This window comes from Scomber scombrus, chromosome 14 (assembly GCF_963691925.1).
Source record: "Scomber scombrus chromosome 14, fScoSco1.1, whole genome shotgun sequence".
NCBI lineage: Eukaryota > Metazoa > Chordata > Actinopteri > Scombriformes > Scombridae > Scomber > Scomber scombrus.
Genome location: NC_084983.1, coordinates 26,094,893 through 26,166,363, shown reverse-complemented (window position 1 = coordinate 26,166,363; position 71,471 = coordinate 26,094,893). Strand labels below are relative to the sequence as shown.

Here is a 71,471-nt window from a genome sequence, read left to right as displayed (position 1 = left end):
TAAAATTAACTTTCTGCTTGTATGCAAACAAACAAAAATAAAAATACTAAACTGTAACATAATAAATGTAAAGATTCATTTTCAGGAGATGAAAGAAACGTTGGTCCACTCATCTGTGGTGCCTCCTTTTGAAAGCTAAATAATATAAGACAGCGTGATAACAGCATTCTTCTTCTGTCCTTTTACAAGTTCCAGACAAGGAGAGTGGACCTGGACCCGGACCCGGAGGTGACGAGGACCACAGGGGTTGGTGGTTTTCTGACACCCAGGCTCGGAGTTTCAGTGCTCAGCAGCAGTGTGAGGAAAGCCTGGGGCTCGACGAGAGTGTGACGGCCGTGATAGAAGCTGTGAAGGGTCAAGGTCCGTTCGACGGCATCCTCGGCTTCAGCCAGGGAGCGGCTTTCGTGGCGATGCTGTGTTCTCTGCAAGAGCAAAAACTGGAGCCAGAGTTCTGCTTCCACTTTGCCATCCTTGTCGCTGGTTTTCGTAGCGCGTGTAAAGAACACCAACAATTCTACGACGGCCCCGTCCAGATCCCCTCCCTGCATGTGTTTGGACTGGAGGATCGTGTCATCCCTGATAACATGAGCAGGGAGCTCCTCCCCTCCTTCCAAGACCCTCAGGTCCTGACGCATCCCGGTGGCCATTTTGTCCCGGCCGCATCTGCTCACAGACAAACTTACCAGGACTTTCTCAAGAGGTTCCAGTGAGAAAAAATAAAGTCACAGAAACTGGAGCTACAATCCATGAAGAAGACTTAAGCACTTAAATGAGGACAGAGAATGTTGATTATATAATGCTCAGACACATCTTGTGAGAACATAATTGATTCCAGAGGCACGTGGCGTAAAAATACCAAGTTCAGAGTCATGACCTTTGTACTCTGGATGTCATCTGATCCATCCAAAACAATCCTGCTGTTCTTCTCAGGGAAGATGTTGTCTTGTAAGAGATAATAAATAAGATAACTGTTTACTACACAAATTCTGGTCTCAGTTTCTTTTTCTTTTATCTTTTATTGAACCTTTATTGGCTTACTACAACACATGAAGATGAGATCATGACATCACTAACAACCTTATAAAATATTTTGGAATATATGAGACATTTTAATTTGTCATAAGCAGTGTACCTAATGACATTTACACAGGCTTGTTTTTAATTACACCGATTACTTTCCTTACTGTCTACATATCTGCTGTGAAAAGGACCAATTAGAAGCAAATGTTTTAGCACTTTCATCTTATTCCACATGGACATGATAATTAAATCAATCTCAGCGGGTCAATCCATTTTTGAAATATTGGGCTGAAATGACGTTGAGATGATGAGATAAAAGTCCCAGTACACAAGAAAAGTGATAAATAGTGAAGAATTAAAAAAAAAAAAAAAGAGGGCTTTGAAGTTCAAATACTGCTTTAATTTCACCCTTCTGCACACCTGGTCGGTTGCTGTGGAAAGATTCAGAAGTTGTTGGCACATCGCCCCCAAATTCTGCCATCACAAACGGTTGATGTTACACCATCCGACAGGCACTTTGCTTAAAGTCGACGAGGCCTTTGGACAGATGGAAATACTCAGGATTTTTTTTTTCCTTTCCTGGGAGCTAGATAAGTATCAGGAAATATTATAATTATACAAAAATAAAGGGACTACTTTTACAGGAATAAACGTAAAATGTGTTTTCCATTTTTTTTTTTTTTCCTCCAGCAATAATCTCAAAAGTGAAAGCTAGACGATGTGTTTTCCATTAAAAACCTAAACCAAGGACTGACGTTTTTATGTTCTGGGAAGACTCCACCATGATTGTGGAAAGTTATGACAAGAATTTGACATCACAGTGGAAACCTTGATTCAATATGTTTTCACAATGTTTTGAATATTTTGCATTACTTTTGTAGCATTTTGACAGCGGTATAAAAGTCAAATCATTTGTTGTTTATACATGAGGAGAAAAAAATTCAATGCAAACATGATTAATGTTTAACAATTGTTGGCATCATCTTTATACATAACAATGTGGTTACTGAGTCATTTCCACCCACAGTGGATTTACATTACAGTGGATGGGAGGATGTGCAGTTAATGAAGAGTTGGTCTTCTTCCGGAAGCGATGAGATTAGGGATTTTAGGGGTTTTATAGATGCATGAGGGTGTTTCCTCATATGCAGGTTATATAGACAGGTTTATGCGCACACTCAAATGTGCAGGGTTCAAGGACATGTTGTTCTTTCATAGCTGAAGCATGTGCATGTTAGGCTGCACTCATTCGATTGTTTCCAGATGTGTGCTCTCTCTCCTCTCTCCTCTCTACTTCTCTCTTTCCTTCCCTTTTTTGCTTTCATCTCCCACCGGCCTCTTGAACTCTCCTCGACATCCTCCTCCCCTCCACATCATGTGTGTCATCGGCTTTGGCCACTAACATACCTTCTCACATATCTGCTACATTTGAGATGTTGACAAAAATAGTTTGGCGCTGAGGAGAATGATGCAAATCGATGTGGATGTCTCAAAATCCTCCACCCTTGATCCAAAAAACTACAGGCGACTGCATGCTGTTGTCGGAGGTTGTGAAATGAAATACGACACCAAGAATACTGCTTATATCAAGCCTCGACTTCCTCTTTGTAAACACACTTTTAATCAGTCTGTTGTTTATTACATATGTTTATATCTAATGAGCTTTCACTGTCACCCACACACAGACATCATCAGTGGTAGAAAGTAACCAACATACATTTACTGTCCAGTATATTTCCTCTTTCTGCTACTTTATACTTCCACTAAACTACAGTTTAGAAGTAAAATACTGTGCTTTTTACTCCATTACATTTATTTGACAGCTTTAGTTACTTTTCAGATGAAGATTTGACACAATAGATAATATAACAAGCTTTTGACGTCCTACAAAAAGCAGTGTGAAGTTGGGGTCACATTTCCGATGTCTATGAGTTTTTAACAGCGCCATCAAACAGTATTTTTCTTTTTCTATTAATGTTCAAATGATCCAATATTTCAACAAAAATCAAAGATTAGAGAAGGAGTTCAAAAACTGGAAACAGATTTGTGTATCAGAACTTTTTTTTCTTCTTTCCTCTCCCATTAATCATCTCAAGACTCCTCACATTTATCTGCTGACCCTTTGGAGGGCCCTGACCCCTGGGTGGAGAACTAGCTCACTGTATATAAAGTAGTTGAGACTAGCTCCACCTCCAGCAGCTGCAACTGTAACATGCTGTTTATTGATGCTTCAGTATTAATAATCTAATGATGTCACATATATCAGTCAGGGGGACCAAATCACTGCTTTACTGCAATACTTTAACTACATGTTACTACTTATACGTACATACTTTTACTTAAGTAGGATTTTTCATGCAGGATTTATACATAAAGGAGTTTTTATACATTGCTGTATTTGTCTTTTTACTTAAGTAAAAGATCTGAATGCATCTTCCACCGCTGGACATCATAGCCTTCTCTCCTGTGCTCCCCTGTGGCCCTTGTGTCCCTCCAAGACCTCACTGCAGACTCTCACACACTCATACACATGGTTTTGATAACAAGTGGAGACGAACGGAGAGAGTGAGTGAGCGAGCGAGGGAAACAGTAAAAGAAAAACACAGAGGGTCACTCTTGCCAGTAAGTTTTACAACAGAGCCGTGACTCTCTCCTCAGGAATCCGTTCCCCCTGTTGCACAACAACCGGGAAATAATGGAATGAGAGACAGAGACAGATGAGGGTGGAGTTACCCTCTCCCTCTTCCTCTCCCACTCTCTCTCTTTTTCTCCCCCTTTTCCTTCTCCCTCTCTGTCTCTTTCTGGCTGTTGCGGTTAAAAAAGGGAGAGTGAGGGCACATTCAAGTTTTCGGAGGATCACTTTTTCCCTCTTCCCCCAGTAGAGTACAGGGGATGGAGCAGGGGGCAGAGGGGTGTGTCAGAGCACAGATGGACTCTATTTTGATTATGGAGCGTTTGTTGTTATGGGAGACGGAAGGAGGGGAGGGGCCACGTGGTGCGTGTGTGTATAAAAGACTTGCACTTAAACTCCAAAGAGCCTGGTCATCCCATGGCCCAGGCTGGTCCACACATGGACACAGTTGACCAGCTTTGCCTTGTTATTACAGTTTATTCATTACTGACAGCTCCAACTGGAGTCATCTGTGATTACAACATATTCAGCAGAGGATCTGAGATTTTATTACCCGAGATACAACTTTTGGAATTCAAGTTTTTTTTTGCAGCTTTTAACTATTATTTTTATTTTTTGCCACCATGCAAATCTACAAGGTTTTGTTCATCACAAAGAGAAGATGTTGAAGACCGGAGCTGGATTTTTTTACGCCTCTGTGGAAGGATGGACATTAACTGTTTTATGAATCAATCAGTCTGACTCAGCCCCACAAAGAATTTTTCAAATAGTTGTGTGTGTTTAAGTTCATACACATGTCTGCATGTGGTTATTTGCCTGCTTGCACTGTTAAATCGGTATGCTAGTTTTCATGGGTGTGATGTAATGTCATGTTGGATGTTTTCCAGAGGTATGGGCCTGTGTCCGGTGTCACATGGGGTTTAGCCATGCCTCTCTGCTTCCTGTGTTTGTTTATGTGTGTATGTGTGGGTTGGTATGTTCGTCTGTGACTAGGTGTGCATGCGTGCCTGCAGTGGTTTGCATAGGTTAGAGAGAGTAGCCTCGTTGTGTGAGAGCTGGTAGGAGATGCAGAGTAGCTGGCATGTGTGTGTGAAAGAGGGAAACAGAGGGAGTATATTTAGAGTTGTCAGATGAGTCGCTATTTAAAGAACAGAAAAGGGAAGGAAAGTAAGTTGAAACGACACTTTGAAGAAATCAATTTCCATCTTTGATGCAGTGTTAGCGTGATATTTAGGCCCAAACAGCAGGCAGTGGATGTTTAGGCGTGTAGGCGTGTGTGGGTGTGTATCTGCATACTTGTTGCTACATATGGGTGTGACTTGGTCATCTGTTATTGCATGTTTGCCCACTCACACACTTCTGGTTTTCCTCTGCGTTGTGGTTTTCTTGTTTGTGTGGACAAGTGGACCTTGGCCGGGGTGAGGGCATGTCTGTGGTTGTTATTGTGTAGCATTCCCTCCGTCTGTCCCTGTCACTGATTTTGGACACACAACATATTGTCATCTGCTTGTTTAATGGCTGAAAGGTCTTGGATTTGCCCTCCTGCAGCATCTTGTCTGACAGCTCAACTTACTGGTCTATGTTGTTAAAACTGTCACTAACATATCACATGAAAAAGTAGCTGTTTGGATGGCGTGTGAAGAGGTTGTGGTAGTGTCGATTCCCCGACCGAGGAGGTACAGGGGTGAACTGAGGACACAGCCATCTGAAGTTAGGGCAGCGGCCGTTTGATATATGATGTCATCTGTAGCCTTTTGTCTGCTTGTGCGCTTTACTGGACTGTTTTAGAGGCCGTGGCTGGGCCCTGGCAAGGAGAGCTGTGGTTTGGCTGTCCTTATAGGTGCCTCACTGACACTACTGGGGTAAATATTAGTCATCGTGACTACGAGGGAGGACTGTGGTAGAGTCTGGAAGACAGACAGGCATAAAGAGAGAGAGAGAGAGAGGCATGCCTTGGCTCCCATATCCAAACAATTTGAACATCGTTGTGCAATCTTGTTCAGTTTAAGACAACTACTAAAAGGTTTGGAGAGTGAAAAAGAGGCATTATATTAATTCCATCAAGAGGCCTTTGATGATATTTGTAGAGGAAACCTATGCAGGCTAAAGAAAGTAGTGATTTTTTTTGGAAGATTTAACACTAAACAAATGATAACAATCAAATACCTGATGATGTAGTGACCATGATAAAAAAAAAGTGTTGGCACCACAGTACATAGGTAAGACTGATGTGCCAATATTTATTTGATATTAAAGGGTTCAACATTTATTATAATTATTAGACAAATAGTTTGGAACAGCTGTCCTATAATATAAAATTAAACTACTTTCAAATTGCCCCAACAATTTGAGAACATGAGAACTTTTTGGGTCTTAATGAGAACTCCATAAATCCAAGGCAATGATAAACAAATTGAGCAGAAGTAATACCTTTGTGTGTGTGTGTGTGTGTGTGTGTGTGTGTGTGCACAAGTTTTCTTCTCAGCCCTGAACAGTAAGAGTTTATGTGCTGTTGTTAATCTGTCAGCACATGAGCTTTTACGGTGCAGGGAGGCAGAGGATAAACAACTGTTCCATCCAACTTAAACCTCTTTTTGTTTCCTCACATCAGTCATCAGTCATTTCAAAAGATCGTGAAGACAAAGACAATGAAGACACGCGCAGCAGAAATGGGATATAGTGAGTAGAGAGTAAAATAGTTGTCATAAAGTACTCATAGTGCTAATAAATGTATGAAAATCTTTGAGTTTTATGCATTGTGATAGGTAGCAACACACTTTTGTGCCTCATATTAATGTACCAATATAACAATGTATATTAATTATATTATATATTATTATACTAAAACTTTTAAAGTCTAATATATCTGAGAGCTTGGACATCTTAAATGAATAATTTGAATCAAGAAATCTGCTTTTCTGTGATGGCAGAAGCTGGTGTCACCCTAATAGTATTTGTGTTGTTTTATCCAACTTTTATATTCAGACCTATGATAACGGACCACCATCTGTCATATCAGACATTACAAACTGATGCAAACTGAAACATATGCACAAAAGTGAAAAGCAGCTACTTTAATAATCATCCATAACACACTGTGGCAAATGTTTTTAATCTTTATTTCATTTAGCAAAATGTTGCCGCATGGAGAAAGTTATATTTTACAGACATACTGTGTCCTGACCTGTAGAGGGCAGAATAATCCTAGTTATTACAGAGCAGTGCTTGAGGAAGAGTGGCTCAGGGTCTAGTCAATTCGTTGTGTGTATGTGTTTGTTGTGAGCATACTGCATACATGTGTTTGCATACATGTGGGTCGGCCCACCTGTGTAGGACCCAGCGTGTGGTGTGTGTCTGCCTGCAGGTTACAGAGCTGCCTACTGGGAATTCCCGGCTGTGCTGCTTTGAAGTGAGGTTGCTCTCGTCTGATAAACAGAGAGCAGAACAGGTGCTGGAGCTGGCTGACTCATCTGTTCAGCGTCTGTTCTTTGCATTCATCGCTGTACTCAAACTATAAAGAAACACGTTATACCTAATAAAGTAAAAGTGGAAATCTGCATGTGTCCATATGTGTCATTGCATACTTGATTGTTAAACTTAGTTTGGTGTGACAGGCAAATTACCTTGTGTATTATTGGGACTTTATATAGAATTGTAATAAGTAAAAGATAAAGATACACTATATATCGAAATGACATTCATTTTCACACATATTTGCAGCTGTGAAGAAGTCAAATTGATAAGTCTACTCCAGACATAAGAAGAGGATTCCAACAGATAAATAAAATGCAAACGTATTAAATTATTTGTTACAACTAAACTTTTTTCTTTCCCTTTTTGTCTCTTGATGACACCTGCCCCTAACGACCATGGCTGTAGACTGTTACCATGGTGCTGTTGCTAGAGTAACAATCTAAAGCCACGGTCGCCATGGAGACAGCAGGGTAGAGGAGGAGCTGGAGTCGGCATGGTAACTGGAAACTGCAAGGTCTCATTGGTTTGAGCGTAGATGTTACGCAGTTACACGGTGTAGGACTCCCCCAATGCAAGCCCACACAGGTTTCCTTCTGAGCAGCAGAAAAGAGACAGACTGAGAAATCTCTCATACGTATTGTCACTTTCAAGCTATCAAGTCAATCATTTTAAAAGTACTGAACAGCCACAGGTTGACATCACTACAAGCATTGCCACTGCATGTCCATGTTGTCCTCAACGAGCTGTTTGGTGCATTGCCAGGCTTCAGTAGCCATGACTGTAGACTGTTACTGTACTGTGACACTGTATAAGCAGTAAGCAGTCTAAAGCCAAGGTGCTGATGCTCTGGCCAAGGTAGGAGGAGGATGGGGAAGAGATGACAAGAAGGACAAACACTCCCTTTGTGGAAACCTGCATGAGTAAATAGAGGAGAGGAGAGGTGTAACATTACTGGAATCAAACCTGACACAGTTCCAAAGGACTGGATGCTGATCAGTACAGTTGTTGTTGACCAGGGGGGGGGGGGGGTCCCAGTGACCTGAATAACTCTCATCATGGGCGGACTACACTGACAACAAGATGCTGAAAATGATTAATTCCCGACTACTTTGAACCATCAATTAAGGCTTTAAGTGTAGCTGTAACACCATGTCTGCATCGTTATTTCTGACCTGTGCAATAATGCGATAATAATGAATAACAACACATTGCTCATTATACAAATGTAGGTCTTAGGCCTTTAAGATGTGAAGCTGTGAAATTATGCAAAATTATCTTTTACTGCTTTGTTCTGAACTGGGGTAAAATGCAAATCAAATATACAAAGGTGGAGGGTTTTTTGTTAACCTTTTAGATTTTACAAAGCATTTAATTAACAGTCCTGTGTTATTTCAAACCTAAAAATACAATGGTTCACAATCCTGATCTTTACTCTGCTCAGGGAACTTTGGGATGTAATTCTGTTGCTTGCAGGACATAAATAAATCAGGGCTGTGGTAATGACCAGGACTGAGAAATGTTGTATTAATTAATAACAGCAACAACTGCTAAATGTCTCTTTTTACAGATGATACTGTTATTTATAATAATGTGGATATGCTTGACTACAGTACCTGTTCATAAATTATATACTTTGCTTTAGAAAAAAAACATTGATTGATATAATGTCCAAATGGAGACCAGACTCATTTTTGTTAGTTTTGAAAAGGCTCAAATTGATTCAAAATTCAAAATTCAAAATTCAAAATTACTTTATTTATTATGTTGGCTCTTCCTGATGGCTGTAGGAGCGTCTACTCCACTTTGATTTTTTATTTTATTTCATTTTAACTGGTAAATAAGACACACCTGAATGGTTAAATTGAACATTGTTAAAACAATAAATGAATCAGCCATCAGTTAATAAGTAAACTTTCAAAACACTCTACTGAGTCAGTCAGTCAATCAAAGTAAAAACAATTAATAAAACATCTACAATGAATCTGAGTCACCCTGCTCATCCCTGTGACTTACTTCAAATTAATTCAAATAAATACAAATTTATTTAAAACAAAAACAGTTGTGAGGACTGACAGTTGGCATCATGCACTCACTGTTTATCTTTCCTGTGTCTGACCCGGTCAGTGTTTACGTGAGTGCACGTGTACACAAGATAGAGTGAGTGAGGCAGAAGGACAACAAGAGAGGACAGAGGGATTTTGTAAACTGTGTTTGACTGTTTTGATCTGATAAAATAGTTCAGTCAGTCAGTCAGTCTCCCAGAGGAGAATATATATCACTGCCATTTCAGGTATGGCTCTCAATAGTGTACTATAATGTCTGATTGGGGATATATTGAATGTTTGAATGATTATTACATTTGTTACCATAGCTTATTGATGATTACTCTTAACCATTGACTCGCTTATTTACTAAAACTTAAAAAATTACTGTAACGTCCTCTCTAATATTCCTGGAAAGCGCCCTCAACACTCTTTAAGGTGCTGGGGTTTGCAGCACAGATGTACCTGATTATGAGACTTATCTCTACTTAGTAGCTCACTGGGGACAGTTCAAAGCTGCTAATCATGTTCATCATACTAAAGACAGCACTGGTCAAACAGCCAAGTCCTCAATGAAAATTATAAATGGACAGCATTTTATATAAAGCTATCAATGACAGTAATGACGACAGCTAATCAAATATGTCTTGCAAGAAAAAATTAAATAAAGAGCCACTAGCTTTTACTTGTTAAAGGCTCTTTCCTTAACAGTGCACGTGTCACTTGTTAGTGATGAGCAAATATCTTGTTCAAGTGTTTATTTATTTTTTAATTTTTTTAATATAAAACAAAGTGTGTCTTGTTAATGAGGATGTATCTGCAACAGGTTTCCTCTTGATCTGTGTTTCAGCACCACGGCGTCAGGACAGCGACACAGCAGCGCTCTGGCTCGGCGCTGTCCGCGGTGCTGAACGTCCCGTCTCACTTTTTTAAACCACATTTCAAAGAACTAGGGGATTAAAAATATACTACGGTATGTTTAATCTCACCACAATATATTAGATGCATGAAATATAATTATGCATGTTGTGCCGCCTTAGTTACTACAACTTCACCACGTCCAGAGCAGGGCTTTCGGGCTCTGCAGTCTCTGCTCTCATTACAGGATATATATATATGTCGGTCGGATGACGAGTAGCGTCACGAGTCTCCGTGCTCGTCACGCGCCCGAGGGTTACAGGCATATGACGTCACGTTTCGAGCAAGCCAATAGGTGCTCGTCCCATTCTGCTGCCTGGCTTATCAGAGCGCAGTGGGCAGTGGCTTGGTCCGGCTCGGTTTCCATGGCGCCGGGGAGAAACCGCTTCGACCGTGTGGGTTGACTTGACGAGCATGCGGATCCTCCAGTGAAATACGCACGACGTGATATAGACGTGTCCCGTGAAACTGACACGGGACTTTGGTGGATCTTCACTTTTGTGTTATATGAAACCCTCGTGACATCTTAATCCAAATTGGAGCATTAAGCTGACAGTATGCTTACTGTATGTACAATATTGTTTAAATTATGATAGTTCCGATATCATATACCATATTTTATCTATCATAACAGGAGTTGAATCTGTTCTCGTGGCTATATAAACTGTTATAGTAGGCTATCACAGTATAATAAGTTGCTTTTCTTTACTAACATATAATTACATTCAAAGCCGTGCACAGCAGCAACAATAACGAGTAGTGAATGAACAAGGGGGTTTCATTGACTCGGTCCACCCACTCCTCCCTCGTGTTGTCCGTGCACGAGCAAGTCACATTGCGCATTCACACCCCCGCACATGAGAGGATCACACTGCAGTGTGCGCGTGCGTGCGTGTCTGCGCGCGCGATGCCTTTAAAAGGGTTATAGTAGGTGACTGCGTATCATCTGCAAAGTGCGCAAGAATGACGCAGGGCTGACTTCACTGGCCGACTACGTCACAGAAAAGTTAAAGGAAACGACGACCGGAAGTGCATGAAGGGAAAAGAAGGAGAGAGAAAGAGAGAGAGAAAAGGAGGAGGAGGAGGGAGGGAGGGGGCGGAGGAGAGAAGTGTGCCGCCACACCGGAAGAAAGTGATGGCTATAATGTCATCACTATCGCCGGAAACCTCCCGGTGCCACGCGCTCCTGAGAATGTAGAGAGGTTGGTGAGGAACACTCCCCCACCTTCAAACTCCCCTGACTCCCCCGCACGCACACGATCATGCTGAAGCCTACACACACACACACACACACACACACACACACACACACACACACACACACACACACACACACACACACACACACACACACACACAGGAGAGCGTGTGCGCCTCTCTGCTTGTGTACGTGTGTGTGTACATTTCACAGTGACAATTTGCACATTTCAGGTGGACGGCACCGGACAGCCGACAGATGATCCAGGGCTGTTTGATGGGCAACCAAAACAGTATCTACCTGCTTGATTCTGAACCAATCACAACCTGCATGACAGGTGTACATTAATAACCAAAATATAGAGTCTAATATATTCATATAAATATATTTTATACAGTGCGTAATTGGAACAAAGTGAACCAAACTCTGATAGAAAAGATACATTTCTATGGCGATTCTTCTCCACAGGTTATATAGTCTAAGATATGTTTGTTTTTTTTCAGCTGCAGACTGAATGCTGCCCACATGGGAGAGAAAATGAGTCACACTGCAGCAACTTCTAACCGGAGAGTGAAGATGAGAATAGTGTCATTTAAAGCAGACTAGAGGGCTTCTTAAGGGGATGGCCCCTCGGTTGCACCTAACCCATGTCAGAGGTGACTACTTAATAAATATTGTTCTCCCATGATTTGGATAAAGCAACAGAGAGTCATTTCTGTAGAAAAAAAGGGAAAAGAACTTACCTCAGTCAAAGTTCCCTGTGTGGCCGTGACTGAGGCTCCTTGCTGTAGAAATACGACTGTCCTATCTCTAAACTCGTAGTCTTCACCAACATTGAAATTGTCAAAATCTGTGCCATGCTTGTCTTCGCACAGACGCCGCTGTCGTCCCTCTTCTCCAAAGTCGCTTCCCATACAGACCGGGCTCTCCCATCAACCGTAGGCTTTTTATAGAGATCCCGTAGTAACTAGTGGAGGGAACGGGGGAGGAGGGAGGAGAAGGAGGGAGGGGGGCGGGGAGAGGAGGAGGGGGGGGGGGGGGAGGGAGCTCATTCAAAGATTCACCTACACATGTACGTGCGTATCCCACGTCATTGAAAGGAGTGAAGCTATTTATAAAGGGGAGGAAAAATAACCTGAATCACAGTGCATTTCTTTAAAAAAGGGGGATGGAAATAGTATGTGCCCTTTACTCCGATATAATGTCAAATAGTCAAAGCTCAAAGTGATAATATTCCTGTAATTTAGAGATATTTAGACTCCACGAGGTGCTCATTAGTGAGTTAAATCGTATTACTGTCTCCCAATAATCCGATAATAGTCTATTTATTACGTGTTATTTAATTTCGCTATAGGGTTAATTTCAGATATTCACTGGGGCTTCTTGGCCAAGATTAGTCGCTGTGCGTGCTGTGATAGCTTTTGTCAGGAGAGGCAGTTGTTGCTGCGGTGACAGTATTGTGCTCAGTTCAAGTGGATAACAAACATCAGGCTATTCTCTGTGTGTTTGAAGTCAATCAGATCAATCAATTTAACCGTTTTCGATTCAGCCTGTTTATTGGATGAAATGAGACTGTTTCGAGGGAAAATATATGACGACACCCATCTAAAGCTGACATGCCTAATCCAATATGTCAAACAAGTGTTTACTAAGCCTATAAGTGAGGTGAGAGAATCGTGATGTGTAGACTAGACCACGAATCACTGCAGCTGCCTGCTCTGAATGTTTGGCGCAGCGAACTGACTTTTTTTCCTCTCATGTTAATATAATTTCAGAATTCAAAGATTTTCCAAAACATCAAGATTCAACATATGTGTAGAAACCTTCGTGAGTGGTGTGTGACAGGAGTCGTGCGTAAATCCATCTCGACACTGTTGAACCTTTGGGGAGATTTGAGGGAGACCCTCGTGCGTAAAGAAGTGTGTCAGACATACGTAGGTGTGTGTAGTGGAGAGACTCCTGTTAATTAGACGCACGTTGGGCACGAGGCTAAAATGCCCGTTTGTTGTTTTTTTTTTTTGTTTTTTTTACATTTAGTAAATCGCTGGAGTTGAGAAAGTTTAGAGTCACGCGCCACATTAGAGTGAAAGTTGAGAGAAAGCGAAAATCTCCCCCAAACACTGAAAGACAGATCAGGTGTTGATTATCATCTATCTCCTGCAAAAACCTCCACTTCCACATGCTTCCTTTATCCAGAAATTACTGGATGAATTTGACTGGAAGATGATTTCTTTACTCATAACTCTGGATTTTTAAAGTAAAAGTTTCAAATAACTTATAACTCTCGATTTCAAGATAAGTCCAAAGTCATTTTAAAGGTTGCTACTCTATGACCAAATGCCACAGATTAAGTTTACAGGCCTTAGGCAACAAATCAATAAGTAGGATTTTATTATAATATTGTTCCAGTGTGTGTTTCAAATGAATAACCTCTTCATTATACTTATCTAATATAATTAATTTTGAGTTATAAACACAACCCAGAACTCATAAAGGGAAGATACGCCTTAAAATCCAATTCACATAGTCTCAATTGTGAACTTCTGATAGTGTATGTACTCTGTGGAGATGGCATACTGGTTGAGCTTGCTCTCCTCCTCCTCCTCTTCCTCCTCCACCTTCTCTTTCACCCTGTCTTTCTTGCCCTCTCTCTCAATGGCCTTTAACCTTTATTTGCAGATAAGCTGAAAGGATTCTTAAACCAACCAAACCAAAAAGTTCCTCAAGTATAATTTTTGATCCTGAGAAAACATGCACACTAAAATATTTTACTTTCAAAGTTCAGTTCTTTGCTCTTGTTGCTTTTTTGAAGAAGCACTTTGATGTTTGAAGTATGATGAAATCTGAATACTGTAGATACTGACTGTTGCTTACTCCAACCATGACTTTAAAATATACATTAATATCCCACTAGAGGCAGCTTACTGGGATGTTTGCCTATCACTTAACAGAAAAAACATCCTTGCAGCACAGAAAGAAATCAAGTTAATGATACACCCACAGAAGCAAGTACAACATTCATCTTTATTCACTGTGTTATTTCATTTTGATGTGGACTTTTGCTCTTTTCTTCTTTTCCTTTTAGGGTAAAGTTGCCTCAGCAGTGATTGCAGAAGGGGAGGAGTGTGAATTTGAGCCTTGGGCCTCTAAACAGTAGAATCTCCTCTGACTGCAACCAAACAGCAATATAAATGTGCTGACGTCTGATGGCTCTCTATGTGAGTGTGTGCATGTGGGTAATCACTGTGCTAGTGTGTGTGTGTGAGTGTGTGTGTGTGTTTGTACACAAGCATACACAATCCAATTTCCTCACACCCCCCAGATGTAAGCAGGAGGAGGGGGAAGGGGTGAATGATTGAAATCGTGTGAATGAAATAGTTCCTCACTTACTCCCTCATTAATCTGACACTCCCTTTCATTACTGACCTGCTTTAAACACACATGTGCCAGCAAACATACACACACACTGTCACAGTATCACTCTCTTTTTTAACATTTTCATTTTTCTGGAGTATGTATTCAGCTTGTAAACGTTAACCTCTTGCTTCTTGTTTTGACACCAAGCAATCATCCCACCAGGCAGTCCACCTTCAGCTCATATTCAACATTCAACTTGTTTCTATCTCCCAGCTTGATCATGAATCACGATGCAGATTATTTCCATTCTAATATCTTATCTGTCTGTCATGCCCAGTTGTTGGCTCTCTTTCTATCTCCTCATCTGTATTCCAAACTGAGAATGCAGTCAGATAAGAGAGAAAAGAAAAAAAAAATCATCCCTCTCATACACTCTTCTCTCTCCTCACAACCGCCTACCTTGCCTTCCCACCTCCCCTTCTACCATTCTGACTCATACTGAAATCCCAGTGAGCTTCCCCCTCCTCCCTCCCTCCCTCCCTCCCCCCTCCGCTCTCATTTGTGTTTTCTTTCCCTTTGATTGCCAAGCTAACTCGAACGCAATGAGCAGGGCAAGAAAGAATAAGCAAATGAAAAAGATAGAGAGGGAGAGAGGAGCGGAGGGATGGAGACAGGGAGGGAGAGGAGGAGGAGGAGGAGGAGGAAGACTGTGCTGCCAAACGTGCCCGTAATGAGGATTCTGTCAAAAGAGAGCTGGGAAGGAGGAATAGGAGGAGGAGAGGGGGGGGGGGTGTCAGAGTGAAATGGAGGTTTGGAAAGAGTGGGTGTTTATTAGTGAAACCCCTCTCACCCCCACGTCGTTCCCTCCAGTGTCTCTACGCTCTTCTTGCCTACAAGATGTGTGAGATCCCAAACCTACACTCACGCAGCAGCAGCAACTCCATGTCCACCCACTCACACACACATACACACGCGCACACATACATTTTCGTCTAAACAGAGACAGATATTGTGAACCTGTATATACTCAGAAACTTTGAATATGTGTGTATGAGTCAGGGAGGGAGAATCGTGTGTCTGAGTATGTGTGTTTCGGAGCATGTACTCTCTCAGTGACATGTGTTCCTCAGTCACCAGGGCCAATTAAATGGCTCCGGCAAAAATTGACTTACTTGAGATGGCATGACAAGATTATTCCTGTGATTTCATTACATTTGTTGAGCATCTGTGGCAAAGTGTACATAGATGGGCTGTCCTTTTGCAAAGTCATATGCCGTCTCTGACAGTGACTCACACAAAAAACTTCTGAACATTATGCCAAAGCCATATGCTGAATGTAATTAATGTGCAATGCCAGCTGTAGGTGTGTGTGTGTGTGTGTGTGTGTGTATGTGTGTGTGCAAGTGTGTACAGTCATTTGGGCATGTGTGCATGTCTTGTGCGAGGTGGGGTAGGGTGGGGGGGGGGGGGGTTTGCGAGAGTTAGTTAGTGCATCTGTTTGCTTGAGTTCAACATGGGGATCAGTGGAGTTTTCAGTGTGGATCACAGCAATGCATATATGCATATAGTGTACATGTATATTTATGAGTCACACTGTACCACGCTACCATGTGTGCTACACATACACACTAATTAAAATGAAGTAGGAGTTTCCTTGAAAGCATACAGTATGACTCAAAATCAGACATAACTGTGGAGGTAACTCCCTTCAAACTCATTGACCTGCTCGGGGACATTACAAACTCATGCTGTGCAATCAATTTCCATTTACTATATTTCACAAGGATAATGCACTTGTATCAATACTACTAAGTAGTCCCGGCCGCATATATAAAAAACAAACACTCAAAACCTGAAACTAACCACCTGCAAAGTCTGTTGTTCAAGCCAGCAACAATTGTGTCTAGATGTCTGTTGTATTAGAAAACTTGTGGATCATCTTGTTCCCTGGTAGACTCGTCTATATGATTCCAAGTAGCAGCGCCAAAGTACTAACAAACTTCAAAAAATTGTGAACCTATCCGTTAACAAGCCTGAAGAGGTTAAGAGATGGTTGTGCATGGATGAAATATGGGTTTTGGTCTTTGATTAATGTATTTTATAAAAGTTTCATTGAATGAGGTCATGAATGCAGTCTGGTACAATCTGTGTTACATTCTGCCTCGGACGCCTTTCTTTAATATTCTCTGTTTTCTGTTTTTGGCTCCTCTGCGTTGACATATCACTCCGTGTACTCTATCTCATATTTGTCTTTTTCGCTCATTCCTCCCCTGTCACTCTATCTCTTTTTGTGAATTATACATTAAAACCAGTTGAAATGGATGTACTCCAAACATCTAGTGCCAGCAAATATGCGTCACAACAAGCCTCTGGCCTCCGTCTCTCTTTCTCTTTGTCTTTGTGTCTGTCTGTCCTACACGCACACACACACACACACACACACACACACACACACACACACACACACACACACACACACGCACACACACACACACACTCATACACACATACACCGTCTTTCATTTCTGTCTTTCACTAATGGAGATGTGGATCCCATTTCAGTTGTCTCACTCTCATCTCCCTGACATTTGCCTTCTCTTTTATTTGTTACCCACTTTTTTTCAACCCCATCATTTTCATTCTGCTCCATCCTCTACCTCAATGTCCCACTCTTGTCTCCACCTTTCTCTGCTGACTGTATTCCCCCATCTGTTCTCCTCCTCCTCCTCCTCCTCCTCCTCCTCCTCCTCCACCCCAGTCATCTCTAAAAGTCATATCCTCCCACCTCGCAGTGTCCCAGTGGGGAGAGACAGAGTGAGATAGACAGGAAGACAAAAGGAGAGAGAGAAAATGAGATGGAGGCAGTAGAGATCGAGATGTGATTGGGCTGGAGAAACCCCCTGGTGTTAGAAATTCACCTGCAAAAACTCCCTGCTTCCCCCGCGTTTCTCATCTGTATTCACAGTCTCACCTCCTGTTCTCTCCTCTCCTCCTGCATCATGCCTCCTCACCCCTCTTTCTCGCTTCCTCTTCCTCTCTGTCTCCCTCCTTCCCTCCCTCACTGCCTCCTAGCCTCCCCCTCTCTGTCCTTCTGTGTCTCTTATCATCCTGCATTGCTCCACCTGCACTGTGGTGCAGCACTGACAATCAGAACTCTGCACACACACACACACACACACACACACAGGCACGCATGGAGGTACACAAGCGCACACACACACAGGGAGACACACGCCCACCACTTCCGGCAGCCCCCCTCCTCCCTCCCTCCTTTCCACTGCAGACACGAAACATTCTACAACCCCTGGTGTGCCACAGCTTCATCAAGAGACAACTGCTCGCACTTCATCAAAACAGCCTCCTGCATGCGCGCTTGGTGTGTCATTGTTTGTGCAAAGTCAAAATAATTGTACTGGCAAAACAAAACCCAAAGGGAAGAGTTCATGATAGGAATAAGAGAACTATAATGATTAGAAAATGACATATAATGATAATCATCATCAACACCATCTTAATTTAACATTGTGTAGTCTTTTTGTGTGCCATACATAAAATATAAAATAAATTAATAAGACAGTAATTGACAACAGCATACCATAAAAGTAAAAAGAAATTATGTGTCACGCTTTATAACACTTTGAAATTAACGAAAATGTTTTAAAAAAATAATTAAATCTGTAAAATTGTGTAATTAGCTCAGTTTTTGCTTCATTTATGCTTTTGGGGGGTTATACTGTAATAGCTAAATTAAATGCAAGTGACTTATTATACTATGAGAAGTAATCTACACACACACACACACACACACACACAAACACACACACACACACACGTACAAGTAGTGTATGTGTAGACCTTCCTGATTACTATGCCAAAGAAGTGAGCCAAGCACCTTGGATGAATAATTTAGCAACATGATGAAGGAAGAAGACGAGGTCTGGCTTTGGATGAAGAATCAAGTGTAGGAGATTTATAGGAAGGACAAGAGACTCTGGCCCTTTAATTTGGTGTTGCTAGGGAAATGAAGCTGTTTACTCTACCATCAGCCACACAGATGATGTCTGCATGAACTCTCCTTGTACCCCCCCCCCCTCCCCCCCACCAATATCTGAATGCACGCGCGTGCACATATACAAACACACACTATCCAGTTCTTCAGTGTGTGTTTCTGTCGTTTCTTTGTGCAGTTCCACAGTCTCACTCAACACCTCCTCATGCAACTTGTCAGTTCACTTGAAAGTCACGAGTAGAAGGCGGAGGAGAAATGATGAGAGGGAGCTGTTGCACTACATTAATATAAATGACTGTGATGGAAAATAAGTTGATGGGAGAAAGTTTGCTCTTGTCCCAATCTAAACAGTTGGACAATAGGACAGTTGATCTAAAATTAAGAATAAATGAACAATCCTGACACCTAGTGGATATTATATGAAACTGCGCACAGTGTGTATGTATGTAGGATATGTCTGTTTCTTTATATAATGTGGAGACCTTTAAGCCCCCTTCCCCCAAGCCTCATATTTAGGTCAAGGCCTACGTACGAATTACATAACTACATGTTTTGGAATGACATAATATTTGTTCAATTGTGGCAGAAAAATGTGTAGAAAAATGATAGCGTTGATGAGTATGTGAACCATTGTTGCCAGCAACCATGATTTTAATAGAAATGGCAGTAAGAGTGGTACAGTAACAACTATTTAACCTAAAGAAAAATGGAGAAATGGAGAGTGATTAAGCACATCTAGTAAAATGTTGAGGTACTTGTAGGCTACCTTACTTGAGTATTTACACATTTGGTACTTTAACTCCACTACATTTCAGATGGGAATATTGTAGGTCTACTTTTTTCTCCACTACATTTATCTGACAGCTTTGCATATCAATATTTTGGTGCAATGTTTAACACTGTCAAATCGCAGCAAGAAGGTTCTAGCTGCCTCTCACCCAGTGATGGCTGGGATTGACTCCTACACCCCCCTGACCCTCTAGACGTCTAAGTGGTATATGAATGAGTATTCCTACTGAAAGTACAATTGGCTGATAATACGTTTGTATTCTACTTTACTTAAAGGATAGGTTCACAATTGTTGAAGTCTGTCTTGAAACAACAGTCAGGTGCCCAAAGGAAAATTGAAACAGATTTGACTCACAGTAATCCTCCTTGCTGTTCATACTGACCACGAGAATCACTTATCACTTCCAAACACACGTGCAATTTATGTGATGGGGGACAAAAGCTACGCTAAACTTGTTTTGGGCAAAATGTGTTGAAAGGTTTATCTGAAGATAGTATGAGGCTTCAACTGTCTGAGTGGATATCTTCAACAGTTACAGCTGTAGTTAAAAAAGTGTTTGTGTCTTAATGGACAGTGTTTTAATGCCCAGCTGCAGTGGCTGGACTGTAACAAAAAGAGGTACTTAAAGATCAACTTGAATAGACTAAGTTGGACGACTGGAGTCTCAAATCAACTTTTAAATGCTTTTTTTGTGCACAAAATGAGGGCTGTGGATTTTGTCCCCCACCATTTACACTGAAAGTGCAAAATGAAATGATCTGTATGAACAAGGGGAATGATTACAGCAAGAAAAACATGTGTCAGTGTTCTTTTGGGCACTTGACTGTTTTAAGTCAGACTTGAAACATTGTGAACCTATTTTAAGTAAAATCATGAATGCGCAGCGATGGGGAGTAACTAGTAACATGTAATGGTGTTATATATTTTAATTAAAAAATAAATGTAACTGTAATAATCCATTACAGTTACTGAGAAAAATGTGTAATTAAATTACAGTAACTAATGAAAATGTTGATTACAAAGGGGATTACATCTGAAGTCAGACCTTTACAATTTGGCTCGGGAGGATAGTTTTTTGCTCTTTTAAAAAAATATTTAACATGTTACAGAATAAATTTATTGCTGTTTTTAATTCTTTGAAAACAATCTTTTTTTTTTTAATGCATTGTAAATAAATCATGACGTTGGCTTATTTGGAGCACACATGGGCTTTAATGGTGTCACAGTACCAGTTCAAAACACCTGAGTTTATATTTTAGTGGGTTTAATTGGTACACGTATCCTAACAGTTGAACAAATTTGAAAAGAAAATTAGAAAAGTAATCAAATGTAATAAGTTACATTACTTTGACTAAGTAATTGAAATAGTAACATTAATCATTACATTTTAAATAGGGTAACTAGTGATCTATAATCGATAACATTTCCAAAATAACCTTCCTAACCCTGTGTACTACATTACCCATCGGCCTTTGCTGCAGCGTCACTTGGTGAATGTTTGACCTAACTGGGCCACCATACTTGTTGTGTTTGTGTTAGTGAAAACAAAGATGGCGACCGAGCTGGACAGAGTGCGAATCTCAGCTGCGGAGCTCCGAGCTGAAGCGTCGAATATAGACAATATTTCGGACTCTCAGAAAGGTGAGACGAAGCCAGACAGATATTTTGGAGTGGTACGATCGTGACAATGTCGATAAATTGAAGCGAAGAAGTATGTGAAGTTATCTCAAAGTAGCCTGCGGACTTGCTAAGTTTATAACAAGCTATTGTTGTTAGCTAGCTGGTCCCGCGCGGTCCGTTTTAAACGCCCCCTTCAAACAAAAACGACACTAGATTATGTTTTTTCACGATTTAAAACAGTTCTTTAAAAATCCTCACACGGTATGTTGTACTGACTGAGCATTTTAAGCACATTAGTAGGAGAAGATGTCGTTTATCTGTGGCTGTAACGTTAAGCTGTGTTGCGACGTTACGACTCGCGAGCTCAACTGGTCGCTGAACACTGAAGCTCATATACATGTTCCGCCTAAGAAAACAAAAGTGTTATTTGAAACCTCCTTCATCGAAAGTGTCGTGTGTCAAAACAGTGGCGTTGTAGGTTTATTAGCGGTTAAAGCCTACTTCCCACAACTCAACCAGCGGAGTGCTCGCTGACAGCTGTTTGTGTTTGAATGACAACAGGCAACTTTTTCACTGGTTATTGGTTATCAGCGCGTGACTGTGTGTACAGTTACATCTGTCTCCCAAACTATGCTCATATTCAGAACATATAAAAATGAAGACATCTTAAAGGCTTTAAACAGGAACTGCAAAATTGAACTTTACGTTATCCTAGAAACGCACAAAATCTGATAAATGTAAATATGTCCATCGCTGTTTTTTTGTTATAGGCTCAAGGTGACGTACTTAATTGTCTCGTTTTGTCCAGATCAACAGTTTAAAAGCCAAATATATTTCGTTTATTATTAGTGAAGACTAAAGCAGCCAGAACATATTAATTCCTATCATAACCCAACATTTGAATGAGAGGCTGTAAACTGAGAATGTTGGCATTTCTGCTTAAAAAATGACCAAAAAAGAAAACCAATTAGAAAATAATTGTTGATTTATTTATTTTTTTGTCAACCAATTGCAACTCTATATTCTACTTACATAACATATTGCCTGTGTAGCCAAAGCCTGATGTTTATTCTGTGACATAACTCTCTAGTATTCTTCAAAACCTTTGAAAAACACATCAGTGATTTTAAATCTGAGATTTTGATTTGTTTAATCCCACACACTCTATTCTGCTGACATGCATACACACAAGCACCAAATACTTGATCACAACTGAAAACAACAAATTCACAATTTACTCCTATTAAAGTCATTTTTGCTTGAAACTTTTGAGCCCCTTTTAGATATGTATGCTATGTATTTGTGACCATTTTTTAAAGATTTACATGTAACTGAAAATTACATGGCTTAGGGCTGGATGTCACAGATATGGTAGGGAGGCTGGATAGTACAGAAAGACCATCTAAGACATTGTTGGATCTGACTTGTCATTGGATTTGTTGACAAAGAGAAATTCAGAATATGCCAACCTTGTCCTTGGAGTTACATGCTCCATTTTATTGCGTTGAGGACTAACTTTCTTTATCTCAATTTATTTTTTTCTTTGTGTGTTTATTCTTTCAGTGGAAGAGCATCAGGAGCATCATACACCCAAGCAGCACAAGAAGCGTGAAGGAAAGCATCCCGATATGCAGCGCTACCATCCGGCGCCTGGACAAGGGCGGCATCACCATGACAACGAGGAGGGAGCAACTGGTCAAAGTGAAGACTGTGGTCCCTTGGCCTCTGATTCACATGACCAGGATCACATGTCAAAATCAAAGGATGACTCTGATACAGTTTTGGAGAGACATGGGTGCACAGATGGTGGGATGAGTGGCAACAAAAGGGATGAAGACAGAATGAGAGGTGATGGTAGTAACACTCAGAACTGTAAGAAGGACACCAACCCACATGCTAAAGCAGAAGTAAATCAGGATAAGGACTTTGTTGAAAATGGCAGAGAAAATCAGGAACCTTCTGGAGCTGCAAAGACGACAAAGAAAGCCCGCAAACCAGACCGAGAGTTTTATCAACCTGGTAGCCGGAGAAGCACCCAAGGAAAGGACTGTGGAGGTGGAAGAGAGCAGGATAAGCCTCCTCCCAGGAAGACTGACCAGAAAATGGATCCAGAGTCCCAGTGTAGTACAGAGGAAAGAGAGAGGAAGCAAAAAACACCTTTACAGAAGCAGGGAGGGAAAGACAAAGAGGTGAAAGGCATTCAGGAAAATGTCAAATTGGCTAAATCCAGCGAGACAAAAATAAAACAAGGAAACCGAGATGTTGAAAAACCTCCATTACCCGTGGATGCTACAGTGGAGAAACTTACTGGCAAAGTAGAAAAGCTCAGCGTTAAAGAAAGGGGACAAGTGGGAGCTGAAGGCCAAGATGGTGAAGAAGCAAGTTGCCGGAGAGGAGAAACAACTGATAAGGGGAGGAGAGGCCAAGGGGTTGGAACAAAAGAGGAGGAAGAAAAGGTAGAGAAGAAAAGGGAAAAGGGAAACCAGAGGAGAAGAGGAGGGGAGAGGGAAAAAGAGAGGAATCATCAGGATTCCAGAAGAGGAGAAGATGAAGTAAGTGGTGGAGGAAAGAGTGAGCGGGGGAAAGCTGAGAAGGAAAGAGACAGGAGAGCAGCAGATACCAATAGGGATAACAAACCAGCTAAGACAGGAGAGACACACCAAAGCAAAGGAAGAGAGAATCGCAGAGAAAGAGAGAGCAGAAGAGGAGACAACAACAACAACAACCGGTCCAGAGATGTTGAAAAAGATGCTAAGACAGAAAGAAACGTAGACAGGGCTGTAGAAAGAAGTGATAGAAACAAATCCAATGCAAACATCACAACTCCAACCTCAAAGCGCTATTCCAAATCAGATATTAGACGCTCAAGGAATCGAACTTACAGCAGTAGCTCAGCCAGCAGTGTGACCAGCCTGGACGGTCCTGGACTAGGCAAGAATGCGGAGGGCTCCAAATGGTTACACTTGGAGCCGAGACAGAATAACAGAGAGGGGATGGCTAACAGTGGAGAGGGACGAAGAAGACATTTACAGAGCTGGACAACCAACGGGGAATCCTCTACAGAATCACTGGAAGGAAGTGAAATGAGTGACATAGCAGAGGACAGACGGAGGAGAAGGACAGGTAGAGAGGAAGAGCTGAGTGCAGAGAAGCGGAGGGAAGAAAGGAACAGACCAAAAGGAAACAAAAGTGGAGGTCGTGGAATCCTGAGGGTTTCTCTTGAGAAACAGGCAGCTCCCTCAACGCATAGTGAAGATGCACAACATCGCAAGCAAGGCTTGGTTCCTCGGGGCAGAGGTGGGGGTATCCTGGTGCTTCCAGCTCGCACTGACATCACTAATTCACCTGAGGTCGGGCAACGGCTTTTTGGTGGGATTAGGGGAGGAGCAGCTTGCAGGAGTAGAGGAGGCAGGGGTGGAGGAGTGAGACGACTTTGGGATCCAAACAACCCTGACCAGAAACCGGCCTTAACCCGGACCCCGTCATCACAGCACTCAGCTCTGCAACAGCCTATATATCTTCAGTCAGGCGCTGGATATGGACAGCTTCACTTTCTGGACACTGACGATGAGGTATCAGGCAGTCCTCCAGTCCAACAAGGTGAGCATTTCCGATCTCAGCAGCAGCAGGCTGCTGCAATGGCCTACTACAAGTTCCAAAACTCTGACAACCCCTACTGCTACCCCATGGCCACCAGCAACCCACACAATCCCAGCACCACCACCAACCAGCGCTATCCGTATCCTTATCACATGGGGCCCTACCAAATGGCTCCGCCTAACGGAGTATACCCAGGCCCTGCTGTGGGTCAGTTCTATAGGGGAGCAGGTTATTCCCAGCCAGGTGCTGGAGGTGGTTTGCCATTTGAAGAGGCGGAGCAACAAGCAAGAGGGGACCTGGGGAGGATGCTGAGGGCTGCAGATGCCCAAGAGCTCCAGCTCAGTAACCTGCTGTCCAGGGACAGAGTGAGTGCTGATGGACTGGATCGCATGGCCCAGCTCAGGTGAGGATTTAGAGAAAGATGTGTTACAGTGGGAAGAGAAAAAGTAGATATTAAAAAGAAATGTCACTTATTTATGTTTTTATTTTTTAGAGCTGACCTTTTGGGGCTATATGAGCAGGTCATCCTGACAGACATCGAACTATCAGACTCCCAGAATGTGGATCAGGCTTTGTGGAAGCATGTCTTTTACCAAGTCATAGAACGTTTCCGGCAGCTACTCAAAGACCCCACCTTTGATAACACCCCTCATATCAGGAACATGCTGCTCACGCTGCTTGATGAGGTAAGGAATGTGTGAGACATTTGGACAGGGTTACATGAAGCATAGATAAAATCTATTAAATGTATTCTTCACTATCAAGTCAATTGTCCATTGTGATAACTGTCTGTGTTTTACAGGGTGCTCTATTCTTTGATGCGCTGCTCCAGAAGCTGCAAACAGTTTACCAGTTTAAACTAGAGGATTATATGGATGGCATTGCTATCAGGGCTCGGCCATTACGCAAAACGGTACGGCCAAACTCCTTTCAGTCTGAGTGTGTGTATATATATATTCTCATGTGCTCAAGGACTTATCCAATGATGTATCTTAATAAATTGATTCTGAATTGGGAGGCAATTAACAGATCTCAACTGAAAAGTGTGTCATACACAACATATACGGTTTATACCTGCAAAACTAATGATTTTCCCATCAGCCTCCACTCAATTAAAAGATGTTAGCACGCTAACATGCTAAACTAAGATGGTGAACATAGTAAACAGTCTACTAAACATCAGCATGTTAGCATTGTCATTGTGAGCATGAAAGAATGCTGACATCAGCATTTAGTTAAAAGCACTGCTGTGTCTGTACAGCCTCACAGAGATGCTAGCATGGCTGTAAACTCGTGGTCTTGTAATATAGTAGTAGTAAAATGTTGTATCTGTAATTATGTCACAATTATGTCCTATCTGAACATTGCATTTAGTGAATTTTAAAGTTTTTTCTTGTGTTTTTTTCCCCTCTTCTCAGGTAAAGTATGCACTTATCAGTGCTCAGCGCTGTATGATTTGTCAAGGAGATATAGCCCGTTACCGAGAACAAGCCAGTGACTCTGCCAACTATGGCAAGGCCCGCAGGTAGGCCGTTACCTGAGCATGCTCTGTGTACTGTGAAATTTCTTACACACATTCAAGAGCACAGGATGTGTATTGGTATAAAACATTCACTGAGTCAGCAGGCCACCAGTGTCAAAATCTGAATGAGTGATCGGGAATTAGGACAAGCCTTTTCACAATTGGACAATTTTTACACCTGTTTCAGTTCTCTTAGAAATTATTATTTTTTTGCTCATTTTGAAAGTTTCAATCCCATCAGCTTTCATGACACTTCTTTAATTTTAAAATGTATTCTGATTGTTTTCCCTGAAAAATGCCTGCGAAAGACATGAAACTGTGTACCAGAATAGAGAAAATGTCCTCCTAGCTGTATATGAATGAGCAATTGCAAATCATACAATTTAAAGAATAAGGTGAAAATGAAATATTCTTCTGCGTCTTTGATGGTATCTCTGACATATTTCCCTTTTTATTTCTTAGCTGGTACCTAAAAGCCCAGCAGATTGCCCCCAAAAATGGACGACCATATAACCAGTTGGCCTTGCTGGCAGTCTATACTGTAAGTGATAAGTTGTCTATGTATGGGTGGAAAGTTTGATGTTTGGTATTAAAATTGGATTGCATTGTCCTAGCATAGACATACATACAACAGTATTTTGGTTGTCTGTGTGTCCTTATTAGGAGAATTTCTGCCTCTTACTCACTTGGTGCTTTTCTCACTTACAGAAGCGGAAGTTGGATGCTGTGTATTATTACATGCGCAGCTTGGCAGCCTCTAACCCCATCCTGACTGCAAAGGAAAGCCTGATGAGTCTGTTTGAGGAAGCTAAGCGCAAGGTCACACCCTCACTTTGGTCGTTAACTTGTGCCGGATGATTGCCATTTTCCCTTCTGACGTCACACAGCCTTGGCTTTGAAAATAACTGAAATGAATGAAAGTGATGTTTAGGGATATTAACTATTGATTGAAACACAAGTATTTTGACTGATATAATCTCAAAACATTATTGAGAACAGAACTTTGTACACTGTAGGGCTGCATGAGTATTGTATTATTGTGATTTAGAACATTTTACCAAGCATATCACAAAGTCCTTGAGCTTATATTGATGTGTTTTTTTTATAAATACAGATGTAATGATGTAATATGTTAAAGCAATAATTTGCATAACTGATTAATTATGATATATTATTATAATATATTAATGATTTACTATAACATGGTGTTTATGCTGAGACATTATGCAGCACAAGTGCCTCTTGTTTACAAAGTTTGATTCTGTTCTTGCAGAGAGAGCAGCTCGAGCGAAAGGGGACACAGGAGCGTGAAGGAGGCTCCAGGGGTCCAGCTGTAAGGGGACGAGTAAGAGGGGAGGAGGGAGCACGTATGGAGATTTGGATTCGTCCCAGCGGACAAGCAGCAACCCTGTCCTCTCAGAGAGGAGGCAGTGAGTCCAGCAGAGACTCTGAACAGGATGGAGGGCTTAGCAGTCTCAGTGCTAGTGATGTAAGATCCCTTTTTTTCTTTATCTCTCTCATTTAAACGCAAACATAAACACACATTCAGTCCTGTGCATCCTTATACCTTTACATGTATGCGCTCAATGACACTGGTCTATGTGTGCACCAAGGTATTATTGATGTTAGTGCTTTAAACAAACAGGGACACTGGCTAGTTTAATTTCCTTTTCTCATTTATTCCCTTTGCCGTCATTTCATTTTTGCTTGTTCAGTGCCAGGCATTCATATCTGTTTACATTAGTTTTGTTGTCATTTCTGTTCCCGTGTTGAAATATGTTTTGAACCCCCTCTTTACTCAGTCTCTTTTGTTGTTTGGCTGTGCCCATTTGAGTTTGTTCCTGTTTTGCTTGTAATGATTCACCATCTTTTTTAGCGATGAACATACAGTGCTGTATAGTAGTCCCAGTAATTATACTAATAGTAGCTTTAAATATCCCGAAAAATGCTGGAAGTAGCTTTGTGCTATTTCCATTTTACTTTCTCTACTTTTTTGACACATTTTTTTCTGCAATGTGCTCTGCCTCTGCTCACTAATCATCAGTGTCTCCTGACGGAAGTGTTTTGTTCCAATCTGTATGTGCATCTAATTGGCGAGCTTCTGAGCCCTTTCAGTCTACTTCCTGCCACCCCTGTTGTTCTCCCATTCAAAACCCCAGGTGCATTTAAGTGGTGATGTCACCAGCGCTGTGCTGTGCTGTAGGGTTTGTAGTTAAATAAAATTGTTTTAACCCTAGTTAGTAACCCTTTTGTTCTGTTGGCCTTCTCTTTTTTTCTACAGCTAAATAAGAGATTCATTCTGAGTTTCCTGCATGCGCATGGAAAGCTCTTCACTAAAGTGGGGTGAGTAATATTCATGTTTCCTAGCTCTTACTTTAAGGACAGAATGGGTCAGTCTGCTGTTTTTATGAATATGTGTCTTTACTGTACAGCATGGAATCCTTCCCCGGGATGGCGAGCCGTGTTCTGCAGGAGTTCAGGACACTGCTCCAGCATGGTCCTTCTCTGCTGGGTAGCACACACATGCTGCAGATCATCACCATCAACATGTTCACCATACACAATGCCCACAGCAGAGGTAAAGCTGCACACACAGCATTATTATCATAATCAAACCACAAATCTGCTAAATTAATGCAAATGCATGACTGGTAAAGACCTTATTTTGTTTTTATGCAGGTGATTAGCATGGATTTTAGGGGGTTGTAAAATATGTATAACACTTAATTAAAATTAAAATGTGCTAATTTGTCATCTTGTTTGAAGTGGGGTCACAGACAGGTCATTGGTAATGTTGATACAAGAATATATTGTGGAAGTTCTGTTTCTGATTCTTGTCTCTTTGTCAGGTGAAGAAGGAGAAGTGCGGTCTGTTTTACAAGAGCAAAGCACCGCCCTGGGTCTCGGCATGTTTGCACTATTGGTGCAGCGCTGCACAGAGCTGCTCAAAGATATTCCTGCAGGTACACATATACACACACATATAGACACAGGGAGGTGATGCGTATATATATATATATGTATGTTTTTTTGTTTGATAAGCACATTGCATGGACATTTATTTCAATTGTTGACATTTTAAAAACTCTTTGTCTTTCTCAGAACCAGTAGCCATGACAGATGGAGAGGAGGAAGGTAAAGGAGAGGAGCACGAGGGTATGGTGAAGGTCTCTGCCTTCCCATTGGACCTAAGAGAACTACTCCCAAGCATCAAGGTCTGGTCTGACTGGATGTTGGGTCAACCAGACCAGTGGAACCCACCACCCTGCAGTATAGAGTGAGTGCTTTGAACTGCTACCTGTTTTTACTATCTGATGGTTCTGCTCATGGTGTCAACTGGTGCTTTCAGTCAAACTATATACCCAAACTCTCTTCAGACAGTAGCTCTTTAAAATACTCATTCCTCACCATCACTTACTTACTTTGTGTACGAAGTTGCAGCCCTGACGTTTGGCAGTGCCTGGCTGACCTGTGTAACCTCCTGGCACGGGTGGACCATGAGGAGGTGCTGCTGTACAAAGTGGACAGCGATGAAGTCGAGGGAGACGAAGAGTTGACTGTACTGCAGTTGAAGGAGGACAGGCTGCTGGCAGGCTTTGTGCCCCTGCTGGCAGCACCCCAGGAGCCCTGTTACATAGACAAACACACTGAAATGGTGAGCAGAAAGTACAACTGTACAGCCCTGGTACATGCTTGTTCTCCTTTTAGAATTACTGGTTACTCTTCCATCCCAGTCAGAGTGACATATTATACTATACACTACATGTACTCTTAATGGTCCTCTTCCTGGTCTCATGCACATATACCCCCATCCTCTTTCCTCAGGCAATAGCAGCAGATTGTAAGAGAGTGACAGTGCTGAAGTACTTTCTGGAGGCTTTGTGTGGACAGGAAGAGCCTCTGCTGGCCTTTAAGGGAGGCAAATACATCTCTGTGGCAACTTCTCCATCTAACCACTCAATGGATACAAGGAGCAAGCAGGATTCTCTAACAGAGAAAGAGGTGACAGTCTTTCTTGTACTTTCCTCCCCACTTAGTTCCTTCTTCTCTTTTCATATCTCCTTGTGCTTCTTTCTTTCTAAACTTGATCGACTCATTATGTATGCATGCATTATGTAAAAACTAATAAATTCATTCAATGCAGTTCATCAGTGGCTGCAAGAGGAAGCCTATATTTTGATTATGTGTCTTATCCTTGTCTGTTTTTTGCAGGCTGATGATGTCATAGTGGAAGCAGAGTCGTCACTATCCGCATCAGAAGAAGAAGAGGACGTTGAGGCAGGAGACAGCGAGAATGATATCAGACAGCTGAAGGCACGACGCCACGTCCTCACCAACAAACTGGCACAGCAGCAGAAGCGCAGGGATAAGATACAGGTAAAACACACATAGTTGTTCTATAGGTACCACAGGTGTTCAGTGATGTCTTTCCCATAGATCTAAATGCAGATGTAACTTTAGTCTCCATTTCTATTGAAACAACAGCCAGGTAAACAGCTTTTCTGACTGGACCTCCTGCAATCTGTGCCCCAACAATGAACACTCTTTAAAAGAAGGTTCATAGATCTTTTCTAGTTGTCATCTTGATATAAAATCTGAATCAGCTGGGCCTGAGCATGAGTAGATGTCAGTTGCTTAATTTTAGTTGTTGCTCTCATCCAACCATAGACTATATATAAAATGGACGTAACATCCGTGACGTCACCCATTGGTTTGTGGACTGCTGCTTGGAATCGAATAGTTTCGGATCTGGGCAGCGCCATCTTGAAAATTTCTGGTGCATGCCGGGTAAAAAAACAAACAGGGATTCTACTTATATGGGCATCAGGAGGAGCATGAGGCGCCCTCCTGAACCTGTGAACCAATCAACCTGTCAATCACGACGTAGCCACGCCCTAATGCATACCCTGCTTTATCGTCAAATATAAAATCAGGGAGGCCAAAATTTCACAAATGAACATCATACTGCATTGAAGAAGGCTTTAAACTAGCGATTGAGACCATAAACACATTTTGAAAACGTTTACTGAGGTTAGAAATCAAGTGAGAAGTTGGTGAATTCTCCATTGACTTGTATAGAGACGGAAGTCCTTTTGACACCAAAACGGTCGCCCCCTGGTGGCCTTTTGATAGAATGCAGTTTTAAGTTACTTCCTCGTTGTCCTCAGTTCAGAGGACCGGAACTCCCCGCCTGATCTTAACAAGAAAGTTTTCCAGGCACAATATAAGAAAATGCAACAGCAAGGAAGGACGCTTTGAAAAATCTTTACTGTATTGACTAAATCATTTTTTAAAAACAGCATGTTTCGACTACTGTTGGTCTTTGTCGTTGCTTTTGTTTGAAGCACCCCCGTTTCATTATATAGAGCTACCAGTTGTCTCTTTTCATAGTACATTAAGTATCAATTAAATAGGGCATACATATAAAACATTTCATGGTAGAATTGAATTTCACATTAAATTTAATCTGTGTGTGTGTGTTCGTCTGTTCGTGTTCCAGGCGGTGTTGCAGACAGGCGGGCAGCTGGAGCTGGAAGTGAGGCCGCTCTTTTTGGTTCCAGATACCAATGGATTCATTGATCATTTGGGGGGACTGAAGAAGCTCCTATGTGGAACATACATAATAGTTGTGCCACTCATCGGTAAGACTGAAAGACATAAGATATAGAACAAGGACGACTTAGAAAAAATATAAGCATCTATTAGCCCATGGTGATATAGACAGAAACTTAAATCTCTTCAAACTTTAGGATGATCCATTCAGATTAATTTAATGTGTTTTTCTGCTGTAGGATCACAGTCTGTAGTTAGTGGGTTAGGGTGATGTTAAGTGTTTAAACTGATAATAGCCTGTCTGCATGGTATTTAGTGCAAAAACAGAAAATCTGTGATGTAATGTGTGCTCTCTTTCTCTCAGTGATTACAGAGTTAGATGGCTTGGCTAAAGGCCAGGACAACTTTGGCGGAGGACTGGGATCAGGTGGCCGCAGCACAGGCAGTCGCAGCAACTACAATGTTAGTGTGACCCATGTGCGGGCCGTGCAGGAAAAGGCCCGGTTGGCAGTGGCTTTCCTAGAGAAAGGGTTTGAATCCAGGGAACCGTGCCTCAGAGCTCTTACAAGCAGAGGAAATCAGCTCGAGTCCATTGCCTTCCGCAGTGAAGACACTTCCGGACAACAGGTGAGTTTGCTTCTTTTTCTTTTATTTCATTAGCTTTGGGTAATTTGGGTTCAGATTGTGGCTAGCTGAAGTTGAAAATGAAGGAGAGAACATTATTACTTTAATTAAATGTTGATACTGTTTTCAGTGACTTAGTTTTTGTTCTTTCTCAGGGTAACAATGATGATGTGATTCTGTCCTGCTGTCTCCACTACTGCAAAGACAAAGCAAAGGATTTCATGCCTGATCAGAGAAGTATGTAATACCTATACTCTGTCATTGTCCATTTATTGTACCTTACATATAAACACTTTATTTTCATTATATGGTCTTCTGAGTTTACCTCTAACTCCTCTTTGGCTTCAACTCCCTCCAACACACACACAGATGGAACAGTGAGGCTGCAAAGAGAGGTGGTACTCCTTACAGATGACCGTAACCTGCGCGTTAAAGCTCTGACACGCAACGTCCCAGTGCGAGACATCCCTGCTTTCCTTAGCTGGGCCAAAGTGGGCTGAAGCAGGCTAAGCTGAAACCAAAGGAACCCAACTGCTGAAGCCTGCTTGCCAGTCAGCCAGGAGAGAAGACACACTTAAGCAGAGGAAGAGGAGGAGGAGGAGAAAACAGGGGGAGAGGAAATGATAAAGAAAGCGAAAAAAACCACTTCTTACGAAATACGAGCAGAGTGGTGAGAGCAGGGTGGTTTCAGTGAGCTTTTTTCCCCCCTCTTGTGATGAAGTGTGTGTGTGAATGTGTGTGTTAAGATCAGTGAGCTTCCCCAGAAAGAGACAGGGGGACTTGACAAAAGTCTCTGGAAGGCTGGACTGGAGGGGAGGAAGGAAGGATGGAGTGATTTAATTTCAATTGTCTGGTCCAGCCTTGAGCCTCCGCGCCTAGTTAGTGAGTGCACTCTGCAAGCTGTATTAAAATTTGAGGCTGATGATAGAATGAGCCACAGAGAGGGAGAGTGTTTATGGTCATCTAATTGATTAAAGGCAGCTGTAATGAAAGCCACAACTGGCAATTCCACACTTCTCCGAGGGCCCAGTCTTACAGACCGCTGCGACGTCTGCAGCAGAGTAGGCGGAGAGAAGCACAGCTGGAGGATCTTTGTCAGTAGTGCCTGATTGTAGTGAGGGAAACCAAAAAGCCCCCTTTACACAACATCAGCGCCTCCAGTCAATCATATGCAGGTATTGTATTTCCTGGAAACCAAGGAAATGCTTCCTACTAACTTGGGTTGTTCCTCCAGCTTGACGCAAACATTAAGTTTGGGTATTGGAAAAAGCTGATTTTAAAACATTAACAACTCAAATATCATTTATTTTATTAAATATTAATATTCATTTGTTTTTGTTTTTGAGCTCATACTTAAAAGGTTTTCTTTCCATCCTGGAAGCCATCTCATATTTTGTAGAGAGATCATAAGTAAGATTAAGATGAAGATAATAAGTATCTGCAGGTTTTCCCAATAACAAGATGAAACATAATTTACTGAGACCATCCCACATTGAATTTTGAGTTTGAACCAGATCTGGGTTCAAATGTACTAAGAAAATAATTATTCATATAGCAAACATAGCAGGATGACTCAGATGGTCTGTGGAGAGTCTTCAGTTTCATGAGATTGTTGTCTTATAGGTGAAATTCCACCCTTTTGCCAATTAAAATAAAGCCATTTGGACAGCCATGTTGTTAGGAGATACTTTGGTCCTTCGTCGGGACTTTGCAGATACTTCATCAATTTCTGCTGGTGAATAATTCATTTAATATTCTGTTCTCATCTCAACACTTTCATATAAGTTCTTTGTGCTTTTCAGTTCATAACACCACAGCAGTTTCCCTTTTTATTATTATTTTGTAAAATCGCTAACACCTGTTTTCCTCTTCAGTTTGTCTTTTTTTTCACATATTCAAGGTCACATGTTCACATTTTCTTATTTCAAATACTTTTTTTTTTTTTTTTTTTTTTTTTTTAAATATAACTTTTACAAATTACAGCCTGTAAAATTAGCATTAAGTTCATGCGACACCTTAAGGACACATCAACAAACATTTAACACATATGTAGTATTTGTGTTTGTGTGTTCGCTTGCTCTACGTTGCTTTGTGGTAGTCTCAGGAGATTCGAAGTCATGTCCGAAGTGTTTCTGTGTGCATTTGAAACCGCTGGATGCTCAATGTAGTCAATCTGTTGAATTGTATCAAGCACCATTCATCAATCAATTCATCGATCGGTTTGATCACATTGATTTAAAAGAATACTGTATGTAGATGTATCTACTCTTTCTATTTGTTCTGTACCTTTTCAGCCCGGCTTGTACAACTCTCACCAGCAGCTTATGTTTTTTTGTATTTGTGTGAACCATCACAAAGGTTTATTATTGAGTTTTAATTTCTTTTTCCAGCCCTTGTGTTGGTTCTTCTGTAGCGTTTCAGTGCAGTCTACTGTGTTAAACGTGGCGCTGCTGCAGTGATTTAGTGTCAGGGCAAATGTAGTAAAATACATAATCAACTTTACACAAATGACTTTTTCATTGTCCATCATTAAAAATGTTTTGAAGGCATCGTTTCACCTCATTGTTGTGCAAATGAAGGATGTGATATTGTAAAGAAGTGTCCTTTTTTTACTGCAATCACTGCAGAGACTTTTGCTGTGTTGTTATAGTAGAAAAGGCACAGGTGTTACAACTGGCAGGTCAACATGTTTTGAATTCATATTCACATTAGATTTTAGATATTTGAAGGTTCACCATCTTATGTTTATGCGTATATCACTAAATTAAAGATTGGATTAGAATAGATATTTAGTAAGAGAGTCAAAATAGTTAGAAATGAATTGCTGAGCACTTCATATATGCAATGTTGACTAAATAAAACCTAATGGGCCCATTCATAAACCCAGATTAAATCATTACAAGAAACAACAAAGCATATATATATATAACATCATCTACAGAAAGATGCATCTGAGTCACTAACATACAAAAACCTTTACACGTATGCCATCATGTGGTAACTGAAGATGACAGGTGGGAGTGATGGAAATGAGCCAGTTTAGAGTTTTCAGTAAACTGGGAATGGACAACCATACTGTTAATGACTATGGGGACATAAGTGAAAATACGAAATGACACATTATAGACCATAATCATCATCTATACATGCCTCAAAAGACTGAATTGTTCTGTTTCAGTCCTGATATTCTGTACCTAAGGCTGATGTATGTTTAACTTTAATATAATTGGCATTAGTGATGTAAGATAAATGCTTGGAGACTTACTAATATTCACTGTTACATGATAAAAACTACATCCTCAGAAAGCTTGAGTTGCACATCTGCTCAGGCTTAGTTTGAATAAACCCCAATATCTATGTAGAATTTGTGTGTTTACATTATACATGCAAGTGCTTGCGTGCATGTGTGTGTGCGTGTGTGTGTGTGTGTGTGCAGCAGGGACAGAAAGTTCTACACCCTATCCATCCATATCATTTGCTTCAGTATACTTTCTGTGCCTGGATACAGACCACACAGGCAGGACCTGACTCCCATCATCATCATGACAACAGGGCTGCCGAGCAACCAATCAAAGCCCTCCGAGCCCCTTCCTGCAAGCTGATTGGTCCCCGGGCCTGCAGCCTGTTGTGGAATGCCCATCTTTAACCTCTCTGCTGCCATGCACACACATCGCATTACATCCTATATTTCCTCAATGCAGATTATAGATACTGTTGTAATCCTGCGCTGAGATGTGGTGTCACGTTTGATCTTACACGGCATGTGTTCTTATTATTATTATTGTTAATGGAACACTACATATTGGGTTTACATCAGGATTTGCACATTCCTGGTAAATATTGTGTACATTTCATGTCATTCTCTTACTTACTTACTTCTTCTTTCTTTTTTTATATTATTCAGGATCACTCAATGTTGTGTATGTTTTGGCTGTTATGCACCACAACACCAAGGATGAGTCCTTATATATGCAAACCTACATGGCAATACACCTGGTCGTGATTTTGATATATATCGAGTTTTCATGTCATAACTGGAACATCTCAAATAAAGTTCTTTGACTGATGCTTACTGGGCAGCAGGCAGCTACATTAATAGTCTTTGATATGTTTATGTAAAGATAACATGATTTTAAAAAGGAAACATCTGCAGCACAGCGTATTGCATGTGCACAAATTGTCAACTTCTGCTGTATTTTGTGATAAAAGGTGTTTCTGTTTACTAGAATCAGTGTCTTGATATAAAAACCAGCACTCTTGTGATGAGCTTCCCAGTGTGGTCTCAGCTCAGATGTGAGACTTTGACCCTCTTCCCTTTAATGACACACTGAAAAGCTCTGCTATAATTCTTGGGGAAACAGTGCTTTATTAACACTGTAAATTAACGACTGTCTATTTATAGTAGAGGCCAGATTAGGACTGAAACTGATAATCAGGTTAGGAGCTCAGGTCAAACACACACAAGGATGGGACAAGAGGGGAGATGAATGTTCAGTACTTTTGTTATGAATATTCACCTGCTCTAAAAATGGACTGATGTTGTGTGTGCAGAGGTTTGTGCATCCAGACCACACACCTGTGCTTGCAGCAGCACCAAACACTGAGATTAGGGAGGGAGGGTGATGGAGGAGGGGGGGGGCAACATTTACCCCTGTAGGCTGCAGCTAGACAGCAACCAACAAGACTCTCCAAAGCTGCCACACGTGTACTCTCGCCTGTTATCCCCGCTGACTGTGTTTTCTATCTGCTCCCTGATTCTCACGGTGGAAAGGGAGGTGATTCTCCCAGCCAGCCGCCATTTTTAGGGAACTGCCTGGGCTGCCTTGTCGAGGAGAGAAACTTTGACGTTAGCAGCCAGCTCGTTGTGACAGCTAAACGCTTGACAGTCGTCAGTCAGCTCAGCTTTCCACACGGTGACATGCTTTAGTCCTGGAGCCAAGCTTGTATAGATGCAAAAAAAAACAACGCTAAATGTTAACCAGACATCAGCGTGACCGTGTTTATTGGGCTCTGGCAACTGTACAGTTGTTAGGTTAGCGTACTAGCATTGCTAACTTATTAGCTAGCGGATTCACACTTTGATTTCTCCGGATTGCCTCGTCTGTGATTTGGCATCAGACACTTTTATCCACCGTGTTCAGGGTTGACTGGATTAATCAGCTGCTCATACCCACTTCTCAACCTTGTGTGGATTCATTTTTACTAGGTGAGTATGTCGCTAACTTTTAGCTTTCTGCTAACTAACGATGGGTAGATTTCTTCTGCAGTGGAGCTCGGTTGCAACATTGGTTAGCTTGTGAGCTAATCTGCTAGATTTGCTGCTTTTTCGTCAACGTTAGCTAACCAAAAGTTGCTGTCACAACTTGTATAGTCTGTCGCATCGACGGATTTTTACTCTGCCTTGTTGAGCACAAGGGTGATTTTGCTCTGATTGCTAATGTGACACATCAGCAAATAATATGGATGCACTGGGAGCAGAGCTAGCGAGCACTACTGTGAGTTGCTTGTGAATAATGTGAACAGCTTTAATGTTAACCTAAAGAGGGGTAAGCCAGCTACGTTAGCTTGCTAATCCGCTTTATGCAACTATCGGTGCAAGCAGTGCCACTCCCTCATTTTTTTGTTTTTGTCCACTGTGGCTGTAACGTTAAGTGAAACTCGGCTTTGGATGTGTGTGTTTTGGGAAGTTTGCTTATCTACCAGGGACAACTATGAGACTATGAGTCACATATACTGTCTGAGCAGCTCGCGGTGTGACTGTAGGTGACATCGGTCAAGCCTCTTACTGTGTGTCGCACGTACGAGCCCCGGTGTTGTGTTTATCCCGGACAGACCGACAAATCATTGCTTTTTTTTTAGTGTGTGCCTACATCCATCGCCCGCTGATGGCTGTTTTTGTGCACTGACGTGAGTCGCATTCCTCAGTTTTTCTGTGTTGATATTGCGTAACTCTGGCTATCACTCACAGCGAGCCACTCTTCTGCTTGGCTTATCTGCAACTCCGCCGCTTGACTTGTGCGTGACAGTGGATCAGGTACACAAGGATTTAATATAACATCCACAGTAAGGTTAAACCAGGCGTAAACATCAGTGTTGTGACACTAAAGATTTAACCATTCAAAGCGAGAAAGCTGCTGTGTGTAGGAGCTGATCTGTCAGATTTGATGTGTGTATGGCTTGATACCTGAACATCTACACATGCTCAGTGTTTTATGTGCCATGCATACAGGCTCCCTTTGATAAATAAGCTCTGCAGTGTGTGAGCAGTCCACCTATTTTGTTGGTGTCTGTGGACCATGATGAACAGACTGCCAATGATATAAATGCAGTGTACTGTGTTACTGTTTTTTTGAAAGGCAGGTACAACTTGTCCCCCTTGTTCTTGTCATCACAGATTTCTGCTTGGCTACCTGTCCCTGCTTTCTCTCTGTTTTTCGGTAAACCTGTGCCAATCTGCACACCTGTCATTTGTCATTTGCTCATTTATGTATCTGGCATGCCTCGTGCATTCACAGACAGGAACAGCTCCCCCTCTTTACTTCCAAGGACTTACTGCTAGCTGATGATGAGAGGTACGCAGCTGTTATTGCCTGTAAAAAATCTCTGCTTGGTAAAAGTCTTGTTTTCCTGTGTGTCAGTTATATCAGGGGGGTACTGAATATGAGCACACTGCATAATGGTTTTAAGTGTCTCCCTGGAAAAATGGATTAGAGACTGGAGTAAAGCCTGCCCTGCTTGTTAAAGTCCAAGTCAGAGACAGTCAGCCACTGCAGAACAAGATTGGTCTCATTATGTGTATGGTCCACTACAATGCTGCCACCATACATTATTTGAAGTACTTATGAATGTCATAATATAACCCCATCTTAGAGTATTGATTTTAATCCTCCAAGTGATTTTATTTATTATTGAGTCTTAAACTTTTTATCTGGCAGAATCGATGGCTGGTCACATGGTGGCGGTCCTCAGGTTTTGACTGGGTCGACTTACTCAACTGGTGGTAGTGGCATCAATTCAAAAATAGGTTTATTTTGTTATTTATTCAAATTTTGTCATAAGTCTTATTCCTACAAAGGAGTTCCTAAGCATCTCTTCATCATCTCTTTTGATTGTGGCTGGCTGCTGAACAGTTGGAAACCAACAGGATATTTGATGAGTCAGACTAAGAGCAAAAAGCATAAAGGGGAGGATAGGCTCACCCACAGTTTTTTCTTCAGGTGATGGACAGAGGACACGCACTGTACAATCACAATTTGCAAAATAACATTTCAATCATTTGGAGTTCATCAGGTTGAGTCTCACTTTTTCCAGATTTATACAGTCTAAATGATTCTGTCTCAAGTCCAAGTTACTCTTAGGTCCAGTAGTGCTTCCATTGGAGATGATGACAAACATCCACTGGGATGACTTTTGGCGCTTTTCCACTACACAATTCCAGCACGACTCGCCTCGGTTTTTTTTGCGTTTCCACTAGGAAAAGTACCTGGTACCTGGTACTTTTTTAGTACCTGCTCTGGTGAGGTTCCAAGCGAGCCAAGCCGATACTAAATGTGACGTCGACACACTGCTGGCCGCTGATTGGTCAGAAGAGTTGTCGCTGGAAGAGTCATGAGCTGTCCCACACAAGAATCAAACCCGGCATTTTTAAATACCGGCAACAGCGTATACGGCTCAATTTTCTTGCTTTGTGTCACAAAAAGCCTCATACAGCAGCAAGTACACCACTGCCTCCATGTCCTCCATTGTTTATGTGTTTTGTGTCGCATATAAAACAAAGTCACAGCAGTTTCGCAGAGCCGTGCTATGACGACCCCGTCCACGTTGAGTAGGTACTTTTTTGTAATGGAAAAGGTCTGTTCTGGAACCGTGTCGAGGCGAGGCGAGTCGTGCTGGAACTGTGTAGTGGAAAAGCGCCATTTGTAAACTTGGGTGTTTGGATGCCTCTGTGTCCTCTTCTTTACCCAAGGGTCTCTTGTTCAGAGGAAACTTGGTTTGTTGTGAGATTTATCCCGACAGGAAGAGTGAAAATGGAGCTCTGTGAAAGAAATGGGATGGCTCAAATCCTCTTAGTGTCCGCCGGTCACTCCATTCCTCTCCTCTGTCGCCATCACTTCTATAGCACCACAAATGGGGATGGTGGTGGTGGTGGTGTTGTTGTTGATGTTGGGTAGATAGAGAGCTTTCACTTCCTCCACTCAGTGAAAGCCGCAGTCTGTGATCAGTCTGGGAAGCAGGATCATGGACACCCCACCCTCCATACCGGGGGATAGAAATGTAGCTTATGAGCCATGAACAACAGCACACATGTAGGTCATGAAATGAACATCTTCTCTGAACAGCTGTGATGTTGCAGTGGTTTTTAAAAATGTTTTATTTGGCATGTGGCTGATGATTTTTAGAGAAGCATTAAATTCACAATTTTCTCTCCAAATATTGAATCTAATGTCTGAACTGAGCACAGTAGTAGATTCAATGCTGATTGGTGTTAATTCTTCTATGTTTGAGGTAACATGAGGGTGCAGCCACACATCGTAAATGGAACTGATCCCCTTGTGAAGATACTCTTCTTTTAAGGCTTGTGAATATTTTACTTACTTGCACTTATTTGTTGATGACGTCATATAACGTTGCAGCAAAAGTTGGGTCTTGATCAAGAGCTTTGTTCATGTGGACCAGTCAAGTCTGGCTCATAAATGATTATTTAATATGATGTATCTGCTCGGTGCGGTCCGACTTTGAATTATTTAGAAAAACAGCATTTAGGATGTTGTTGTGTGTGTGTGAGAGAGAGAGAGAGAGAAAGAAATAAAGCAAGTCTGAGTTCCCACAGTCGAGGAATAATAATGTTTTAACGGCCCTGCACACCCACATACACACAAGTAACTTAAGTGATTCAAGTTGATGAGATTCAGCTTTTCAAGTTGACATTTAAGGCTGAAGCTTTACTGAGTGCATCTCCTTCATCTCCATACACCTATTAAAAGATTTATAACCAAGTAAGTTGGACCGTCTTAACAGTTCAACAAAACTAGGACAGTCAGAGAGATGTTAGTCAAGTATTTATTAAACATGATAACAGGTATAATCAGCTGAATTAACATCAGTCCTATTGATGATTGATTGATTGTCTGTTTATAGCGGCTACTCGTGGATAAATAAACCTTTCTAAAAAAAAAAGTCAGGATTGCATTTAACCCTCTATTACCATCGTATTTGAATCATTATCAATGTTAACTGTTGCCAGCCAGAGTTGATAACTGATGATTGTGGCAAAAATCATATTTACAATTATTTTGGTCAATATTAAGATCATAATTATTTGACATGATTACTCACTGACTTTGTAAACTTGTCTATTTATCTGTGGATTTACTTGAATTTTAAATGTAGTTCAGTTGAGAAACAAATAAAAAGTAGGGATGCTCCATATTGACTTTTCTGCCGATATCCGATATTCCGATATTGTCCAACTCTTAATTTCCGATACCGATATCACCCGATACCGATATTTGCAGGCTTTTTTACACCAAAACTATTAAAAAACATAACATATCTCCTATTGTTGAATTAACACATTATGCCTAATTTTATTGTGATGACACACTGGATGCAAACATAAATGCAACATGGCTTTCCACATGTAAACACTGTCTGTGCAAAATAAGAGAACAAATTCAATTTAAATTATGGAAAAAAATGCCAATATGTCACTGCCACATTTATTATGCTGCTTTGCAGTTATTGCAAATTACAAATTTACTATCCGTAGGGAACACTTGGAAATAGTTCCAAACCACAGACATAAGCCCCGTTTCTGGAGGCGGGACCTTTACAGGAACGTCCTCTCACTCGGTCCTCTCACATGTTGTGTCTCCAGCAGAGTAGGACCCCGATAGGACCCAGAGTAGGACCCAGATAGGACCCAGATAGGACCCAGAGTAGGACCCAGATAGGACCCAGAGTAGGACCCAGATAGGACCCAGATAGGACCCAGATAGGACCCAGAGTAGGACCCAGATAGGACCCACCGGACTCTGATGGTGACGTAGTATCTAAAATAATAGCATCGAAAGTCTGAAACTAAAACAAAGTAGATTATAGATGTCTAAATTAGTCAGTTTTCACCGCTGAACATTTGACTGTTTGTTAAATTCAGACACATTTGAACTGCTCCAACATATTTATAACACAAGATTATCAATTACCTTGTTTTCAGAATCACTGGAAGCCAAAATCGATTATGGAGAGATTATTGTAATAATCAGCTAGTTTTTTTTTTTTTTTTTTTTAAAAAGAGCTGTGGTGGATGGATGGATGGATGTCTAAGGCTCAGTACTTCCTGAACTTCTCTTTATATATCTGATGTATCTTCTTGTGTATCCTTTTAACCAGACAGCAGGATTGCTTTTGTGTTGCTGACCCTGTGCAGCTAAGAGAAATCCACCATGAGGATCAATAAAGTATTTGATTATTTACTATCTCCATTTATTCTCTCTCTCTCTCTCTCTCTCTCTCTCTCTCTCTCTCTCTCTCTCTCTCTCTCTCTCTCTCTCTCTCTCTCTCTCTCTCTCTCTCTCTCTCTCTCTCTCTCTCTCTCTCTCTCTCTCTCTCTCTCTCTCTCTCCCTGATAAGCCTTGCTACTCAGCCTTTGTTTATTGGTTGCCTCTTCATTAGGCTTCTTGGTGATTTTTACAGCGCAGTGGAAATCAATTCACATACTACATCAAGAGAGAGAATCCATTTTCCCGAACGCGAAAGCAAAACAACTTTTGGTGCATTTCTTGAACACGCTGTTCTCTGTGATAACGAGTGTACGCACACATCTTGCAGGCCAGTCCATTTCCTCCAGACTCAGAGTCTTGTGACTTTGAGTTCAGTGCTGTGTGTGTGAGAGAGAGAGATAAAAACCCAATCATATTTGTTTGTTTTCTTCCTACATATGATCTACTCCATTAGAAATATACACAGTCCAAGTCTAGTCTAGCTTAATCTTTCTTATAGACTAATAAAGTAATGAAGTGCCGTTAACCTTCAATTCTCTCATATTGAGATGAAATCAAAGAATTAAATTGTTTCTTTTTAAAAAACTGTTTCATTAATATTCATAAAAAATGTCAAGTTACGTAACTGTCTGTAAATCTGTATCTGAGCCTCTTATTTACTACTTGTATATTATCATTTATCATCAATAGCATGGTAGAACTGTCTCAGGAGAATCCACACAAATGATGATATATATATACCTCACTTCCAGTCAGCTACAGCCACAAATAGTATCTAATAGTGTGGGAAACACTGATATTATTTAAAAGAAACATGCAGTTGCATTGGTACTTGAATTAAAAACACTCTACTTGGCCCCTTGTGTTACTAGTTTTCCCTGTAATATCGATAAAATAGTAGTAATTTGTTAAATGGGACCATGTACAGTGTTAAACATAAATGTTACCATTTGATCTACTCTACCAGATTTAGTGTATAGCTAATTTACATCTGCAGTCCCCTCATAAGGTCAATACTAAAACATATAACAGCACAGGACACATACAAAATGCAAAAAGCTATACCCAACAGCACATCACATGATGTCTGTGGTTACTGAGCTGAGAATCAGCAGTCAGTGCACATATGGGAGGATGTGAAGTTTGGGAACCACTGACAGCCTTTTAAGAATTGTGATTCTAGCAGGCGGGGAGCTCCGGTCCTCTGAAATGAGGCCAATGCGGAAGTAACTTAAAGCTGCATTCTATCAAAAGGCCACCAGGGGGCGACCGTTTTGGTGTCAAAAGGACTTCCGTCTCTATACAAGTCAATGGAGAATTCACCTACTTCTCACTTGATTTCTAACCTCAGTGAACGTTATCAAAATGTGTTTATGGTCTCAATCGCTAGTTTAAAGCCTTCTTCAATGCAGTATGATGTTCATTTGGGACATTTTGGCCTCCCTGATTTTATGTGACGATAAAGCAGGGTATGCATTAGGGCGTGGCTACGTCGTGATTGACAGATTGTAGTAAGGTGTCACATTTTGATTGACGACACAGTGATGCTATGCTTGACTCTCTCCTAATGTTGTCTGCAGTAAATGACCAGTAAATACTATCTGATAGCATGCTTGTTAGCGACCTAGCTTGTGATCCATTTCATGGCCGCAGATTGAAATCAGTGTGTGCTGAATCAAGAAAAGTATTCATGAGGTGCTGCAATCACATGTTGGCTGGAAACAAGACTTTGTAGTACAGGAAGCAGTGATATCAGAGTATTGATAAGATTGTTTTGGTGTTGCTGATTTTTTGGGGGTGAGACAGCCTGTATTGTCTTTGCTGGGCAGTTAATCATTTAGAGTATGGCAGTGATTTTACTCCAAAGCTTTTCTGCCTTTAAAGACTGTGTAAAGTGAATTCAGACATTTTCTTCTAAACACATTAAATAGGTCATGAATTGATTTCTAAATAAGGTGTAAAAAGCATTTCAACCATTTAGATTTGAATTGTGGAGCTAGGCTTCACAAACTGTGTTTCAAGATTTCTGTGTCTGGATTTAATGGGCGGGTCTGAAAATCTCCGCTGGGTTACGTAACCCAGTTAGCCGCCGAGCTAACCGCTGAGTTAGCCACCGAGCTAGCAGCAGAAAGCTCTCAGGCCTAGCGTCCATGTTTCTGGTAGAGGTGGTGACTTTGATTGACAGGTGACACTTAGTAGGAGGCGGGGTTTCAGTGGACTCGGCGGCCACTCCCACAGCGTTTGGGAGCAGAGAAATAAGCAGACTTTTACACGACTTTGAAGCCTAATTTCATATATTTGGTGATTTTTTTAATCATTCAAATTTTGCAGGGTGGTTAACAACACACTTTTCTGTGGTATGTCAAACTCAGAACACATATTTATTTTTACTTTACACAGACTTTAATCATTCTTATGCATCATCCCTGCACTTTAGTTTGGTAAAACTGGCACATTGTGTGTTTAGAAGTGAGGATCGGTATGTCAGGAATAGGCTCAAAACACATGAGAATTTAATCACATATATGGCGTAACACTGGAGCACAGTTCACTGCTTTTAACCTCGTTTTCATTACATAATGTTTTTTTAGATGCTATAAAAGAGGTTCAGTGGATGTAAAGTCTGGTCGTTATAGATATAAAGACATAAAGCCTTAAGAGAAAATAAATACATTTCCAACATTAAATCAGATTGAATCCTCCATGTATAACACACTGTCTGTTGTTGTGTGGTACTTAGAGTTACAGGGCTTCTTTGAGCCCTATATGAAAGTGTAATAATCAGTCTGCATTACAGGGTTTATGTAATAATGCTGCCAGGATTAAGATGAAGTGTAAAGGCCTCTCTGTTCATTTGAATCCAGCATAAAAAGACTGGACCTCTGTCTCTTCACTAAGGTATTTGTTGTCCTTGAGGGTTGTGTGTGTTTTGCTGTAAGAACTCCACTCTTGTGTTTTGTTTTTCTCTCTCTCTCAGTCAGCTGGACAGCTTTCAGCAGGACAAACCTTGTGACATTCAGCCAGCAGTGTGGTTTTGATACAGCGGGCTGCCAGGCTGCACTGATAACTAGTTGGCTATGTTAGCGCCGCGGTGCTGCCAACCCAAAGATAAACTGAAAAGGGGGCAGCGAGTTCACCCAGCGTTTGTACATCTGCACTGATATGATTGTTGTTGTTGGGGTATGGAGGGGCTCGTTGGGCTGAAGACAAGACACGGAGATCAAGGATTTGAAGTAATTTTTTTTAGGGCTGAATGATGCAGTGCTTTCCTAACTAGAGGAGAGGGGTTTCTTAGGCACTCGAACAGCTTTTCAAGGTCAGAGTAGACTCGAGGGTAGAAAAGTATGTGGTCACTGGTTTGATCCCCTGGCCCGAGGGCTGGGCAATCATTTATTCATTGTATTGACCTGATATAATCATATAATATTAATAGAAGTTTTAAATTAATATTTTAAAACAAAATGTAATATAAAAACTAATAAAATGAGTAGTGCAAGTTTTTAATTTATAGGTATATTTATATTTGTTCAATATAAGTATTTGGTCTAATTTTGCATACATCTGCAATATAATGATATATGTGCAAAATATATGTTTATTCATATGGTAACTCTTCTTTTGAACCAAGTCGCTAGCTCAGTGGTCATACTGGGCAGCATCCAGGAGAGCGTTTGGGAGCAGAGAACTAGGCAGACTTTTACACAACTTTGAAGCCTAATTTCATATATTTGGCGATTTTTTTAATCATTCAAATTTGGCCGGGTGGTTAACAACACACTTTTCTGTGGTATGTCAAACTCAGAACACTGAACATTGACATGTGAGAGTTCGTTATGCTTTGTGATGACGAACCTTTTGTCTTCATCCTGGGCACAGATGCATCGTGAAGGTAAATGTGTATATTCAGAGAGCAAAGGACGTCATGGGTCCGAAAGCTGAAGTATGTAACTGAAGGTAATTTATAGACATTCAGCAGTAAAAGTTGTAACCACTGAGTGATTTCAGTAATTACTGTAACTTATAGGCCGATAACACAAAACAAACGCAGTAAAAATACCGTAAAGCTCAATAAAGACACACAGGGACAACAGATGGAGCAGCGTCGGCTACACCATGCAGGACAGGATGAGTGAATGCTGCTAATTTGCATGAAACCTAATATGATCCCCATTGGTATGAGTGACTGTGTTTCTATAAAAGTCATAATTTTATGTCGTAGAATTTGCCGGATAATACACAACATGCTTAGCACACACATACTTTAAGCAAACATTGCATGTGCACAGAAATACATATTAGTATTATTATTATTATTACATGCCTCACACATTAAACAGAGAAACATTGATGAATCGGGTTTATAGTACACAGTAAAGGTTGACCCCAGGTCCTCTCAGGTCCTGCGTTAGAGCTCAGCCTCATTACGTTAAGCCACCTCGTAACAATGGACATGAAATCAATCCTTGAGCTGGTGTAATTGCATTGCCCAGTGAGTACAGTAGCTTACAGATCTGCAATAATTGCTGAACTGGTGCACTTGTGATGACTCTGCAATTAGTAGATTATATTAAGGTCTAGCGCATGAGGGAGGGGGGGGGGGGGGGGGGGGGGGGGAGCGGATGAAAAGAGATTTCAATAAAATGTTACTGAGTCTATCAAGTTTTATATTCGTGTTGTAAGTTCCTCCCTCTCTCACTGGTATATTCAAACTTAGATCAGCTGAGCGAATAGACTCTTCTTCATACTGTGCAGAAGTGTTTTATCTTGTCTTTGCTAACGCTCCTTTCTGTGTCTCCTCGACTCTCCATCTAGGTGCCCATGTGCTGGTTCCTCAGGCCCATCCATTACTGCAGATGAATCTTCAGCTGCTTTGGCGTAGCTCAGCACGCAGATAGTCCCGTCCCCTTTGCGTGGGTGATAAGGGGACTACATCAACCAGGATGCCCTCCTCTGTAAGGGCAGGGAGCCTGAAGGATCCAGAGGTGGCTGAGCTTTTCTTCAAAGAAGACCCGGAGAAGCTTTTCTCTGACCTTCGAGAGATTGGACATGGCAGCTTTGGCGCCGTCTACTTTGTACGGCAACTACATCTCTTCATTCAGACTCACAGAAAAAAGAAATGCAGTTGAAAAAAATTCCCAAATTATAGATGTGAATCAAAGATATTATGAGCTAAACACAGGAAAGCTGTCAGTTCAGAGTCAGATTTATTCATTTAAATACAGATTGAACAGTTTTGTGATGCACATTTGCTGTATCTATGTGAGTAATACAGTAACTCAAGGCTCTTTGACGTGTTGGTTAATGTTAGCAACTGAGTCAAACACAGCTCATATTTTGTTTCAACACATACGTGGGCTTAAAAACCTCTGAGTATGTGTCACTATTCTAAAAAGTTAAGCTATTTGATCTTCAATAAAGAGCAGTAATGATTTGTGAAAAGTTATTTTTACCGGTCCACAGTTGGGTTCAATAGCAGCAAGGTGCAGCAGAGCTATATGACTCACTGCTACCTTTCTGATCTGACTTTTGTTCTCAAACATTGCAACACGGAGGTCTTTAAAAAAAAAACACATCCTCAAGAGAGAGAAAATACACAGAGAAATAAATGTATTGTATGTTTTGGTTTGTGTACTGATGATGTGCTTTTTGTTTCCCAGGCGAGGGATGTGCGCACGAATGAGGTCGTGGCAATTAAAAAGATGTCCTACAACGGGAAACAGTCTAATGAGGTGAGGTAACAGAGATGAGATTGATTATATTTACATAATAGTTTGCATTACTTGACCATAAACATTTCTCCACTGTAAAGAAAGTCTTTATACACGGCAAACATCACCAGTAGTTTGACAACATAGAGAATAAAGACAGTTTAAAGTCCCACTCCACTCAAAAATGTCTGTCTTGTTCCTACTGTTGAATGTTTGAGCTTCACTGTGCAGGGTGGTGTGTGTGTGTGTGTGTGTGTGTGTGTGTGTGTGTGTGTGTGTGTGTGTGTGTGTGTGTGTGTGTGTGTGTGTGTGTGTGTGTGTGTGTGTGTGTGTGTGTGTGTGTGTGTGTGTGTGTGTGTGTGTGTGTGTGTGTGTGTGTGTGTGTGTGCAAGGTTTGACAATAGAGGGCCGTTATCACATTCACCTGCTTAAAGTGGAAAGTTTCTCTGAGCTCATTGAAAATCCAAGTTTAAGGGGCACGACATCATGCATGGTTATGACCTCACAACTAGTGTGAAAGCCAATCCTGGTTCAGTATGCAACGTATGCAGGTGTGATGAGGAAACGTGAAAGTGCAGAAACATTCAGAACTGACTTTACAGTGCAGCAGAAGGCAGCTTGTATCTAGCTTTAACTATTTTGCATATTCATAGTTTCTGGGGGGGAAAAACCACATCAGACACATTATTGTTGCAAGTAGAGTATTTTTTACTCATACGTGTTTGAAAGGGATCTTTAAGTGTTTACTCAGCAATAGACTTTTTTTTTTGTACATGGGTCAATGACGTATAAGGATTTACAACAACTCAATGTTAGAATAATAAAAACAAGCATATCTAATGCAGTAGTTCAAACATACAAAATGTTGTGTAGCTGAAGATCCATATTATACATTTGAAAGTGATTTTTTCAAGATTAATTGGCACTGGCCTTAAAAAAAAGTCATTTGGTGCGACCATGATTCATCTTGAAATATCTTATATAAATAAAAGATCATCATTTACAAATTAAAATAAAATAAATGCAAATACTTTGTTTCCAAACACTTTATATTACTGAAAACTTGTAAAAAAAGATGTGAAGCGTGTTAAGTAAATTAATTTATTTCAAGATGAATCATGGTCGCACCACATGACTTTTTTTTAAGGCCAGTGCCAATTAATCTTGAAAAACCCACTAAAATCACTTAATATCAAATTTATAATATGAATCTTCAGGTACACAACATTCTGAATGTTTGAACTACTGCATTAGATATGCTTGTTTTTATTATTCTAACATTGAGTTGTTGAAAATCCTTATACGTCATTGACCCATGAATTTCATCAGCATCTATGACATACTTTTTCTAGATATTGCAATTTGTAGCGTAAACATTTCAACAGTTTATAATCGCCGTTTTAAAATAACATTCTTAAGAAATTCTTTATCCTTATGTTTGATAATGTATCAAACTATTAATTATTTGCACTTTGTTACAACATGCATTAATGTAGCTGCTCTTTGTGTGATACCGTACTTTCTGTGCCACAAACCAACAACAGATCACATCTTGAAAACGAACGCTGAAATCAATGGTAAATATTCTCATCGAATAGTGAGAGCTGAATTCACTGAAGCAATCTGTAATGAGTGAGTGAACTGCTTTGCTACATGTGAATTCATCATCTAGAAATCTGTGTGTCTATAAGTAAATTCAGGTTATTTAAGGCCAATTAAAGAACTGTTGGACTACAGACTTGCACTTTGAGCACAAACACACCTCACAGTCCCAATAAGGTCACTCCTGTGTGTTTGCTCACTTTAACTGTTGTCTCCGATACAGCTCACACAGCTCATGATTTCAGATTAGCTATAATCAGATTACACATCATCTGTGAAAAGGACCACCTTACCCCTTGTTTACACTTGAAAGACTCACCATCTTCTGCGCTCACCTCTAATGCAGAGAGGAACTCAAAGCCAAGTCTCTTCTCTCCCCGACAGAAATGGCAGGACATTATAAAGGAGGTGAAGTTTCTCCAGAGGATTCGGCACCCGAACAGTATAGAGTACAAAGGTTGTTACCTCCGTGAGCACACAGCATGGGTAAGTCACCTGTTTACATACATACACAGAATGACCTCATACTATGTGGAGACATATGATATATTATGTGTTGTTTCTCTGTGTAGCTGGTGATGGAGTACTGTCTTGGCTCAGCCTCTGATCTGCTAGAAGGTGAGCAGCTGTTCCGCATCATTTTGTGTCTTATGCAAGAGATGAGAGGTTTGTGTAAGACTGGTTCTGTGTTTTCATCAACTGTTTTTCCCCCCCCCCCTCTCTCCATCAGTTCATAAAAAACCTCTACAAGAAGTAGAGATTGCTGCCATTACACACGGTGCTTTGCAGGGCCTGGCATACCTTCATTCCCACAACATGATCCACAGGTGAGTCAACTTGTTTTTTTTTTACATGACCTTTATTATTTTTAAGTAGCTTCTCTTAATAATAATAATAATAATAATAATATAATAAATCACATTTATAACAGAGGTTAGAACATGAAGAATACGGTGGGAGCTAGGTGGGGAAGGTTAGTGTAAAAAGGTGTTTTGAGTGCATATTTGAAAGTGGAGAGGGTTGGGGAGATTTTGATGTGAGGGGGGGAGTGAATTCCATAGGGGTGGGGGCAGCAACTGAGAAGGCCCGATCACCCCAAGTCCGGCGCTTTGTCCGGGGGACCTGCAGCAAGTTGGCAGAGACGGACCTGAGGGATCGGGAGGGGGCGTGGTGATGAAGGAGGTCAGCAAGGTGGGGGGGGGGGGGGGGGGGCTAGGTTGTTGAGGGCCTTGTAGGTGGTGAGAAGGATTTTGAAGTCGATTCGGTGTTTAACGGTGAGGAGGCGTGCAGCAGAGTTCTGGACGTATTGGAGTTTATTGAGGACTTATGGTTATGGTGCCGTAGAGAAGACTGTTGCAATAATCGAACCTGTATATATACCTCTTTTTTTTTAATGTGTCTCAGGGATGTGAAGGCAGGTAACATCCTGCTGACGGAGCCAGGGCTGGTCAAACTGGCAGACTTTGGCTCCGCCTCCATCGCCTCGCCTGCCAACTCCTTTGTTGGAACACCGTATTGGTGAGTGAAAATCCATCTCTGGTTGACCTGAGTGTTATTTGTTCAGCTGGCCAAAAATGTTGACATTATGAATGGTCTCTTTATTGAGCATCTGTTTAAGGAATTACTGATTGATGAAATGATGATCTGACTGTAAAATGTATTTAAATCTATTTGCATCTATAATCTATAAGTAAAATGCTTCACTGCTGTGATTTGTTGGAGACAATGCATGCTGAAGTCTTTTAGTTTTGCAATATTTATAATAAGTTACTGTTTTTCTTTGCTTATCTAAAGATGGGACTGTAACTGTGTTTTGACTTTCTCTATTTCTCACTTCCATTTGATCTTCTTCCTCATCCAGGATGGCCCCGGAGGTGATTCTAGCTATGGATGAGGGCCAGTATGATGGAAAGGTAGACGTCTGGTCGTTAGGGATCACCTGTATAGAATTAGGTAAGTGATAGTATGTGTGTGTGTGTGTGTGTGTGTATTGCATCATCATTACAACATTACTGCAGAGAGCTTATGTTATCTCTGCACAAAAGAGAAAAAAAGGTCCTAAAAAAAGGATTAAAGGTATAATCTGTGACCTCACCCCATCAGGATGTACTATCACTGTCACTGATTGACATGTTTTTAAATACACAGACTAGTATTTAGTAACAAAATGTACTTAAATAATGTTTTCTGACATTTGTTTGATGGATTTGTAATATGAGTGAAATTGGCCTGATAGTTTCTTTTATGATCAGATGAGAAAGACAAAATATTTTATTTTATTTATTATCTACAGTCGTGTTAACCCTATTAATTACATATATGAATAAAGCTGTAATGCAAGTATAAATAATATGTATTAACTAATGTGTCTCTGTTGCAGCGGAGAGGAAGCCGCCCTTGTTTAACATGAATGCAATGAGTGCCTTATACCACATAGCGCAGAATGAGAGCCCCACACTGCAATCCAGTGAATGGTGAGATGCCACACACACACACACACACACACACACACACACACACACACACACACACACACACACACACACACACACACACACACACAAAATCACTCACTCACTCAGAGGTATTCATCTTAATATATATTGCTATTTTGCTATTTCACTATGTATAGCCTATTCTTTATATTTATATTTTAGTATGTATAGTTACCATATTTAGTATATCGTAGTATATGTATCATCACTATGTGTCCGTGTAATGCTGCTGCTACTCTGTAATTTCCCAGCTTGGGATCAATAAAGTATATCTATCCATCTATCCATCTATCCATCTATCCATCTATCCATCCATCCATCCATCCATCCATCCATCCATCTATCTATCTATCTATCTATCTATATAAATTGTCTTAGTGACAGACGTAAAGCAAAGATGACAGATATGAATGCAGATGCATCCTGTATGGACAGAAGCAGAAGCGGACATTATTGATTAAATGTTCAAATCACTTGCAATGACGGAGCAAACTGTTACGGTGTAATCAAAAAACTTTTTTGGTATTCCAGGCTCCATTTCTGCATAATTAGCATTCTATCTGATTTAGATATGATTAAATCTAAACATGATTAGATGAGGAGCATGAACACAAGCAGCACTTTGGTCAACAAGGAAAACACATTTCAGAGCATGTTTTTGAAAATGTGGTGATGCAGTATGTGGGTCAATGACGTATAAGGATTTACAACAACTCAATTGTAGAATAATATAAACAAGCATATCTAATGCAGTAGTTCAAACATTCAGAATGTTGTGTACCTGAAGATCCATATTATAAATGTGAAAGTGATTTTAGTGGGTTTTTCAAGATTAATATGCACTGGCCTTAAAAAAAAAGTCATGTGGTGCGACCATGATTCATCTTGAAATATCTTATATAAATAAAAGATCATTTACAAAAATAAAAAAAATGCAAATACTTTGTTTCCAAACACTTTATATTACTGAAAACTTGTAAAAAAAGATGTGAAGCGTGTTAAGTAAATTAATTTATATCAAGATGAATCATGGTCGCACCACATGACTTTTTTTAAGGCCAGTGCCAATTAATCTTTAAAAACCCACTAAAATCACTTAATTTCAAATTTATAATATGAACTTTCAGGTACACAACATGCTGAATGTTTGAACTACTGCATTAGATATGCTTGTTTTTATTATTCTACAATTGAGTTGTTGTAAACCCTTATACGTCATTGACCCATGTACCTCATACAAATACACCTAAAATGAAATGAAAACAATGTTGACATCTGCTGAAGGCGGCCGTCTGTGTAACCTTTTATCTTCTCATTTTTGTTGCAGGACGGATTACTTTAGAAACTTTATCGATTCTTGCCTTCAGAAAATCCCCCAGGACAGACCGCACTCTGACGACATGCTGGGTGTAAGTAGACACACACACACACACACACACACACACACATTGTATGTTCTGCTACACAGATACAGGGAGCGCGGGGTCAGTGTGTTAAGATGGAGATTGAAAAACCCTCTGGTAATAAATCTCTCTCTGATGTTTGCGCTCTGTTCTGTCCCCATAAGCTTCTATTTTGATTCACTAATCCTCTTCTTCCGGATTTACACACACACACACACACACACACACACACACACACACACACACACACACACACACACACACACACACACACACACAAGCAGAACATGTACAGGGACACTCACAGGGCTTGATTTTGTAGATAAAACACAGACATAATTACTGCAGAGACGTGAATTCTGCATCTATTGTTAAGTAACTGAGCAGCTGTCACTTAGCCCACTAATGGACTCACTGTTGCTAATGGAAATTGTCCTTAGGGTGTATGGTAGTGCTGCACACAGGCTCTTCCTTTTTTTTCATAAACATCAAGGACCTGTTCTTAACCTTCGTGTCGTCCTCCCGGGTCAAATTGACCCCGTCTGTTTTGACTGTTCCTTCTTTCCTTCCATCTGTCCTTCCTCCCTCCCTCCTTCTCTCTTTCTTTCCTTCCTCTCTCTTTCCTCCCTTCCTTCTTTCCTTCCTCCATCCCCCTTTCTTCCTTCCTTTTCTTCCTACCTTCCTCCCTCCCTCCTTCCTTCTCCCTTTCTTTCCTCCCCCTACCTTCTTTCCTCTGTCCTTCCTTCCTCTTTTCCTTTCTCCCTACCTCCTTCCTTCTTTCCTCCCTCCCTCCTACCTTCCTTCCTTCCTTATTTCCTCCATCCTGCCTTCCTTTCCTGCCTCCCTTCCTTATTTCCTTTCCTCCCTTCCTTCCTTCCTCCCTTCTTTCCTTCCTTCCTTCCTTGCTTCCTCCCTTCTTTCCTCCCTTCCTTCCTTCCTCCCTTCCTTCCTCCCTCCCTCCCTCCCTCCCTTCTTCCTCCTTTCCTTCCTTCCTTCCTCCCTTTACTCGAGGACAACAGGAGGGTTAATCACAATGAAAACTGTAAGTGTTTTCTGTGTAACTGCTTCTCCTTGTGTTGTTGAAGTGGGTTTCTGGCCCCCAACTTCCCACTAATCTGCATGGAGAATGACACTAAGGTCGTGTTCAGACCATAGACTGTATATAAAATGGACGTAACATCCATGACGTCACCCATTGATTTGTGGACTGCTGCTTGGAAGCGAATAGTTTCGGATCTGGGCAGCACCATCTTGAATATTTCAGGTGCATGCTGGGTAAAAAAACAAGCACAGATTCTACTTATATGGGCATCAGGAGGGGCAAGAGACGCCCTCCTGAACCTGTGAACCAATCAACCTGTCAATCACGACGTAGCCATGCCCTAATGCATACCCTGCTTTATCGTCAAATATAAAATCAGGGAGGCCAAAATGTCCCAAATGAACATCATACTGCATTGAAGAAGGCTTTAAACTAGCGATTGAGACCATAAACACATTTTGAAAACGTTTACTGAGGTTATAAATCAAATGAGAAGTTGGTGAATTCTCCATTGACTTGTATAGAGACGGAAGTCCTTTTGACACCAAAACGGTCGCCCCCTGGTGGCCTTTTGATAGAATGCAGTTTTAACTTACTTCCGCGTTGGCCTCATTTCAGAGGACCAGAACTCCCCGCCTGGTTTTGACCCATGGTTGTCATCTACATGATTCACTGTACCACACAGTTACAGTGTAGTTCGCTACAACAGCTACAGGGCGTTCAGTTGGAGTACTTGAGGTCCAAATAAACTCCAAAACAGACAGCGGACATGCATAGAGTTCTCTTTATACTACATTGGATCTCTAGACACGGACATGTGCAGTCGATGCACACGTCATACATTTTGAAGTGCATGCAGATCTCCACAGGATGTGTGGAGTATAATTATAGCTTTTCAATGCTTACGTTGGTCTGACTCAGAGGAAATTGTTAAACATTATATATAATGTGAATGAAGCTTGTACCCCATTCAAAGTCATAGAGCTTATACAACAGATGTTATCAAAAAGTTTCCAATACTCATAATGGATAAAAATGTGAGATTGACAGCCGGGTTGAGAAAAATTCCCTTCCGTCTCTTCATCTTGTGCCAGTTGTCTTTTGATGATGTTCCTTTTTCCTGTCGACCTCCCCTCCAGCATGCGTTTCTGCAGCGTGAACGTCCAGACTCTGTGCTGATGGATCTTATTCAGAGGACCAAGGATGCAGTGCGAGAGCTGGACAACCTCCAGTACCGCAAGATGAAGAAGATCCTCCTTCAGGAGGCCCACAACGGACCCACAGCAGAAGCCCAGGATGGAGACGAGGTGTGTGGATGGTCGTATGTTCAATTTAAACTAAGAAACTGTTAGATAAAGGTTTGTGTGGTTTTTGAGAACAGAAATACACTTGTCACAACGGAAAATAACTAAGCATGCTTTGGTTGCTTGCATGTCTGTCTGTGTCTCTCGGTCTTTCTTGTGTTTTCTCTCTGGCTCTTCCTCTCTCTCCTTCGCTCTCGCCTCTGTCGTGCTTCCACTCTGTCTCCAGGAGTTGGAACCAGGCGCAGGTCGGACAGGAACAGTGAACAGCGTTGGCAGTAATCAGTCCATCCCCAGCATGTCGATCAGCGCCAGCTCCCAGAGCAGCTCTGTCAACAGTCTGAACGAAGCGGCCCAGGACAGCCGCAGTGAGCTGGACCTGATGGAGGGAGGGGGAGACCACACAGTCATGTCCAACAGCTCTGTCATACACCTCAAACCGGTGGGTTAAGTGACTCAGACACAGATATGAATTCAGATGGGTTTTTTGGATGTTTAGTTCAGTTTAGTGATACAAAACTGACGAAAGCAGTAAATCATCACATTTAGGAAGCTGTAACCAGTCTTACTCTGATTCTCACTCTGTCCCAAACCTTCCCAATGTTTCCTTTCTGTTGTGCACTGTAGCAAAATAATATGTTAATGCTGTTGCCTCATGTCTTCAGGAAGAAGAGGAGAGTTTCTCTGGGGAGCAGGCAGCCAGCAGTCAACCCTCTGAGCCCCAGGAAACGCCAACTCAGGCCCCGAGGAAGCACTACCGTAACAGAGAGCACTTTGCCACCATACGCACAGCATCACTCGTGAGAACACACTTGCTTAAGCGTATACAAACTCTGTCATTTAATCTCAATCTGAATGGAACTGAGCTGATTCTCTCCTTGTCGTCCTCATCTTGCAGGTGACCCGAGAGATGCAGGAACATGAGCAGGACTCGGAGCTGCGGGAGCAAATGTCAGGATACAAACGCATGAGGCGGCAACATCAGAAGCACCTGATGGGCCTGGAGAACAAGCTGAAAGGGGAGATGGATGAGCACAGGCTGAGGCTAGACAAAGAGCTGGAGAGTCAGAGAAACAACTTTACCCAAGAGATGGAGAAGCTGCTGAAAAAACACACGGCCGCTCTGGAAAAAGACGTACGTTGACACACAAATAAAGAAAAAAAAATACACTTAATATTCATTTAAGGGGAAAAAAGTGAGAAATGAAAAGCACATATTTAATTTCCATTCATATTATAGCAAATACTTCATATGATTACTTTACAGGTTATGTTAAACTTTTCCTGTTTTTGAAGTGTGATTCTACAACTGGAGCAAATGGGGGTTTTTTTCATTTTTTTTATCTCTTACCCAATTTCTGCTATTGGTGCAGCTGAAGACGTTTACCAACGATGAGAAGAAGTTCCAGCAGCACATCCAGGTGCAGCAGAAGAAGGAACTCAGCAGCTTCCTGGAGTCACAGAAGCGGGAGTACAAACTGCGCAAGGAGCAGCTCAAAGAGGTATCGCACCACAAGCTACCGATGATTCTCCCACCCTCGTTGATCTGTGATACCTGTTAAACCTCTGTAATGACGCACTGAATGAAGCTAAACAACACCTGTGTTTTACACCTGTGTGGCAGGAGCTGAGTGAGAACCAGTCCACTCCAAAGAAAGAGAAGCAGGAGTGGCTGTCCAAGCAGAAAGAGAACATCCAGCACTTCCAGGTCAGGACGAATATGTACAATATGTACACAAGCAAGACCAAGTAATGATTTTATGCAAACACGGCAACAAATGCATGTATTCACTAGAATCTGTGACATTAATAAAACTTTCCCTTTTTTAAGTATTAACCAGGACCGACCCTTCTTAGCTTCTGAGATCAGTGTCCATAAACTTAATCTCCCAAGTCTTCTTCTCTCTGGATTCTGTGTGAGGTATACAGTAAATTATAGTAATGCCACATCGGTCATGTCTATTACCAGGCGGAGGAGGAGGCTAACCTGTTGAGGAGACAGAGGCAGTACCTGGAGTTAGAGTGTCGGAGGTTCAAACGCAGGATCCTCATTGCCAGACACAATGTCGAGCAGGATCTGGCCAGAGAGGTAGTCTCACACACAAAGAGTACCAGCTGCCACCACCCACTCTTACTTTCTTTTTGTTGGATTTCATTAAGTTTCTTAATCCTTTGACCAGTCTTAACCTGCCTTTCCCCCTCTTTTTTTCAGGAGCTGAACAAACGGCAGACACAGAAGGACCTGGAGCACGCCATGCTGCTCAGGCATCACGAGTCAATGCAGGAGCTGGAGTTCCGGCACCTGGGGACGATCCAGAAGGCGCGGGCAGAGCTGATACGAACCCAGCACCAGACAGAGCTCACCAACCAGCTGGAGTACAATAAGAGGAGGGAGAGGGAGCTGAGGCGCAAGCATGTCATGGAGGTCCGACAACAGCCCAAGAGCCTCAAGGTATAGAAACTCATGGAGAGGGTTTTTCTGTTTTGATCCCTCATTTATGCAAAGCATGTAATGGTTCTGCACCTGCTCACTGAATACAGTCCAGCCAGACACCTCAGGTTATCTGGTAGTTGTCATTTTAACTGTACCCAGAACAAGATCCAGGCCTTCAGAGGGAGCTTTTAGCTACTTTGGTCCTGCTCTACCAGATGATCTGAGATCAGACACTTATTTCAACACTTGATAGAAAACTTAAAACCTTTCTGTTTTCTCAAGTTTATAATTAGTCAACTTATTACCTGAGTATGTGTGTGGCTGGACAACAGATTTTCTTGTGCTTGATTTTGTGTTCATTTTTAATTGTTGTATTTCTGTATTTTTAAACTTTGCTTTAAAATTATTTCATCATGTTGATCAGTCACTTTAATGCTGTTCTTAAGCACCTTGATCTGCCGTTTTGTATGAAAAGCGCTAGAAAATAAGATTGACTTGACTTGACAACATCTCCAGGAGTTAAGCTCCTCAACATCTTCTGTCTCCTTCAGTCTAAGGAACTTCAGATTAAGAAGCAGTTCCAGGACACTTGTAAAACTCAGACCAGGCAGTACAAGGCCCTCAGGAACCACCTGCTGGAGACCACGCCCAAGTCTGATCACAAGGCTGTGCTCAAGAGGCTGAAGGAAGAGCAGACCAGGAAGCTGGCCATCCTGGCTGAGCAGTACGACCACTCCATCAATGAAATGCTCTCCACACAGGCTGTGAGTACATGAAGAGAAGGTCTTCTTATTTTTGTCTTTGTTCTTGCACGAAGCAATATGAGGAAAATATGAAAATCCTTTGTGGGATTCAACAAACTCGTACTGCCTGAGCTTGTCGTAAATTAATAGTTTCACCCTGATGAAAGTCACCTGTTCATGAGGATGTACGTGATTGTGAGATGTGATCATTAGCATCAATCCGCGCCCCTAGAACCACCATATAAGGCTCCATGTTCTGTTTGTGGGCGAGTTTCATTCACTAAAAGTTCTCAAAGAGTAAAAAACTTTGCACAACTTCAAGTCTTGCTTTGTGTCAGTGGGAGACCTGAAACATCTCTCTAAAGCAAAGCCTTCTGTGATGTGACAGTCACAGTGATATTAGTAAAGAATATTATAACATGATAATTGACAGAGAGCTACAGAGACACAGAGGCAGCTGTCAGTGAGAGAACTACTGAAATGTAGATGTAGCGATGCCAAAATATGCCAATAAAAGTCTAAAAAAATCTTTAAAAAAAGCCTTTTTAGATAAGTTGATAGCCATGATGATAAAATATGGCAAACAATATAAATGTGTCATTATATGCAATATCAGTTCATATTTAAATTCTAAATTAATTTAGATTAGGGCATTATAATTGTAAGTTAAGTGTTTCTCCCCAGGGAAGAAAAGCAGATCTATTCATGACTCGACAGGTCTGGACCACTCGTGAATTTCATTCGTACCTAAGAAGAAAATTATAGTTGCTGGAAAATTGATGAACCCTAAAAAATGTTCTTTAATCACTCAAATGTGCATTTGAAGAACAAATGTCTTTGTACATGCTTCTTACGTGAGGTCTATTGATATGAAAATGTCCTAATTTAGTCTCATCACTGGACATTGTTTGAAAATGTTGGTTGGGTTAGTATAAATACCTAAACAATACATTTTCAATCAAATTACGTCATTTAAAATGTTTTCCTATAAAAGCTTTTTATTGTATAAACCCCAAAAAAATGAGTCAAACTTATCAAATGAAGGCGTGTTTATGGATCTTTGTTTCCAGCAGCTGTAAAAGAAATGTACATAATACAATGTAGTTTGAAATGAGCAAAATGATTATATGAATGAGGTAATGTCTAATTTAGGAACATGTGATCAGCACCAAAAATGCAACCAAGAACATTTTGTGAATTTGCAAAAGGGCCGTCACACATACTTTCTGTTTTAATGTATTCATGTGTTTGTTAAATACATGACACATGAATACTTTCAAGGCAAATATTAGTACATTTATTGTGTTCATTCTAATTTAGTTGCAGCATTATTGTGTCCAACATTAGTCAGTTATGAGGAATAAAAATGAATGATTCTGTATTAATGGCACCTGGGCAAAAACAAACATCTGTATCTTTCTCTCTCTTTATGTCTCTCTTTGACTCGCCTGACCTCAGCTGCGGTTAGATGAAGCTCAGGAGGGGGAGTGTCAGGTTCTGAGGATGCAGCTGCAGCAGGAGCTGGAGCTGCTCAACGCTTACCAGAGCAAGATCAAGATGCAAACCGACGCCCAGCACGACAAGGAAAGGAGGGAGCTGGAGCAGAGGGTCTCACTGCGAAGGGCTCTGCTGGAACAGAAAGTAAGAAAGTCCCTGGACCGTTGTTGAGTGTTGTCAGGATGTCAGGTCTTGTCAAGTCCTGTCAGTAAATTTGGGAGTGACACTGAAGGTGTGCTGTCATGGGACTACCATGTGTTGGTAACATGTCTTTAAACTAAAGGTTATTTAGCCTTGGCTTAGCTTTCTGAGTCTTTTCCCCTTGAGTGGGCCTTGTTTCTACTTGTGATCATTTGCTCATAAAAAATCTGGTTTGTTGTTTTATTTCAGTTTTTTTATCTAGAATTGAAGAACCAGCTGTCCTTTCAAACAGGAAAAGTGCACATTTATCATTTATTGTGCACTCACTTGTCCTCTGTCTTCTTCTCCTCAGATTGAAGAGGAAATGCTCGCCCTGCAGAACGAGCGCTTGGAGCGAATCCGCTCCCTGCTTGAGCGCCAGGCCCGAGAGATCGAGGCTTTTGACTCGGAGTCCATGCGGCTGGGCTTCAGCAACATGGTGCTCACCAACCTGGCTTCCGATTCCCAGGGAGGCTGGGGGGGAGGAGGAGGAGGAGGCCAGGGGGCTCAGGGAGGAGGTCACTGGCCCGGAGGAAGCGGAGGTGGAGGCCATCATAGTCATCATCACCAGGGGGGCTCCAGCTCACAGCAGCCCTGGGGTCACCCCATGCTGGCTGGGGGCCCGCCACCCTGGAGCCTCCACCACCCTGGAGGAGGGAGTCAGAGGGGAAGCGGGGGAGGTGCAGGAGGGGTGAGGAACAGCCCGCAGGCTATGAGGAGGACGTCATCAGGGGGGCGGAGTGAACAGGGCATGAGCAGGAGCGCCAGCATCACCTCTCAGATCTCCAACGGATCCCACCTGTCGTACACCTAGAAAACACACACACACACACATACACACACATACACACACACACACACACACACATACACTACCAACACAATATTTGTCTTAACATTAAATCCTCGTGCACCGAGGTCACACTGTTCACAGACACACACCATGCATGCACCACACATGCTTTACATAGACTTGTTATTTCCCACAGTACATCTGAAACACACTGCACAGTACTGAGGCCGGGTTTCCCTCAGCCCAGTTCCTCTCCCATCACCACTGCTCTCTCACATCAGTGCACTGATAGCAGGAGTCTGTGGAAACCCAAAAGCCCCGACACAAATCCAAGATGGCTGAGCACCATGTACAGTATGCCACAGTGCAGTAGTAGGCTGTTTTCTTTTTTTTTTTTTTACTATAGCCTAAAGTGGTATTTTATGTGTTTTATTTTTGCCATTCTAGTCTCTGTTGCCATAGATCCAGAGTAGTATTGTTTATTTGCAGTTGTTTGTGGTTTGCTTTTCAGAAGCATTTTAGGCAAATCTGATTGCTCTGATATTGTGGTTGCACAGTGACATTTCACATTCAGTGGGCAGTTTTTAAATTAATGTTAGGAGATGTGTCCGTGTGCAAATGCTGAAGGCTCCGCAAACCATTCACAGCTCAAGATTTAAGCACAGACAAACACAACTTACTGAAAGTTCAAAGTTTAAAGAGATTATTTCTTTTTGTGCAGTTGCAGGGAAATCAGAAGGCGGGAGGTAATGTAGGGCTCTGACTTAAGACAGATTGAATGATGGACCGTTTCAGAACATGCTGAACAGGTCTAGAGGGAATATTAAAAGAGAAAGTGCAAAAGTTGTTGTAAGTGAGTACCAGCGGGTATCTCTGACAAGTGTAAGTGTTATTGTGTACTGTGAGCGATGCCTCAAATATGCCAAAAGGTTAAGGGTGCAGAGTCAGATTAGTCATTATTCTTGCCAACATATTGTTGTGTATTTAAAGAGATTGTGCCAGAGACATCAGTGGAAGTTCAGCTAATACTTTTGAGGCCAAGTATATTCATGTGTTGCTGGATCGGAGGAGAAAAGCAGTCATTTTAGTGTATGTATCCTCCTCGTCGGCTCAGCTCTTGGGTTTCCACAAGGCCTCCGCCGTCACTCACACCTGCCCCGCTGGACGGCCAGAGCGAGGGATGCTTCTGCTCGACCAGTCCGCAGCCCTCGTGTGACAGGGATGGGTTTTCAGCAGCACTAACCTCCTACTTGAAAAGTTTCAAACCTGGTGTTCAGTCTTCACTTGTCTGCAGTCATTTATTGGTCTAATCTGGCTAATCTGTGTCGGTGAAAGCGACGCACTATGCAGTAGAAAAAACGTTCTCTGACGTATCGGATCATGTCTGTTGGCCTACCTCAAGAAGGCGCTTCACCAGGGAGTGTTGTGATCCCCAATGAAAATGTTAATTAGACGTATTTACGCACACACACACATAACAATTCCTAGTCAAACAGTATGTCCCTTTGCACACTATGCTGATGAATGCATGTACCAGGGTCAACTTTGAGAAAGTGGGACGTTATAGGTGTAAAAAAAAAAAAAAAAAAAAGGAAACAAGAAATCAGAATTTTTGAAAACTAGCGTATTTATCAGTTAAGTGAGCTGGCTGTAAATGAGCCTCACACTCAGCAGCAGGCAGCAGTAAGTTCAAAAACTTAGTATTTGTGTCAGGGCAACTCTTCAGGCAGCTTTAACCATCACAGCTGCCTCAAAACATCCCCGTGTGTTGTTTGTTTAAAAAAAAAAAAAGATCTTTTTAAAGTGTCTAGAGTCAAAGTGAATGAACACGCAGCGTGAGGAGGAGCTTCACAAGCCCCTCTGCTGGTTGGTGACTGCTGAATGTCTCGGTGGGTGGATGGGTGGTGATGCTGTGATCCCCGCTGCCATGCCCCTGCAACCTTCCCTGGTCCGACACCCCGCTCTGTCTCACCCCTCGTGACCCCAGTGTCGTTGTTCTGACCACCGATCTCCCCCGCTTCCCTTCCACCGCCGTTTCCTCCCCTCCTGAGCCTCGGTGTGGTCTCAGCCCTCCTCCCCTGATCTATTTGGGAAGAGCTCTTCAACCAAGTGAAAGAAAAGAAGAACATCTATATATACCAATATATGTATTATTATATAAATCTATTAAAAAAATGATTATAGAGATAGAGGTGGAAGTCTTATAGTGAAATGCAGAGTTTATGCATTATGATTTTTCAGAGGTGGAATGTACAGGAACTCTGTTAATATTGTATATTTTGAATTAGAAAATATGGAAATCTAATTGACAAAACAAAGACAAATTAACTTGTCGTGATGCGAACACAGTGACGTGGTTTTTAGACCAGCGCATCAGCGTTTCAAATGAACGTTTTGATTTACAGACGCTGGCTTTTCACTCTCGTAACTTGCAACTTGCAACTGTTGTGAAAGATAACACAACTCTAGGTCAGATTGCCCTCGAGCAAATGGCAACATTTTTGTTTTAATGCTGAATAAGAATGATTTTGCACATAATTTGAAATCTAGATAGGTTTAGCCTTTGCTTTTAGCATTGGCTATATTTTACTGACATTATGATACCCATTGTAGAAGATTCAGTCTGTGCATTTAGGTTTTTCATGGTTTTTAGAAGACTCGGGCCTAAAGTCAAGGTTATAATAACTTAGAAAAAGAAAGAATTGTCTTTTTTAAAGATGTAGAAAATCAGAAAAGTTGCTGAATTCTGAAATATTTGGCTGTAAGAACGATATTTAGTTTATTTCACAACCAGATATTGACTCAAAATTCTTGCACAAGACTGAAAATGTATCATTGATCTACAAAAGGTTACTCAGAGGTTTTCTGGGGTGAACCCTCTTTTGTTTTGGTCACACACACAAAAATATGTTTTACTCTGCACTTAAGTATTTGCCTTTTTTTTCTTTTCTTTTTTTTATAAATCTTGCCACCCGCCATTCAGAATAGTTTTTCATTGGCTCTGTTCTGAAGAAGAAAAAAACCCCAGACAGAATATTGTGATCTCATTTCTCTGTACCCAACATCTTTTATCCACCATTTTTCCAATTCTCTAATGTTTTATTTCCTTTAATGCCAGAAAGGGTCATTTTATTTTCCAAATGACGTCTGCAGAGGGCCAAACGAGTGGCAGATTTTTAGTCCATCTCTTGTGTTTACTAGAAACCCCCCCCCCCCAGGTGTTTTTGCGAGGCAGTCGGGGCAGAGTCTAGCTTTAGACATTGGTCACTGAACTGGATCATTTGCACTGATTGCACAAGTGATTGACCAGATTAAAGAGTCTACTGTGATCCCTCTCGGTGTGCTGAGGGACGGCTGCCATTGGCTGACAGTAAGCGGGAGGCAGGGTTACGTCTCTGTACAGTCTGTTTATCAGTATTCCTTTTATCTCTCCTGTCATTTGGTGGGTCTTGCTGTTTTTTCTCCCTGGTCCAGAGACCTGTATTAAACTGTATTAAATTGTATAGATTGTGCAAAAAGCTGAATGTCGCATAGCAGAAGAGAAAAAGCTATTCCTTACAGATGAACAAGTGATTTAAAATGTATAAAAGAAATTCAGAAACAAAGTTTAGGGGATAAATGTAATATTTTGTTTGTAATTACTATTTTTTGTTGGAAGAGGGCTACTGGATAAAGAATCATCTGTAATAAAGTAATTTTAATATTTCTTCGTCCCTGTGGTGATTTTATGTGTGCATCAAAGAAACCCCTCAGCCTACATATTTTTGAAATCTTTAAACTGTTTGTCAAACATCCCTGAGGTATTTTGATCCAATTTTTAATTCATACAGCAGGAAAAAAAAGTGTATTTGATGCCAAATAGCTTGTTTAGTTTGTATATCCTCTCTTTGACTCAGTGCACAGGGGGTTTTCTTACAGCAGTAGTTAAATTCCCTTTAATTGTTAGTACTGAATTCCTTTTTTTAACCTTTGTGTCGTCCTCCCGGGTCAAATTGACCCCGTCTGTTCTGACTGTTCCTTCTTTCCTCCCTTCCTTCCTTCCTTCCTTCTTTCCTCCCTTCCTTCTCTCTTTCTTTCCTTCCTCTCTCTTTCCTCCCTTCCTTCTTTCCCTCCTTCCTCCCTCCCTCCTTCTTTCCTTTTTTCCTTCCTTCCTTCTGTCCTTCCTTCCTCCCTCCCTCCTTCTTTCCTCCCTTCCTTCTGTCCTTCCTTCCTCCCTCCTTCCTTCTGTCCTTCCTTCCTCCCTCCCTCCTTCTTTCTTTCTTTCCTCCACCTAGCTTCCTTCCTTCCTCTTTTCCTTTCTCCCTCCCTCCTTTCCTTCATTCTTCCTCCGTTCCTTCCTTCCTCCCTCTTTTCCTTCCTTCTTCCTCCCTCTTTTCCTTCTTCCTCCCTTCCTTCCTTCTTCCTTTCTCCCTCCCTTCCTTCCTTCTCCCTCCCTTCCTTCCTTCTTCCTCCCTTCCTTCCTTGACTCGAGGACAACAGGAGGGTTAAACATACATTTAAAGATTTATTGTAACAAGGGAAGCCATCTTCTGAGAATATGTATGTTTTTTTCTTGGCCCAGCAAAGAAGAATCATTTTCCCTCCCAACAGTTGCTCATTAAAAACCCAAAGTTGTTGAAGTCTCTCTGCAGATCATCCTCCACCTTCTCTTTCCCCTCAGCGTGTATACGACCTCTTCCAGGTGAAGTTTTCTTCCTCTGCTTCCACAAAGGTCTGTCCAGGCGCCTGAGGTCTTGGTCTCCTCATCATGGCGGCTCTCCTCCTGCGAGGTGGGGCCACGTTACTGATCCTGCTCCTCTGCCCGGCATGACTATACTCTCCTGTAGGAACATCCTTCTCCTCTCCTTTCAGAAAATCAGCCATGACTCTGAAGTACTCCAGAACTGCGATATGACTCCAGTTACCTTCCTCTACCTCCTCCTTTCTGATCCTCCCTCCCTCACTCTCTTCTCGGCTCTCCAGACTGAACCCACAGTGCCCTCCTCCGTCTGTCAACACCAGAAGGAAATAAGGGTTGCTCTGGAAAAGGGGAAGGGGCAAGGTGGAGGTTGGCGGGAGGAGAGGGTCATCACGGCTGCAGATGCAGAGCACAGGCACCGCCACCTCATCTGCATCTCTCAGTGGTTCATTCCTCTCCCAGTAGCTGTTCCAGTCCTTGGCTGGGGAAGCCCTCTCGCCCAGTCCCCAGGCCACTGAGGGTGCCAGACCCCGTGGGGAAGAAGATCCTGAGCTCAGCCCAGAGTTTACAGAGCCCTTTGGAGGTCTGGGAGGTGTCCACTTATGATGGACTGATGAGCAGAAAAGAGTCTCCTCAAAGTCTCTGAGGGAGGAACAGCTGAGGGCCCGATCCACATCCAGCACTGCTCTGAAGGAACTGCCGTATCTTAGCAACAAGTGAAGAATGAAACAGAATAAGCTGTTATGATTATATCCATATGGCACTCATATCTGTATTAAGGTGAATTAGAGTAACATGGGACAATTTATGCAATTGTCATTTTAACAATACATTTTGATATGATGCCAATAGCTCATAATAACCACACCCAATCCCATCCTGAAACCCCTGAGGTCTTATATAATCGTATCAGAACAGAGAATGCAAATATCAGACTCTGAAGAAATAATGGAAAACAGAAAGGTGGGACAGGTCAGGCTGAAAGGTCTAATCAGTGATGTTTGGTAGAAAAAGAGAAAGATGAATCTGAGCTCAGGTGTCCCACATAACACTAATTCACCATATTAATGCATTTTCATCTTTCTCTAATTTCCCCTCACCTACTCAGCTGCAGTTTCCGGTGAAAGAGCGCTCCCGAACGATAAATAGGCGGCATAGCTGTTTCAAACCACAGCTGACCCAGGAGTACAGGTGAGATGGTTGCAGCTGCCATCAGGTGAGAACTTGATCCACACTCCCCCAAGTAGGAAAGAAGAATCCCTGAGCCTGAACCCTCGCTCACTGCGACCAGCATGGAGGACGGGTGGCAGCTATGGATATAAGCAATCGCCTGAAACATGAAATATATCATCACTGTCAGGTAATAAAAAAAACCCACTGAATCAGCAAAATATACTTTCACAGAAAATATGTGAGAATTTCAACCAGACCAAAACCTAAATGTGTTAAATTCACTGAAATACAATGGAGAAAAGGAGGAAATCTGTCTATCCATCCATCCATCTATCTAATTTATTGACCAATCTTTCAGCACAAATTCACAACAGTCTCATGAAATCATCATTTATAAAACATACATTGATGAAATAAGAGTGGGGGGGGCCATTTGGGGCAAACTACAATAAAAAAAGTTCTTTCTGTACCTGCTCAAGATCAGCTGGGTCTCCGAACTCAGTCATTCGTGCCGTGGTCATCGGTGAACCTGCTGTACCTCGAGGGTGAAACACCACCACATAGAACCCTTGACGCATGGCCATATGGCACAGCGCCTTTAGGTGAGGTGTTATCCCTCCCCAGGACTGTGGGATGAGGAGGAGGACTGGAGGTGCTACGGTGAAGCAGCCTAGAGCTTTCCCCCCTGACTGATGCTCCTTTCTCCCCTCCCACCTCTTCCTCCCGACCACCTCACCCAGTCTTGTCCCCACAGCCCAGTCCAGAGCTACAGTTCCTCCATCCCTCACTAACAGATGGTCTCTAGTGAACCGTAATGTGTCTCTGCGTTGTCCAAACAGCAAGCTGGACAGAGTCTGCAGGTGGGGGTCTCCTCTGGGCCAGATGGCCAGTCTCGGCCTGGCCAGAGAGCCACAATGTCGCAGCAGATATTTGGCGAGAGCAGTGGGTTTGCAAATCAGCCTGGGTCTATCTGATGTCTGGTCTGTCCCTGGTGATACGGCTTCCTCGGTCCATTTTCTTGTATTTCTGTCTAGCGGCAACTCCAGGATCAGGCAGATGATGACCCAGAGTCTCCTGCCTGCAGCCCTGACAGCCAGCCTCGTCCAGCAGCTCACTCTCGGCCAGCGGAGAGCCAGAGACAGCACCAACAGTAACAGAGACGGGAGCAAACAGAACAAGCAATCCAATACAAAGGCTGCCATTGGTGAATACAGTGTGATTGTACTTTCACATCAAATCCAATGTTTTCACAGCAAAGTTTTTAACCTCAGACTCCCATATCGTAAAAACTCCTGAAAGCCGTCTTTTTGCCCCCAGTTTGTTAATAAATCCAAGAAGATTTAGGAGTCTAATGTCAATTGTTGCCCCCCTTTGCAGTTTCTCCTGCCCCTGTCATTTCGCCACCCTCCATAAATCATTTACTCCAAGCTTAAGCTCAGATAGAAACTGAACAAACACAGGTCACATAAATCTGTCCCATTAACGCTAACCTGCTTCCCCAGTTCATCAGTTTACATTGTTGATATAGCAGTGACATTAGAGACTTGCAAGGTGTATTTGACATGTATATTCCAGCTCTAAAACTAATCTAACAATATATTCTTACCCTTGTTTCGAGTCAGTTTTGAGTGGACATGTCCGGGAAGCTTTTTACATGCTGAATAAAATAACATACAGTCACATGCATCAGAGCAGGTCCATTTTTTATCACCAGCATCCTTCATAAACTGATGAGACTGATCAATATAGTGGCTATATATCAATGCATCACAAATATATGTCAGTATTAGTATTTTTTTTAGTTTAATTATGCCAGATACGAAGAAAAAGAAATCTCAGTTTTTATAGTAATTGAATTTCTAGTGAGGTTTGAGGTTAAAAACGTGCTGTTATAGTGTTAATGTTATCATGATAAAGTGTCATTCATTACGTCTTTCTCACAAAACTTATACAAATAATAAGCAATCCAAAGTAAAAAATTATTATCACCCAATATGACATTATCAGATTTTAACTCATACATTAATGGTCAAGATTTATCATTAAAGATCCCTTCCAAATATTTTAATGGTGTTTTAATGGCTTCAAACCAGGCGGGGGGTTACGGTCCTCTGAAATGATGCCAACACGGAAGTAACTTAAAACTGCATTCTATCAAAAGGCCACCAGGGGGCGACCGTTTTGGTGTCAAAAGGACTTCCGTCTCTATACAAGTCAATGGAGAATTCACCAACTTCTCACTTGATTTCTAACCTCAGTAAACGTTTTCAAAATGTGTTTATGGTCTCAATCGCTAGTTTAAAGCCTTCTTCAATGCAGTATGATGTTCATTTGGGACATTTTGGCCTCCCTGATTTTATATTTGATGATAAAGCAGGGTATGCATTAGGGCGTGGCTACGTCGTGATTGACAGGTTGATTGATTCACAGGTTCAGGAGGGCGCCTCTTGCTCCTCCTGATGCCCACATAAGTAGAATCCGTGTTTTTATTTTTCCCAGCATGCACCGGAAATTTTCCAGATGGCGCTGCTCAGATCCGAAAATATTGGCTTCCAAGCAGCAGTCCACAAACCAATGGGTGACGTCACGGATGTTACGTCCATTTTATATACAGTCTATGCTTCAAACAAGTTGTGATGTCACAGATCCTTCTCATAGGTATGCACACCTTAAACTCTGATCCAAAGTGAGCTCAGAGAAACTTTCAGGTTTCAGCAAATGAATGTGAAAACAGCCTTCTGGTGTCAAACTCTACACATACATCATTCTGCACAGTGAAGCACATCACAGTGAAGTAACAATAGTTAATAAGTAACAATAAATAAGACAAATATTCATCCTTATTTCCTTGTAGAGTCATAGTTTCCCAGAAAGCCAGGGTGTGATAATTCCTCACATGACCAGTTCTGTTATGGGAATTAACAGAGTGTGGAGATAACAGGGGGGAAAAGTGATGTCAACAAATAAACCTGTTATGTTCAGATAAGATTATGAATATCATAAATCATAAATAAACTAAATATAACACTATTACACTATTTTTTTTCACTTTCACTTTAAGTGTAACCCGTGTTATTAGCAGAAGAAACTAAAAAAAACAATCACAGTTATTCACACTCTTTGTTTTTACACGTTTAACAGGTTTAATGCTTGCCGGAGCAGCCACGCCTCTGTCCCAGTCATGAGGCTTTATAAGTGAAGTGAAGTGAGAAATGTAGTGTACAGGAGACAGCGAGACCGAGGTAAGTCTAGATATATGATTATAGAAAATAAGATTCCAATATTTTACTTTTTAAATGTAGAAATTAGTGACTCAGTTGATATTGTGACATACAATGTTACTCAAGGTATTTTAAAATTTTACTTTTTTGTTTTAAGATTTATTTGGGGCTTTTTGCCTTTATTTAGATAGTTTCTGGCAGAGATGCCGACAGGAAACAGGGAGAAAAGAGGAGAATGACCTGCAGCATATGTCCCTGGCCAGATCCGAACCAGAGACACTGCAATTATGTGGCTTGCTCTGTGACCACAACAACGCTCCTGATTTACTTTCTTACTTTT

At 41.5% G+C, this 71,471-nt stretch overlaps 4 protein-coding genes across 6 annotated transcripts in view; 3 read left to right on the top strand and 1 right to left on the bottom strand.

Annotated features, from left to right (window-relative positions):
- ovca2 (OVCA2 serine hydrolase domain containing) overlaps positions 1–1,303 on the top strand; it is a 3,711-nt gene extending 2,408 nt beyond the window's left edge. The window contains exon 2 of the mRNA XM_062433374.1: positions 190–1,303. Within this exon, the coding sequence (XP_062289358.1) occupies positions 190–710 (521 nt within the window). The 3' untranslated portion in view covers positions 711–1,303. The remainder of the gene's footprint in view (positions 1–189) is intronic.
- A 19,680-nt stretch (positions 1,304–20,983) lies between these two features.
- On the top strand, positions 20,984–34,906 carry smg6 (SMG6 nonsense mediated mRNA decay factor). Its single transcript, XM_062433273.1, has 19 exons — positions 20,984–21,081; positions 22,624–25,063; positions 25,154–25,346; positions 25,463–25,573; positions 26,079–26,185; positions 26,645–26,723; positions 26,891–27,001; positions 27,456–27,671; positions 28,464–28,525; positions 28,615–28,760; positions 29,032–29,145; positions 29,285–29,459; positions 29,618–29,837; positions 30,008–30,184; positions 30,395–30,559; positions 31,683–31,824; positions 32,100–32,362; positions 32,515–32,596; positions 32,729–34,906. The coding sequence occupies exons 1-19, from the start codon at positions 20,991–20,993 to the stop codon at positions 32,857–32,859; spliced, it is 5,025 nt and encodes a 1,674-aa protein (XP_062289257.1). The 5' UTR covers positions 20,984–20,990; the 3' UTR covers positions 32,860–34,906.
- A 2,187-nt stretch (positions 34,907–37,093) lies between these two features.
- taok1b (TAO kinase 1b) lies at positions 37,094–65,765 on the top strand. Of its 3 annotated transcripts, none has more exons than XM_062433277.1 (21): positions 37,094–37,565; positions 47,674–47,933; positions 48,519–48,590; positions 50,556–50,657; positions 50,744–50,789; positions 50,902–50,998; positions 51,576–51,689; positions 52,033–52,124; positions 52,552–52,645; positions 53,994–54,075; positions 56,251–56,418; positions 56,642–56,854; positions 57,078–57,212; positions 57,311–57,547; positions 57,786–57,914; positions 58,037–58,120; positions 58,382–58,501; positions 58,625–58,864; positions 59,398–59,610; positions 61,048–61,230; positions 61,580–65,765. In XM_062433277.1, the coding sequence occupies exons 2-21, from the start codon at positions 47,802–47,804 to the stop codon at positions 62,078–62,080; spliced, it is 3,054 nt and encodes a 1,017-aa protein (XP_062289261.1). In that variant the 5' UTR covers positions 37,094–37,565; positions 47,674–47,801; the 3' UTR covers positions 62,081–65,765. The 3 variants fall into 3 exon arrangements, with proteins under 3 accessions (XP_062289261.1, XP_062289262.1, XP_062289263.1); XM_062433278.1 differs by lacking the exon at positions 37,094–37,565 and adding an exon at positions 38,140–38,266; XM_062433279.1 differs by lacking the exon at positions 37,094–37,565 and adding an exon at positions 50,114–50,146 and having other exon boundaries at positions 47,896–47,933.
- On the bottom strand, positions 63,840–69,296 carry LOC133994100 (protein ABHD15). The gene is made up of 3 exons (XM_062433296.1): positions 68,381–69,296; positions 67,838–68,067; positions 63,840–67,442 (listed from the first exon to the last, which is right to left on the bottom strand). Exons 1-3 carry the CDS (start codon positions 69,110–69,112, stop codon positions 66,716–66,718), a joined length of 1,689 nt encoding a protein of 562 aa, XP_062289280.1. The 5' UTR covers positions 69,113–69,296; the 3' UTR covers positions 63,840–66,715.
- Between the last annotated feature and the right edge of the window lie 2,175 nt (positions 69,297–71,471).

Bases quoted from the DNA above. Each gene is read 5' to 3' on its own strand.
- taok1b (XM_062433277.1), top strand. From the start codon at position 47,802: ATGCCCTCCTCTGTAAGGGCAGGGAGCCTGAAGGATCCAGAGGTGGCT. The intron at 58,502-58,624 runs GTAGTCTCACAC...TCTTTTTTTCAG, and splicing joins AGCAGGATCTGGCCAGAGAG to GAGCTGAACAAACGGCAGAC. The intron at 61,231-61,579 runs GTAAGAAAGTCC...TCTTCTCCTCAG, and splicing joins GGGCTCTGCTGGAACAGAAA to ATTGAAGAGGAAATGCTCGC.
- LOC133994100 (XM_062433296.1), bottom strand. From the start codon at position 69,112: ATGGCAGCCTTTGTATTGGATTGCTTGTTCTGTTTGCTCCCGTCTCTG. The intron at 68,068-68,380 runs GTACAGAAAGAA...TTCATGTTTCAG, and splicing joins ACCCAGCTGATCTTGAGCAG to GCGATTGCTTATATCCATAG. The intron at 67,443-67,837 runs GTGAGGGGAAAT...CTTGTTGCTAAG, and splicing joins CGGAAACTGCAGCTGAGTAG to ATACGGCAGTTCCTTCAGAG.
- smg6 (XM_062433273.1), top strand. From the start codon at position 20,991: ATGGCGACCGAGCTGGACAGAGTGCGAATCTCAGCTGCGGAGCTCCGA. The intron at 26,186-26,644 runs GTAGGCCGTTAC...TTTATTTCTTAG, and splicing joins AACTATGGCAAGGCCCGCAG to CTGGTACCTAAAAGCCCAGC. The intron at 29,460-29,617 runs GTGAGTGCTTTG...TTGTGTACGAAG, and splicing joins CCACCACCCTGCAGTATAGA to TTGCAGCCCTGACGTTTGGC.